General features: G+C 40.9%; 2 protein-coding genes and 3 non-coding genes across 10 annotated transcripts in view; 2 read left to right on the forward strand and 3 right to left on the reverse strand.

Moving 5' to 3' along the window:
* Positions 1 to 7,378: 7,378 nt before the first annotated feature.
* uspl1 (ubiquitin specific peptidase like 1) lies at positions 7,379 to 35,268 on the forward strand. 5 transcript variants are annotated; one of them, XM_080197427.1, is made up of 9 exons: positions 7,379 to 7,484; positions 12,628 to 12,800; positions 13,301 to 13,429; positions 14,316 to 14,943; positions 19,350 to 19,463; positions 21,143 to 21,272; positions 22,917 to 23,042; positions 23,125 to 23,285; positions 31,624 to 35,268. In XM_080197427.1, the coding sequence occupies exons 2-9, from the start codon at positions 12,675 to 12,677 to the stop codon at positions 33,696 to 33,698; spliced, it is 3,489 nt and encodes a 1,162-aa protein (XP_080053553.1). In that variant the 5' UTR covers positions 7,379 to 7,484; positions 12,628 to 12,674; the 3' UTR covers positions 33,699 to 35,268. The 5 variants fall into 5 exon arrangements, with proteins under 5 accessions (XP_080053553.1, XP_080053555.1, XP_080053554.1 ...); XM_080197428.1 differs by lacking the exon at positions 7,379 to 7,484 and adding an exon at positions 7,491 to 10,408; XM_080197429.1 differs by lacking the exon at positions 12,628 to 12,800 and having other exon boundaries at positions 7,394 to 7,484; positions 12,897 to 13,429.
* A 9,026-nt stretch (positions 35,269 to 44,294) lies between these two features.
* trnav-aac (transfer RNA valine (anticodon AAC)) lies at positions 44,295 to 44,367 on the reverse strand. Its single transcript has one exon. It is a non-coding gene; the product is annotated as a tRNA-Val (tRNA).
* Positions 44,368 to 44,586: 219 nt separating this feature from the next.
* trnan-guu (transfer RNA asparagine (anticodon GUU)) lies at positions 44,587 to 44,660 on the reverse strand. Its single transcript has one exon. It is a non-coding gene; the product is annotated as a tRNA-Asn (tRNA).
* A 3,463-nt stretch (positions 44,661 to 48,123) lies between these two features.
* On the reverse strand, positions 48,124 to 48,195 carry trnae-uuc (transfer RNA glutamic acid (anticodon UUC)). The gene has a single exon. It is a non-coding gene; the product is annotated as a tRNA-Glu (tRNA).
* Positions 48,196 to 61,620: 13,425 nt separating this feature from the next.
* alox5ap (arachidonate 5-lipoxygenase-activating protein) overlaps positions 61,621 to 72,089 on the forward strand; it is a 15,452-nt gene continuing 4,983 nt past the window's right edge. The window contains exons 1-3 of one of the 2 annotated variants that reach the window (XM_080197931.1): positions 61,621 to 61,742; positions 61,873 to 61,954; positions 70,533 to 70,603. In XM_080197931.1, coding sequence (XP_080054057.1) covers positions 61,673 to 61,742; positions 61,873 to 61,954; positions 70,533 to 70,603 — 223 coding nt within the window. In that variant the 5' untranslated portion in view covers positions 61,621 to 61,672. The remainder of the gene's footprint in view (positions 61,743 to 61,872; positions 61,955 to 70,532; positions 70,604 to 72,089) is intronic. The other variant, XM_080197932.1, reaches the window with a different exon arrangement.

Below are 72,089 nucleotides of genomic sequence, written 5' to 3' on the forward strand. Positions count from 1 at the left end.
TGTCACAGATGCTTCTTTTATGAATCATCTTAAATTGGTGTCCTCTGCTTCGCAACCCTTCTGCCAAAGGGAACTGTTTTTCAACTCTGTCCAGACCCCCCTTGATCTTGAAAGTTGTATCAAATATCCTCTTAATCTTCCCTTCTCCATAGGGAACAGCTTCAGCTTTTCCAATCTATCCACAGAGAGCTATAAGTGGGAACAAATTCAGAAGCACAAAAGTAATGTGCATGATGTAGATGTAGACAATGCTCTTCCAATTAAGTAACATCTATATAGACTCAATCCACTAAAGTTGGCACAGGTTCAAAAGGAGATTGAAAACATGCTTAAAAATGATATAATTGAAGTGAGTTGCAGCAATTGGAACTCACTTATCTTGATGGGACCAAAACCAGATGGCACACAATGAGTATGTGGGGACTATAGAAAAGTCAATGCAGTTACAAAGTCAGATCTGTATCCTTTTCCTTAATTGGAAGACTGCATTGAATAGGTGGGACAAATAAATTTCATTCCTACACTTGACTTACTTAAGATTTACTGGCATGTTCTTTTATCAGAAAGGGCGAAGGAAGTTTGGGCTTTTGTAACACCAAATGATCTTTATCAGACTAAGGTCATGCCATTTGGAATAAAGAATGCACCAGCAACATTCCAAAGACAAACCAACAAAAGCCTTTCTGGACTAAATAATTATGCAGTGTACATAGATTATCTGGTGGTTTTTCAGTCAGATGTGGAACATTTGGAACCTTTAAAGGAATTATTCATTTAACTACAGGAGACTGGCTTGGTGGTAAACTTGGCTAAAAGTGAATTCACAAAGCCCAAGTTACGTTGTTAGGCCATAAATTAGACACGGACATACGGCCCCTACAAAATGTGAAAACAGAAAGTTATTAGGGAGTTCCCAATACCGTCAATGAGAAGGAAAGTGCTGAGATTCCTGGGCATGTGTGGTTTCTACAGGAAATTCATCCCAAATTTTAGCAGTGTGGTTACTCCACTGACTGAACTGCAGAAAAAGCACAGGAAATTTCAGTGGACATCTGAATGTCGGTAGGCATTTGACAATGTGATAAGTTTTAGCGACACTGAATTATGCAGAGCAATTCAAGGTGGCCATTGATGCAAGCAATGTGGGCGTTGGTGCTGTACTGTTACAAGAAGACAATAAAAGGGTAGAATGACGTATTGGATATTTTTCTCACTCTGTCTCCATAAAATCTCTCTGAAAGCTGAAAGTGGTGTTGATCTGTGCATGAATGAAGCTTATTTGGAACTGGAACAGTCATAAGCTAGAAAGAAAAGTTGCTTTCTTTCTTTTTTTGACATATATTTAAACCGTGTTATTGAATAAGTCTTGTTTTATTATAAAACGTTTCATACTTTGTCAGTGGGATTAGTCCTGGAGTAGAACATTCTTTCCTCACATTTATATCAAAATAGAAAAATGATTGCTGTTCAGTCTGGTTTCATAATACATCTGGGGGGGTTCTGCTCCAGAACCCTAACACATGGCATGAGGAGAGTCCAAATCTCTGTCAACTACGTTAACTGATCTCCCAGGTTCTCAAAGGATGAGAAGAAGATTTCAATGTCATTTTATTCTAATTTGGATAATAACTGGGAGTACATGAATAAATCAAAGCTTGTCTCTCAGCTCAGACAATTTGAATTACCAGCGGCTTCTCCAGAAGGTAAAAACAACAGACGGGATTCTCAAGCCTCATGAGGCAGGAATCCTGGTGCCCCACATAATAGGGTGTCAGCCAAAAATCTGACGGGAGTCAAGGCAACCGGGATTCACCCAACCTGCATTGCCAGCTCGATCGGGCTCCTGCCCCCTGAAGGATGACCCAATAGTTATGCAAAACCACAATTTATTATACAATTAGCAGGTTTGATGTTCCATTCACCAGCCCCCTGCCATGTACCCCCCCCCACCACCCCGCCCAAGCGGGATCAGCACCGTGCAGGCTTTGGTGTTAGACCATAAGACATAGGAGCAGAATTAGGCCACTCAGTCCATCGAGTCTGCTCTACCATTCAATCATGACTTTTTTTTTCTCATTCCCATTCACCGGCCTTTTCACCATAACCCCTCATCCCCTTATTAATCAAGAACCTATCTATCTCTGTCTTAAAGGCATTCAATGATCTGGCCTCCACAGCCTTCTGCAGCAAAGAGTTCCACAGATTCATCAGTCTCTGGCTGAAGAAATTCCTCCTCATCTCTGTTCTAAAGAATTGTCCCTTAAGCCTGAGGTTGTGCTCCCTGGTTCTAGTTTTTCCTCGTCATTCTATCCAGACCTCGTAGTATCCTGTAAGTTTCAATAAGAACCTCCCTCATCCTTCTAAACTTGCTAATTATAAGCGGGGACATGGCATGCTGGATCCTGAGGGTCCGGGGGAGCACCAACAACACCTCAGAAAAGAGAGGCATCCTCTCCCCTCTGACCCACCACTCAAATCAATGTTTTCTAGTGTTAATATACACAAAGCAAGCTGCTGGTGTCATTTTTAAAGAAAGAAACAATTTCAGTTTTCCCTTTTTGAATCCCACCTATTCTTTTAATGTCAGATTTAGATTGTTTTAGTCTAATTACTTCAGATACAGCCTCCAATTCTGTTATGGACATGGATGGGAGAGGACTGAAACCCTTGTCCCCATTCCTTCACTGTACATAATCAGTGTTATTTTTTGGGAAGTGTGACACTACTGTGCCTTTAAAAATGTATTTTTAATCATCTTCTCTGCAGTTATAAACAGCTTTGCTTTTTTTTCATTGTGGCACCAGCTGCCTGATTAGATGTCTTTTTATTACTGCTTTAATGGTTTAAATGGGGTTTTTGTTTATTTTTAATCTGGGCCTAATGCACTCAGTCAGACTCTATGACCCTTTTTGAATCATTGTGGGAAGAATGATTGACAGGTCATAAGAACATAAGAACATAAGAAATAGGAGCAGGAGTAGGCCATCTAGCCCTTCGAGCCTGCCCCGCCATTCAATAAGATCATGGCTGATCTGTCGTGGCTCAGTTCCACTTTTCCGCCCTCTCCCCATAACCCTTAATCCCCTCTCTTATCAAAAACCCATCAACCCGCGTCTTAAAAATATTTAGCGAGGTAGCCTCCACCACTTCAACGGGCAGAGAATTCCAGAGATTCACCACCCTTTGAGTGAAGAAGTTCCTCCTCAACTCCGTTCTAAACCGCCCCCCCTTTATCTTGAGGCTGTGCCCCCTAGTCCTACTGTCTTTTTTGAGCGGGAAGAGTCTCTCCACCTCTATCCTATCCATCCCATTCATCATCTTATACGTCTCAATGAGATCTCCCCTCATTCTTCTAAACTCTAACGAGTACAAGCCTAGTTTATTCAGCCTCTCCTCATAGCTCAACCCCTTCAACTCCGGCATCAGCCTAGTAAACCTCCTCTGCACTCCCTCCAAGGCCAAAATATCTTTGCGCAGGTGCGGCGCCCAAAACTGCACACAGTACTCCAGCTGCGGCCTCACCAATGCCCTATACAGCTGCAGCAAGATCTCCTTACTTTTATATTCAATCCCCCTCGCTATGAAGGCCAGCATCCCATTCGCCTTCCTGACCACCTGCTGCACCTGCAAGCTGGGTTTTTGTGGGGCAGTTTTTTTTCCCTCTCCCAAGAGCTCTTTCACTTTCAGTTTTGGCAGCTGGCTGGTTAGAAGCTGTGTGGAACCCAGACTGACAAGTGTGTTTCTGTGTCTTTCCCTGATATTAGAATTTCTGCTGTAAACTTGTCTGCAGCTTTTCTTGCCTCCTTGGAGTGAAAATTTTGCTGTCAATGACTTGTTGGCTAAAAGCTAGAGGCATTATCTCTACCTCAAGGTGCCTCTACCTCAAGATGATGATTTTCCGTGCTAAACCTGGGATAGATGTATGTTTGTAAGGAGGTTTGTTTGGTCGGAACAGTGCATTTAGTTGTTAAGGTTTATATAATATCATGGGTTTTCTTTCTTATTTGTAATTGGTAAAAGTTACTGGTAATTTTCTTTCTATACGTTAACTGTATTCTTAAATAAACTTTGTTTGATAAAAGCTCCATAATGGGTCATTTGTATTATATCTGGAGTGAAACATCTTATGCTTACCCAGGCCAAAATTCAAAGTGCAAAACTTATCTTCTAGACTGACTTCATAAAATACGTTGGAGTTTCTTACCTGGGTTATAACAAAAGAAAGATTTTGATTTGATTTATTATTGTCACATGTACAAGCATACAGTGAGAAGTATTGTTTCTTGTGCACCGTACGGACAAAGCATATCATTCATAGAGAAGGAAATGAGAGAGTGCAGAATGCAGTGTTACAGTTATAGCCAGAGTGTAGACAAAGATCAGCTTACGGCAAGGTAGATTCATTCAAAAATCTGACAGGATCAGGGAAGAAGCTGTTCTTGAGTCGGTTGGTACATGGTCTCAGACTTTTGTATCTTTTTCCTGACAGAAGAAGATGGAAAAGAGAATGTTCGGGGTGCTTGGGATCCTTAATTATGTTGGCTGCTTTGCCAAGGGATAGGAAGTATTCACAGAGTCAAAGGATGGAAGGCTGGTTTGCATGATGGATTGGGCTACGGTCACAATCTTTTGTAGTTTCTTCTGGTCTTGGATGGAGCAGGATACAAAGCTGTGATACATCTGTAAAAGTTGATGAGAATCGTAGCTGACATGCCAAATTTCCTTTGTCTTCTGAAAAGTAGAGGCAATGGTGGGCTTTCTTAACTATTAGTGTTGGCATGAGGGGACTAGGACAGGTTGTTGGTGATCTGGACACCTAAAAACTTGAAGCTCTCAATCCTTTCTATTTCATCACCATTGATGTAGACAGGGGCATGTTCTCCACTATGCTTCCTGAAGTCGATGACAAACTCCTTCATTTTGTTGACATTGAGGGAGAGATTATTGTTGCTGCGCCAGTTCACCAGATTCTCTATCTCATTCCTGTACTCTGTCTTGTCATTGTTTGAGATCCGACCCACTATGGTGGTGTTATTAGCAAACTTGAAAATTGAATTGGAGAGGAATTTGTCCACACAACCATAGGTGTGTAAGGGGTATATTAGGGGGCTGAGAACACAGCCTTGTGGGGCACAGGTGTTGAGGATGATCGTGGAGGAGGTGTTGCTGCCTATCCTTACTGATTATGGTCTGTGAGTTAGGAAGTTCAGGATCCTAACTAGTTTTGTCTGTCAACCCTGGAGTGTATGGTCATTTTTTAAATAATCAGCAGCAAGCTTTCGTAAGTTATTTTAAGAGGACTTTTTATTCATTCATTCACTCCAAAAGTCGAAATACCACATCACTGACTTCAAGATGACGCTACACATTTACAAGTTGTAAACAAAATATCTGTTAATAATTCACGTGTTTGGCTCGCCTTTCTGGGCCCATTGAAGAAGATAGTTCATGCCAAAAGGGTGGCTTCAATACTTGAAGTCATTTGTCAACATTGTTGCAGGATTCATTTGAAGGGATGGCTTTTCAGCAATTGTTTACTTGTGGATGTATTACCAGGAAGTCAAGTTTGTATTCTGGTGGATTTTTGAAAAGCAATGGCTAGGACACTTTAAAGATGTAGCAGTATCCAGGTTTTTAAATGCATAGATTTTGCTTCTAATGCTGTTTCTGCAGCTGTTCTGTGGGGCCTGACTAGTTTATCTCTGATTTCTGAGATAATAGATTTGTCACCCTGCTGTGATGAAAGAACACTGACTCGACATTGGTGGATCTGGGTGTGAATGCTTGGAACATAAACTGGAAGCCAATCATGCAATGGGCGGATGGGCTTCTTTTGTCTCAATCAGTAACCACACAGTGCTCCCTCTGCAAGGTTGCCGAAAACATCATGCAGCTTGGTGTCTTTTATACTCCATCAGAAGTCTGGAATTTGCTATTCTCTCTGCAGGATTTCCCGTTGCATTAATGACACAGTAATGTCACTGCCCAAGACAGAACACCACCAACAGCAGGGGAACTGTGTGGGGAAGGGTCTCCTCAGGTACCCACATTTCTGAATAAAGGTCCTTGACCTGTGAAGACAATTATGTTTCTCACTACATCTTTGCTACCAAGCCTGCTGAGTATTTCCAACAATGTTTTTGTATCAGATTTCCAGCAGTTGCAGTTGTTTGCTTTTGCCCATATTTTAATGAGTTGCATACCTTACTGATCAAAAAACATAAATGGAGGTATTTGCTGATTCACTTGAAAGCTTCTCTAACCAGTGGACACCAGAATGTATTTGACTATTTTAAAGTTTATTTATCAGTCAGAATGAAAATTCCCTAGTCGCCTCACTCTGATGTCTGTTTGGGTACGCTGAGGGAGAATTTAGCATGGCCAATGCACCTAACCAACATGTCTTTGGGAGATGGGAAGAAACTGGAGCACCTGGAGGATACTCATGCAGACATGGGTTGAATGTGCAAACTCTGCACAAAAATGACCCAAGCTGGGAATTGAACCCAAGTCCCTGGCACTATGAGGCAGCAGTGCTAACTATTGCCAGTGTGCTAAATCTTGCAAAACTATGAAATAAATATCATACTAAGCACAAGATTAAAGCAAATTACTGCAGATTTTGGAATCTGAAACCAAAAGGGAAAATGCTGGAAAATCTCAGCAGGTCTGGCAGCATCTGTAAGGAGAGAAAAGGGCTGATGCTTTGAGTTCAGATGACCCTTTGTCAAAGCTTTATCTAAGGGTCATCTGGACTCGAAACACCGGCTCTTTTCTCTCCTTACAGATGCTACCAGACCTGCTGAGATTTTCCAGCATTTTCTCTTTTGATTGTGCAATTGGACAAGGCTGGTCTGCTGCTCGCGCTGAAAGTTAAAGGGGGAAAATTTTTCACAACATAGTGGGCGCCCGGAACAGGCTGCCAGAGGTGGTGGTGGAAGCAAGCACATTAGCAGCATTTAACAGGCCTCTGGATGGGTGCATGGATAGGGAGGGAGTAGAAGGATATGAACCGAGTAAGAGCGAAGGTTTTGTTTTAGTTTAGTTAGGGCATCACGATCAGCAGAGTCTTGCAGGGCCAGAAGGGCCCATTCCTGTACTTCTCTTAGTTATTTGAACTTGCCTAGGCCTGAAAAAGGAGAGCATCGCAGATGAAAATAAGAGTTTGATAGCTCTGTGGAATCTTCCCTAACTCTAGGCTTTGCACTCAGGCGCTGAGACACATGTCTCATTGACACGGATGTCTGTGCTTTGTTGTGAACTGTGTGAGAGGGCTGTGAGATCCGCTAACTAAACAGCCCGCCGGAACCTGAAATCCTGGCCGGGGTTTGCAGCCGGACCGGAAGTGGATGGGGACAGCCGGAAGTGGGGGCTAAAACGTTGGTTGGACGTTTGGCGGAGCGGCAGTGGGAGAGCGGCTGGTGAGGGCAGACTCCGCGTGAGGAACGGCAGCGGCACCGGCAGCGCGGGAGCAGCGGGTGAAGGTGCGAGAAAAGCGGCAGTGCCGCATGTTAGGGCCGCTGTCTCGTGTGAACCCTCCGCGTGCGTGAGGGGAAAACCCAGTCCCGAGTCTGGCCTGAGGGAGAGGGGTGGAGGCGGCTTGGAGTGGGGTCCACGAGGGAGGGAGAGGCTGCCGGTGTCTGGGCCTCAGGTCAGACACGCAGCTCACACCTTCCAGCCGCCTCTGGGGCACAAGCCAGCCTGAGCTCGGGCCTGATGTCAGGCCGCCTGGAGTCTCGGTCCTTTTGGGGCATTCATTCGCCTCACGTTGACGCAGATCTCTCCTCATCCCCTGCTCGGGATTATTCCTTTGGCTGTGGGTTCTGCGCACTGGCATCTCCAACCAAAATCACAGCATGGTTACAGCACAGGAGGTGGTCCCTGGGCTGTTTGTACAGTAAGAAGTCTCACAACACCACGTTAAAATCCAACAGGTTTATTTGGTAGCACAAGCTTTCGGGAGTGCTGCTCTTTCGTCATGTCAGTGCTTGTGTTTGTGCCAGCCCTCTTGCCATAGCAACTCATCTGGTCCTTCTGTTTTGTCTTTTTCCTTAGCTATGCAATTTTTTAACTCTTCTGATAATTGACTTCTTTACTCTTCAGATAATTTACCTGTTTTGAAGACCTTGATTAAATCTGTCTCCTCCATACTTCAAGGCAGAATATTCCAGATCCTAACCACTAGTGTTTATTCCCATCTCCTCTGCACAGAACCTCATGATTTTAAACACCTCTGTCAAACCTCTTCATAACGTTCTCTTCAAGGAGAACAGCCCCAGCTTTTCCAATGTATACACAATTGAAGCCTTTTGCCTCTGGAACCATTCTTGTGACTCTTTTCTGAGCCATCTCTAATGCCTTTTCATCCTTCCTAAAGTGTGGTGCCCGGAACTGGGCATGATACTCTAATTGAGATGGAATCTGTGATTTATGCAGGTTTATCATACCTTCCTTTTGAATTGTTGCCTCCTTTATAGTGTCTCCTTGTTTTTTTCTACTAAAATGAATAACTTCAGATGTCTGCATTAAATTTCAATTGAAGTTGTCTGCCTATTCCACCTGCCTAACTGTAATCTTGAGATCTATCACTCTTCTCAGTTCACAATACTTCCAAGTTTTATGTGCTCAGCATATTTTGAATTTGTGCCCTGTGCACAAAGACTCCTGTTTTTCCTGTTCAGGAAAAACAGGGGTCTTAATACTGACCCTTGGGGTAATGCCTTCGATCATGATGTCTGAAAAATAACATGAGATTGCTATTCTCAGCCAACTGCCATTCCTCTTCCCCTTCAAATTATTTCCTTGTAACTGCCTTTTTAAAAACCATGCTAATATACACTGCACAGCTGCTTTGCGCTGAAGCTTATGATCCATTTATTTATGGCTATGTACTAAGAGGCCCTCTGCATGCTTCCGTCCTTGTGTATCTTACCCACGTCATCTTGACACATGAATACCAATAAGATTCAAGGAACATCACAACACAGAATTTTCATGAAACTTTTCGTTATGCTTCTGTTGGTAGCAAAAGGTATAGGGAGGATGAGTTCCACCTTCTTTTCCCTTTTTTTATCCACTAATCCTACCTGATATTGGTGAACTTAATGCAGACATGATTAAATATGAGGCGTTCTCAGATCCTAAGGCTGGGAATTATTCACAATTCAAAAAGGCCTTAACTACGTGTTTTTAAAGTATCTGGGTTTCCCGTGGTTTATTTATTTCTCTTTCATACAAACATTTTTTTCCTTAACGAATCTATAATATTATACTAGTTTAATATTATACTAGTTTAATCATTCCCACCCCACCTCCCGCCCCATGCTGTGCTGTACAAGAGTGTTATTGTCACTTGACTGGGAAGCCCAATGTGGATGTGTTAATTTGTTTTACTCACTTTAATTGACTCATGGAATGGGTGCCCTGAAATAAAGAAATGCTTCGCTGTTTTTAAAGAACAAATTTTATTTAAAAATGTTTTCATTGTTAGGCCTGAACAGTGCATGTATCCGTGTTTAGGGGTGCTTAGTCTACTGGAATTTTGTTATTTTGTTGACCTTCCTGCTGTAACACATTCTGTGATAAATTATTACAGACAGTTGACATAGGTAGACATTTTGATAGCTTCTCTCAATGCACGTAATTTTGATATAGATATTCTATTCTTTAGAACTGCAGAAGAGGTAAGTGAGGGGGTTAATCATAACACACAGATTTAGGAGCAAGTATTGTCACCTAGTCTACAATCAACCAGTTTCATTTTCCAAGAATTAGGCAAAGATCAGGGTAATAGCTGATTAAAGCTGACCAGTGGTTTGGTATCTACCTTTGTTATTCAGGAGTCTCTGACTCTTTGTTTTACATATTACATTTGAAATCCTGCTACGAGAGCACTTTTCCTGTACACTATTACCCATGTCTCCTAAATCTGAAATTTCAAACTATGCTTCATGCTGATGGAAAAACGTTCACTGAGGCAAGAGGAGTAAATTAGTTTGAAAATAATATATCTCTTGTACATAATGGGTCAATGGGAACTGTCTTTTTGGTCCCTCTGAAAAAAATATTTTGCTAATATTAATAAAGTGGTCTTAAAATACTGACTGTGGATGCACAGTATCAAGAATAGACCAGTTGGAGATAACAGCAAAACATTTGGGGAGCAAAAGTGAACAGGTAGAGGTTGATGAAAGGTAAGTCTTGTATAATAATTTTATATTGCATTGTATGGGCTTTTCTGTATGGTATTAAAAATTTTGTTTTCCCAAAAAGTACCCGTTATGGTTTAAAAAGCAGAAAAGGTTAGGTTGATTAGTGATTGCTTGATCCAGTGGGAGCGCTTGTTATTCTGACTGCAATTGGATGGAATTAGGATACAGATGACAGATTATTGCATTTCTTAAACAAGGTGAGTGAAATTTAAAGCTCAATTTTGGTAATAGCAATTACAGTTGTAAGAGAATCTTAATGAGGTGTGCCTGCAATTGTTGCTAATAACCTACGAGCATTTTTTTTCAGCCTTTCGTTTGAACCAAAAGATTTTACTTTTTATTAGAAACGCAGAATGTATTGACTCTGTTCATTATTTTTGATGGCACCTTGTTTAAAATATTAGGCTATGTAAGTGCGCTGACTTGATTTCTAAAAATAGCTCTGGAACTGCATCCTTGCCAAACTTGAGGCAGAATAGTTCAATATTTAGAAGGGATTTTTAAATGTTACAAGTTATTGATTGTCTTCAAAATATGGTCCAAAATTTACTTTGCGTTCAAATTTTAAGCAAGGATTGATGTGAAGATGTCATGTAAGTCAGTAGAAAGCATAGAAACTTGCAGCTCACAAGGAACTATTTGATCCATTATGCCTATGTTGGCATTTTGAAAGAGCCAACATAGGCATAATGCTTAGTTCCACAGTCCCTTTTTGCCTGTAACCCTGTCAGTTCCTCATCCTCCAGTAGCTGTTCAACTCACTTTTGCTCTTGGAGTTAGCTTCATCACCTTTCCAGACAGAACGTTCTAGATCCTGACAACCAGTGAATATAATTCTCCTCGCCAACCTCCTTTCTTAACAGAAATTCCTCATTTCTGGTGAGTTTCCTCTGCAACCTTCTTAAGGCCTTTGCATCATTCCTGAAATTGATGCTCATTCACTAATCAGCCAGTCTAAAGTCCTCACATGGTCTCTATTTTATGTTCAGTTCCCTGATCTATAGAAGTACATTTACTTTGCATTTGACTTGAAGTACACAGCATCATTTCTATTGAGTATAAATATTTATTGCCAATGCCTTTAGTTTTATTATTCAGTTCCAATGAAGCAAAGAAGGCTCTTCATTTTCCTCTTTCTCTTTCTCCTCTGTCCCATTTTACTTGCATTTTCTACTTTAATTTACTTCTTGACATCCAAGATGTTAACCTATGGGATACGATTAATTCACTCACTCACTCACTTCAGAAGGTATTGTCAGATTATCTGATTATACGGTAATTCTGTACTCACTTTTGTCCAGACATTCACTTGTTAGTGGCATTCATTGTGTAACAATCCCGACTGGCTTTAGTTCTTTCTACCACCTTAGCAACACTTAAGCCAATTGACTCATCAGGTTTGTGTAGCCTGTACAAACTGAGTTTTTAGTTTGAAGCAGTAGTTCTAAATAAATTTTGGAAATGAGTTGTGTTGTAGCTGTTTGAGGAGAATAGTGGTTAAAGTACTTTTCTGTTTCCTTGCACCCACTTTTATAAATTGTGGAAATCTTACATATGTTTGAAACTTGAATGAATATATTCAAAGTTTACCAATTAGATTTTGAAAGCCAAGGAATTAATTGTCACGACCTAGGTGGGCCATCAGACCTGAACTTTTTGAGGAAAAGTTTATAACGATCAATTTTAATGCCATTTTGATGCCCCCATCTGTGTTGCAAGTACATAATTTTGCGAGTATTTGAAAATGTTTACTGATGAAATACATTCATCATAATGACAGTCTGCCTCTTAGGTGCAGTGTTTCTTTAAGGTGATCATTGCACATGTTTAGTTTTTCAATTTAAACATGTAGGTTGTGAACATTATGTCACTCCTGCAAGGAAAATTATTTTTGGATAATAATGTATGCTAAAGCAAATAAAGTTTCCAGTGTTTAGGTTGGTAATGTTATCAAATGAACATAAGAAATAGGAGCAGGAGTAGGCCATCCAGCCCTTCGAGCCTGCCCCGCCATTCAACAAGATCATGGCTGATCTGTCGTGGCTCAGTTCCACTTTCCCGCCCTCTCTCCATAACCCTTAATCCCCTCTCTTATCAAAAACCCATCAACCCGTGTCTTAAAAATATTTAGCGAGGCAGCCTCCAATGAACAAGAACTTGAGTACACCTCATTAAGATGGCAGTGGAATTAATCTCAATTTAACATTCTGGTGAGCTGATAGTTGCTAACTGATTTTGATCTGATCTTGTTTAAAGTATTGTCATGTAAATGTTATTTTAAATCTGTGCTTGATTGTATATTTTTAGTATGATACTAATTGTAAGTGTTTGTATTTTATAAGTTTTAAGCTTACTGATTATTTGCAATTAGGTTTTATACATTCTCTAATGATATCTTCAACTTTTATTTTAACAGCATATTCTGAGAAGTTTCCAGATGGTGTGCTTCAAATCACCAGTGAGATGGTAAAGGTTAGCCTTTGGCTGAGCATGGCGGATAAACAGAAGACCAAGACTGGTTTGCCACTGAGTGGTCCAGACACTGATTTAAATGTGTCTTCCATCCACACGGTGGGGTATTTGGGAAAAGTCAGTAAAACTGTTTATTCCTCTCTAAACTGCGCAAAGTTCTAAATTTTATTACATTTTCAAATTACTTTGAATCTATTGTCTTTTCTGGAAAAGGTGAAGAAATGTGGAACATTCTAAACTCATTCAAAGTGACACGGAAATCTTGCACAAAGTGCTATGGCGAAAGATTTGTCTGAAGTGAAAACATGGTTACCATGGTAATCCTTTAACTGCTGAGTAGATGTTGAAAGGTGCATCTGAGGGCACTGTGTCTCACTTTCAAATGAAAACTAGAATATAAAAGTAAACTTAGCATAAACAACACTTTGTCATATTTAAAACTGTCTTGGAGTGAGTACTTCACCTTCGGTATACTGAAGATGAAAATACTATATAAAATGTATACATATTTCTGTCTGCTCATGAATGGTATTAAACACTTGATTAAAAATAAACCCTGAATTGTAGACATGACAGGTAACTTTTCTTGCTCCATTTTATTTTTCCCCTCTGCACAGTTAATTGAAACCCCCACGCCTGATCTACAAGAATACTGTCCTACCTGTGCTGCAAAAGGAGAAAGGAAAGCTTTACGTAGATATTCTATTAGCTTGGAGGAATCCATTCTTCTTTGTGAAAATCCACAGGTAATGGAAATTTTAGATCTGAACTTGTTGATTTTCCCAAAACCTCACTGGAATTTTTTCAGTACCATAAAGCTGTAGAAAGCAGCAAGTTCTATGAGTCAATTTTCTAAATTTAGATGTTATGCAACTATTGCAGGCCAATCCAGCAAGTCCTCATTTAAAGTTGTAGTTGTGTTCCTGAAAATCGTGACTTTCATTGAAATGCCTTAAAAGTGAATCATATTTTCCTCATTAAAACCAATGAGATCTATTACCAAGAGATTTCTGATCACAAACCCACTTGAAGAGAACTTGCCTCTTGCAAATTGAAACTGTTCTTCCTACCTTTCACTGCTCATCCCCGGAGTTCTCTCTCACAGCAAGGGTTCAGGACAAGAAAGCAGCAAATGGGATGTTCAGCAAAAGCAAGTATTGGTGAAAGGGTGAGTCAGGCAGTGGCAGAAATTGTAGGTCAGAGAGCTGGCAAGCCAAGGGCGCGCTGAGGAGCACTAGAGGCTGTATGAGAAGGCTTACAGGGCGAGGATGAATCCAGGATTAGCAGAGGCCGCTCCAAAATGGTGCTGATCAAGTTATACTTCAGACCAGCATAAAACAATGTTAAAATGAATCTTGTGGCGCTAAAGAAGATTACAGGCCCCATTAAGTTATCAGCATTACTAGTAATTCATTACACAGACACTTGCAATGGAGTTCATAGGCCTCCTATGTGGTTGCTGTGGCATTAATCTGCCGTTTAGAAAAAAACTTCTGTTTTCCAGTTCGGCAATTGTAATATGTTTGTGGCAGTATTTTTAAGGATAAGATTAGAGACACAAAAACAGTTTTTGCATTTGTCATGAATTATTTTTGTTTTTTTTAATTAAATGTTTTCTTTAAATCCTTTTAGTGTGTCTTTCCTTTGGGCTGTAAACCATTGAGTGAGATTCTCATTTCACCCAACTTACCTACCTTACCTCGACTACCAGCTGTGAAGAGCACATGTGAATCAGGTTCACTTGTCCCACTATGTAAACGGAATGTGAAACGACAGAAAACTTCTGATTGTGATAATAAAGACAATTTGAATGGTTCCAGCAATGTGCCCAAGGATGCTGCATTTCAGCCATTAGGAAATAACTTAAATAGAATTGACAATTTTGTCCCTCGTTCAGAAAATGGAAGCATTCAGTCAGTTAATTCAAGTGAAGAAAATGGCATGGTTGTCCCAGATAAGCCCGTTTTTGTGGCACCTAGTCAACTATGTGGCAAGAGAAAGGAGCCACCAACTGAACTTGATCCGACTAGATTGGAAGCTCCAAATGAGGGGTTGCCGATTGAACAGTTATTTCTGCAGTGGAAGAACGTGTCTGCTTTCTGCTGGCTAGACTGCATATTGACAACTTTGGTTCACTTGAAAGTGATAAGAGAAGTCGTACCTAATCTAGGAACAGAAGTGGAATCTCCTGTTAAGAAGTTATGCACACAATATGATCTGGCACGCACACTTGTATCTAATGGTCAGATCCATAGCAAAGGTAGGAGTGGGTACCTGGTGTCCCATATTACATTATAGTATGTAAGCATCTGGTTTTAAATATGCAAGCCAATGTCTTATTTTGCTGTTTACTTGTTGCTATTTGCTTTGAAATTCTGTCCAAAAATGCTCCTGTCACTATCTGCACCCCATGCCAACAAAACTTAATTCTCTAGTCATAATTTTTTGGGGAGCAGAGAAGAGTTACATTTAAACTCAAACTTTGAACTCTCTATCGCAGTTATATAGAACAATAGAATTGATTTTTATTTTGATCAATACCATGTTTTAAGGATTCTGTCTTGGGTGTCATTCTTTTTGAGAAAGCGGTGAAGCAAATCTTGTCTTGAGTCAGAATGTTATGGGTAAAAGCCCTTATGGGGGCATCAGTACAAAATGTAGGTTGATAGTTCAGATTAAGGGTAGAAGCATTTCAATTTAGAAATTATCTGTTTGATTGTAGGGTAGAGCTAGATTGAGAGTTTTTAAATTTAAGATAAATCTTGGGTTAAGCTTGAGAGAAGGCAAACAAATGAGATAGCTACAGTGTAAACACAAAGTTTGATTCTTGCAGGAATTTGGTGCTACTGAAAGTTTGCAGAATGCTGTTTTTAAGTTAGAATGGTGGCTTGTAATGAACCCTTGTAATGTATATACAGTATGTTTGTTTTATGCGTGACATTCTGGACATTTTCTGTGTCCTGATGTGCTAAAAGTTAAACTAGAAATAGATGATTTCTGTGCTCCAGAATGAGTAACTATAGTTATTGTATTTTTTTAGAGTGTGGCTGGGTTTCTCCAGTTAGTGCCCTAGGCCCAACCATCTTCAGTTATTTCATCAATGACCTTGACTGTATCATAAGGACAGAAGTGGAGATGCTGGCTAATTGTACAATGATCAACATTGTTTGTGACTCCTCAGATACTGAAGCAGTCCATGTCCTTATGCAGCATCACTGCGTCACATTCAGGTTTTGGCTGATAAGTGGCAAGTTACATTTATGTCACGGAAGTGCCAGGCAATGACCATTCCAACAAGGGAGCATCTAACCATTGTTCCTTGCCATTCAATGGCATTGTTATCACTGAATCCCCCACAGTCAACATCCTGGGGGTTGCCATTGACCAGAAACTGAACTAGACCATCCATAAAAGTACTGTAGCTACAAGAGCAGGTCAGGCCGGAAGTTCTGCAGAGAGCACCTCTCCTGATTCCCCGAAGCCTGTCCACTCTCTACAGGGAATAAGTCTTGCCTGGTGAGTGAAACTCCAACAAAACCAAAAAAGCCAACTCAATCCAGGACACAACAGGCCACTTGATTGCACTCCCTCCATAACCTTCAACATGCATTCCCTACAGTGGTAAATGTGTACCATCTACAACAACTCAATGAAGAGCCATAGATAGCACCTTCCAAACCCACAGCCACTGCCATCCAGGACAAGGACTGAAGACACATGGGAACGCCACCACCTGCAATTTCCCTCTCATTGTCACATATCATCCTGACTTGGAAATATATTGTCATTTCTTCATTGTCGCTAGGTCAACATCCCTGAACACTCTCCTAACAGCCCTGTGGGTGTACCTACACCACATGGACTGCAGCATTTCAGGAAGGCAGCTCACCACTGCCTCTCGAGGGCAATTACAAATGGGCAATAAATGCTGGCCAGCAAAGTCCATATCCTATTAACGAAGGAAAAAATGTTGTGGTAATTTAACATTTAGTGGTAGTGTTTTCTTAAAAAAAAGATTTCGTACCTTATGGGAGGGGTGGCTCATAGAGTTAAACTATCCAGTAGATGAGAGAGTTGGATAAGTGAAGTGGCTAATAATTCCGGAGGGTAGGCAGGAGCGAAACTAGGATGTTGTGGAGCAGGGGAATTTCCCATGGAGATGAAAAGCACTTGGCCTACAGGAATTGGATAATGGTAGACTTGAGAAAATATATAGTCAATGAATAGTACTTTTTGACTTATGTAGTTTCCCTGTTGTCAGTTGAAGATGTAGAGATAAAATAAATGGAAGGGGAAGCAATCAAAAGTTATAGTCCCAGTTGGAATTGATGGTGAATTCAGTTACCTTTTAAATTTTTCTAAAAGAATTCGCGATGGTAGATTGAAAAGACATTGCCTCAAAGATCTTCACATTTTTCCATATTATCTTCCATCTGCCATGTCTTTCCCACTTATTTAGTCTCTCTAAATTCCCTTGAGGCCTCTGCATCTTCCTCACAACTCCCATTCCCACCAAGTTTTGTGTTGTCAGCTAGCTTGACAATATTACATTTGTTCCCTGCATCCAAGTCGTTGATAAACATTGAATAGCTAGGTCCCAAGCAGTGATATTATTCTCAGTATTTTGTCAGTATATTTTCCCCCAATTCAACCAACTCTCATTTTGCTTACTAACCTCTTGTGTGGACTTTATCAAAATAAAACATAACACGTGTAATTCAGGCTACCCATTTCCTGTCACCTGTTTTATACTATATCAAAGTCACATTCTATCTCTAACATTTCAGGGCCATCCTCCTACCGCTTTCATATGCCATTAAACTCCCTATAACTTTGAGATTCAGGGAACACTGCTCCCAAACCTGGGACATGCATCTCTTTCCCTCAGTCAAAGACGTCCATTTTTAAATACTTTACCTAATGTTTGCACATTTCCTATTCTTCCAAGCTATATTTTATGACTGGCCCAGGTACCAGGAAGACAGAAGCCCTCTCCCAGTGCCATCACATCCCAGTAACTCAATCTCCTATAAAACTTCAACATTTTTGTGACCTCCGTTTTGTACTACAATGTAGCAATCCCACAAACGGCATTCACACATCACCATTCTCCACAGCTAATATTCCCAGCAAACACATCCTCTTTACTGAAAATTTAATGCTTGACCACACTACTTACAGGATCTGGCCAGAAGTTAAATTCAGCTGTTTAATTTAGCCCAACAACAGTCTCCCATCCCCTTCAGTGCTGCTTGTTCACGATATCTACCAATTCCCAGCCAGTTCCATGATATTTTTTGCCTACTGCTGTTGCATATTTCCCTAATATACCTAATACTGCAAACTTTTCCCTGTTACACTTGCTGTGAGCTATAAGGTAGGAGATAAAAGGTAATTAAATAATTAAAGGCATATATAAATCGAGGGCTTTTACTCCATAGAATACTAGAATGTTGTAGAATCCAATTCTGAAAACACCAAGTCTTTCCAAGAACTACAAATCTCCAAAGCTGACTTAATTAGTTGCAGAAAATTGATGGAATTAATAATGCAGGAACAACTTGCCATCATATAGTCATTTTAATGACAGTAAAATGTTCCATGGTGCTTCATAGCAGTGTTATCAAATCAATTTGATACCAAGCCACGTGAGAAATTAAAGGAGATGGCCAAAAGATTGACCAAATTGGTAGGTTTTAAGAAAGTGCCTCACAGCAGAAAAGAAGGCAAAAAGATTTACTGACGGAATTTAAGAGATTTGGGCCTTGGCAGTTGATAGCTGCCATTGGTGGAGCAATTAAAATCAAAAACAGAAAATGAAACGTTGGCTCTATCTGATCAATCCTTTGGCAGTCTCCTTTAATTTCTCACATGGCTTGCTGTCAAATTGGTTTGATAACACTGCTATTAAGCAGCTTGGAACATTTTACTGTCATTAAAATGACTATGATGGCAAGTTGTTCCTGCATTATTAATTCCATCAATTTTCTGCAACTAATTAAGTCAGGTTTGGTGATTTGTAGTTCTTGTAGATTTGTAGATCATTTGTCAGAGTTGATGTGTAAGAAGTCAAATTAGAAGGAACTAGATATCATGGGGCATTAGCAAGAGTGATTTGTATGATTACTGGAGTTAGAGGTGGGAAGGGCAAGGCCAAAAAAACTTAAAAATGAGGATAAGAATTTTAAAATTGAGTTGCTGCTCTGGAGGAAGTGAAAGTAGCTTGGCAAGAACAGAGCTGATAGTTGAAGAGGACTTGATTTGAGTTACAACATGGACAGCAGTTTTGCATGAATTTAAGTTTGTGGGATGTTGGCTAGAAGTGTAAGAGTAATAAAGGCATGAATGAGGGTTTCAACAGCAAATAATACATTATGTGCTGCATTACAAAACACCCATATTTTTGTAGAGCAGCCATATCCTCAAATTCACCATGAGCAATTCTGTGCATGTTTATTAGAGTGAAAAAAACAGGCTATGCTATGTAATCATGTTAATGTTGATGCCTCTCTGACAGGCTGCACCATTTTACTTTAAATTGAATTTAACTTCAGTTTATTGTCATCAATATAGAAATAAACATTCCACTAATTTTAGATTTTTTGTCAGCAGTTTTGGAGACTTTTATCTTTCTGGTGATTTACTGAACTATTCTTACGTTTGTAGATAATGGCTTGTGGAAGATTCCCCATAGAGAACTTACTGAGATCGAATTAGTACTGAACAATGTCCGACAGAGCCTCTTCCAGCTTCTTCAACCAAAACTGAAATGTGAATTGGGTAATTCTTGCACATACACTTTTGTAATAAGCAAGATATTTAATAATGTATTATTTTGTCTAATCTACAGGTAAGGATACTAATTATTGTAATAGCCAAAAAGCTTGCAAATACTGAGCGGGTATGGCAGCATATAGAACAAAGAACAACCCAGCACGGGAAACAGGCCCTTCGGCCCAATGAGCCCGCGCTGCCGCATCACCCTACACCTATTCTACCCTGCGTGTCTATGAATGGAACCCCTAACTTAGCCAGATTCAGGGGAGAACAGTGTCAATTTGGTAAACCAATCAGCCTAAGAGCACATCTTTGGGGTGTGGGAGGAAACCGGAGCGCCCAGAGGAAACCCACGCAACCACAGGGAGAATGCACAAACTCCCACAGACACAGGCCCAAATCCATGTATCTGCACAGCTAGCAGCGCTAGTCACCGAGCTATTGCGGCGCCCATCTACCGGTCCAAGATCAAGCACACACACCGACATGAAGTACTAGGCCACTCCTGGAACCTCCAAGAGCAGCCCACGCACGACCCACCGTGTGCATGCCCCTCATTTGACAACGAGGTGGACCTCCACCTGCGGAATAAAAAGACAAAAAACTTTAACTTACAAGTCTGCATTTGCTCATGTGTCTGTTTAATTGAACCTTAATGTGAACCTAATATGTGGGGAGAAAAGCAAGAATTAATGTTTCAGCTCATTGACCTTCCATCAGAAATGGTAAAAGTTGAAATGTAATAAGTTCTAAGCATGTGGAGGCAGGAACATTGGACTCATTTAAGGTTCAGTTAGATAGACACATGAGTGAAACGAGGATGGAGGGTTATGGTAGGGGCTATTAAATAAGGTTAGAACCTCGGGAGACACCGGAAAAGCAGGCATGTAAGATTAACGTTTTTGTCTTTTTATTCCGCAGGTGGAGGTCCACCTCGTGTCAAACGAGGGGCATGCACACGGTGGGTCATGCTTGGGCTGCTCTTGGAAGTTCCGGGAGTGGCCTAGCACTTCGTATCGGTGTGTGTGCTTGATCCTGGACCGGTAGACGGGCGCCGCAACAGCTCGGTGACTAGCACTGCTAGCTGTGCAGATACATGGATTTGGGCCTGTGTCTGTGGGAGTTTGTGCATTCTCCCTGTGGTTGCGTGGGTTTCCTCCGGGCGCTCCGGTTTCCTCCCACACCCCAAAGATGTGCTCTTAGGCTGATTGGTTTTACCAAATTGACACTATTCTCCCCTGAATCTGGCTAAGTTAGGGGTTCCATTCGTAGATATGCAGGGTAGAATAGGTGTAGGGTGATGCGGCGGCGCGGGCTCGTTGGGCCGAAGGGCCTGTTTCCCATGCTGGGTTGTTCTTTGTATCCCATATAGTGGGCATATCATGTTGACGCTATTACATTGTGCTAGTAGTGATGGGGATTGTTTAAAAATTGTGCAATTGCTGTTGTGTCAATCTGGTCACTTGTCTGGTCTCAGTCAGTGCACATCTATAACTGGATGTTAGAATATTTGCATGGCCAGCCTGCACTGATTAGATGAACATTATTTTTCTCTCCCATTGATGAGCTATAGCCTGAAACCCTCATTCCATTGGCTTGTCAGTGGGGTTTAAATGTACATTGGACGTAGCTTGTTTTTGTCTTTATCATAATGTATTAACACTTTTTTCATTCTCTTGCAGGAGTACACAATAGCCCAGTCTTTGCTTTTCCACTTCTCCTACGACAGGATCCATATGTTGAGGAGCTGTTTAGGCAGTCATATATTTGGAGCTTTGAATGTACAAAGTGTGGCTATAAATATGAGGAGAGGCAAGTGTAATTTTTTAATTAAAGCATATTGCCAGCAATTGTCATTGTTCTGACAAATTATTACAATATAGATACCAGAATAACTCATTGCCAGCACATACTTTCCTGTTCTGAGCATTCATTTTCAGTTTTCCCATGTCTTTATTGAAAACATTTATAAATAAATATTGGAAATACAAAAGCATTTTTAATCTGTTCATAATGGTTGTGATCCCGTAAAATTTCAATTCAGTTTCATTGTTTATCAATGGCAAAGCCATGAAGGAATAAAATTAGGTGTTAATGCAGTTGGACGCACACTTTTTTTAAAAAAATCTTTGATAAATCTAATTAATTACATCAGTAAAGCTGGCAGGTCCGAGAGCAATGAGACCTCTCACCAAAGATTTCCCCAAAGTCAGCCCTGATAAATTAATCTATTGGACAATAATTCAAAAATTATGTCTGCTAACTCAGAATATTTAAATCTATCCATTTGGTTCCTCCCCTGGACTTAAAGCGAGATGCAACATTTTGAAGAATCCATTTAGAACATGTCTCAAGTGTGCACTGATTCACTGGCTGTTTCATTGTACAAAAGTCCTTTACGTATGGGAAATTGGTCATTCTAATCTTGCAAAACAACTTTTCAATTTGCAGATAGACCATTGCAACATCTTGAGCATCTTTGTTCTCTGTGCGTTGCTTTTGTGAGCTTTGTTTACTGTTAACAAAATTCAATTTGCTGTTATTTTTGGTCAATCCACAGTTTTTTTTGCAAGAAACTAAAAATCTAGATCCTTATCATTGACATTTGTTTTTTGACCAGATGGGGGAAAAGCAGATATACAGGATAAGATGTGTAAGATGTGCCAGGACTGTCACACCCCTTCCAGCCTGTGCACCACTGCTCATCAATTCAGTTAGCACATTCTGAACTTGAACATAAAACAACTGTGAAGCATTGGAAATTTGTTTGGTATATAGAAGATGGGAAATAGGGATAAAGGAAATTGATTCTGATCGGAAGGATATGATGAATTTTCTGGAATTTGTGCTGGGGTTGCAGCTTTTGACTATATCTTTCAATATCTTTGATAAAGGATAGAAAGCTGTAAATCCACGTTTGCAGCTGATGTTGTGCAGATGGGAGCAGAAATTTGAGAGATATAAACAAATTAAATCAATGGACAAAATTGGCAGATGGAGATTAACATGGAAAAATGAGTTAATTCACTTTAGAGGCAAGAAAGTAGTCAGAATACTTTATTGATATGTGACTAGTATTTTTGGAACAGCAGGTTCAAAAAGCCTATTGGGATTTTATCTCGAAGAATCTGAAATATTAAGAGGAGGAAGTGAGCGTCAGTTATTCCGAGCCACTGATCAAACCCCATCTGGCGTACTTAGTAGTATTTCACACAACATGTTTGTTTCCTCCTTCAAAACATTGCCTGAATTGAAAGGAATTGAATTTAATGTACAAGGGATTTAGCACTACATTGATGTCCCAATAGGTGGACAATTTGTTTTGCTATAAAATTATCTTTTAATTATCTTTTACACTCCCTTTTGGATTTGTTTTAGAAGTAAATATAGAGTTGCCTTTTTTTATTGACATGAAAACTTTACGTTTGGTGTTTATGGAAGATTTTCTTTCTATAGGTGTACAAAAACCTTGACTACATTTACAAAAATAATTTCAGATTGGCACCCACTAAATGCCATTCATAAATCGCCCTGCAATAAATGTCAAGATAAAGATCAAAGAAGGAAAATGCTTTTAGATCGGTAGGTACACTGTTCATGAATACTTCTGGTTATGTTGAATTGTGATTTTTGGAACAACTAAAATCAATTCTGTTTCTCCTAGTGTATCATCAATATATATGCTGCATTTTGTCGAAGGTTTACCACATACAGACTTGGACATTTACAGATTTGACTTTCAAGGCAACTCATACAGAATCTGCACCATTATTCAGTATTTACAAGCTCGGAAGCACTTCGTGACGTGGATTCAGAATTCTGATGGTAGGTATTTCTTTCAGACTGGAAGTTTAGAAGCATATATGAATACGAAACTAAGGAAGTCATGCTAAACTTTGACAAATCTCTGATAAAGCCCCAGCTGGGGTATTGTGCGCAACTTTGAGCACCACATTTTAGGAAGAATTTTGAAGCCTTCAATAAGTTAGAGGATATTTATCAGGATGCGGGTGTTCTGTTGTGAGGAAAGATTGGTGAAGCTGGAATTGTGTTCCTTGGAGGAGGGCAAGTTAAAGATCTAATTGAGGGTTCTGATGATGCAAGTAGGGAACAACTACTTCTTCTGATAAGTGGATCAGTAACAGATTAAAAATTATTGGGAAAAATAACTAAAGGGCAAATGAGAATGGTTTCTTTTTGTGATGATAAATATAGCACCTAGAAGATGTTGGAATCAAATTCCATAGGAAATGTTTGAAAGACAATTGGACATGTTCGTGAAGTGGGCTAATTTGCAGGACTATGTGGTTAGTGATAGGGTTTGAAACTAATTTCAGAAAGCTGATGCAGGCATGATAGGCTCACTGCTGTCCTATACAGAAGAATGTGTATAACAATTATAGCGAAATGAATTAGGAATTGTGTTAATTCATTTTCTTTGGGACAAATCTCTGGATTTAATTAAATTAAACTTCAGATGGTATCGACCTATGCTTGTCTTTTTCCGGCATTCAATTTAAAAATTATTTTCAATGACAACCAAGCGACCTTTGAACGAAAGATAGAAAACAAGTTGGTTATCTATTCTACTTGGATTATCTTTCAGAGATAACTTCACAATCGTGAAAACTTAGTTTTGTTCTGAAATTGTGTACATTGCTGAAACAGGCAGACTTAAAGATTACTGGGTTGATTTCTGAAATTAAAGGGTTGCCTTGAGGGAAGGTTGAGTGGATTGGGCCCATACTCAGGTGTTTAAAAAAATGAAAGGTGATCATGAAACAAAGTATCTGATAGGGTGGATGCTGAGAGGACATTCCCTCTTGTGGCAGGATCTAAAACTAAGGAACTTTAGTTTCAAAATCAGAGTCTCCCATTGGGGACTAAGAAGAATTTCTTCTGAGTTGTTAGTGCAATGAACAAACAAAAAAATTACAGCACAGGAACAAGCCCTTCGGCCTTCCAAGCCTGTGCTGATCATGATGCCCTAACTAAAGAATGGCACAGTGGTTCACTGCTGCCTCTCAACATTAGGGACCTGAGTTCCATTCCTGGATTGGGTACTGTCTGTGAGGAGTCTGCACGTTCTCCCCGTGCCTGCTTGGGTTTCAAATGGGTGCTTCGCTTTCCTCCCACAGTTCAAAAGATGTGTTTGGTGCATTGACTATGCTAAATTCTCCCACAGTGTACCCAAACAGGCGCCACAATGTGGCGACTAGGGAATTTTCACAGTAATTTCATTGCAGTATTAATGTAAGCCTACTTGTAACACTAATAAATAAATTTTAAAAAAACCTTTTGGTCTTATTTGATTCGTATCCCTCTATTCCCTCCCCATCATGTACCCATCCAGATGCCTCTTAAATGTTGCTAATGTGCCTGTTTCCACCACCATCTCTGGCAGCGCATTCCAGGCACCCTCCACTCTGTGAAAAAACCTTCCCTGCCCCTCCCCCTTAAACTTCCCCCTTTCACCTTGAACCTGTGCCCCCTTGTAACTAACACTTCCACCCTGTGAAAAAGCCTCTGACTATCCACCCTGTGTATACCCAATATAATTTTGTAGACCTCTGTCTGGTCTCCCCTCAGCCTCTGTCTTTCCAAGGGGTAAATCCAAGCTTGTTCAACCTCTTCTCATAACCAACACCCTTGACACTAAGCAACATCCTAGTGAACCTACTTTGTACTCTGTCCAAAGCTTCCATGTCCTTCTGGTAATGTGACCAGAATTGCACACAATTCTCCAAATGCAGCTTAACTGAGGTTTTATCTGGCTTCAACATGATTTCCCAATCTTGTACTCAGTGCACCAGCTGATGAAGGCAAGCATGCCATATGCCTTCTTGATCACCTTGGCCACCTGTTTGGCCACTTTTAGGGAACTGTGGACCTGTACACCCAGATCCCTTTATATGTTAATGTCCCTAAGGGTTCTGCTTTTATACAACATAACGCACACCTAAATTTGATCCTTCAAAATGCATCACCTTGTATTTATCCGAATTAAACTCGCATCTATGTCTGAGTCTTCAATCTACCTATATCTTGTTGTATCCTCTGACAATCCCTGGCACTATTAGCATTCCTCCAACCTTTCTGTCATTTGTAAACTTACTAATTAGACCACCCATGTTTTCCTTCAGATCATTTATATGTACTATACACAAGAGGTCCCAGCACTGATCCCTGTAGAACACCACTAACTACAGATCTCTATTCTGAAAAAAATCCTTCCACTGCTACTCTGTCTTCTATGATCAAGCAGTTCTGTACCCATCTAGCAAACACACCCTGAATCCCATGTGATATTAGTTTTTGTACTAGTCTGCCATGTGGGACCCTATCAAAAGCCTTTCTGAAGTCCATATAAATTACATCCACTGCTCTTCCCTCATCAATTAACTTTGTAATCTCTCCAAAAAACTCAATCAAGTTGGTGAGACATGACCATCCCCGTACAAAATCATGCTGTCTGTCACTAATTGGTCTATTTTCCTCCAAATGTGCATATATCCTGTCCATCAGTATCTTCTCCAAAAACTTCCCCACCCCTGATGTCTGGCTCACTGGCCTAGTTTTTAGATTTCTTTTCCATAGACAGCAATGGAAGTTGGATAATTGAACAGAATCAAGGCAGGATTGGACATATTTCTGATCCTGTAAGACAGTCAAGGGTTCTGGGAAATTGGTAGAAAAGTGGAGATAAGGTTACAGTCCAATCAGCCATGATCCTATTGAATGGTGGAGCAGGCTCGATGGCTGAATGAACGGAGGAGGTGAAGGGAAGTGTTAAATTAAAAGCGGAGGAATTTAGAGTAGCTAAGAGCAGTGGGCGAGAAGAGGATTGGGAAAGGTTTAAATGTCAACAAAGATTGACAAAGAAGTTGATAAAGGAGGGTAGGAGAAGCTATGAGGCTGGGCTAGCACTTAATATAAAAAAGGATAGCAAGAGTTTTTATAAATATATAAAAAGGAAGAGGCTGGCTAGGGTGAACGTTGGTCCTTTAGAGGATGAGAAAGGGGAGCTAGTGGTAGGGGATGGGGATATGGCTAAGGTCTTGAATAACTTTTTTGTTTCTGTCTTCACGGAGGAGGACGTGAATAATTTGCCGGGTGTTAGCGATGGAAAGGTGGTAGGAATGGAGGGTCTTAATGACATTACTGTTACTAGAGAGGTGGTGCCCGACAGACTGGAGGGGCTGATTGTGGACAAGTCCCCAGGACCGGATGGAATGCATCCGAGGGTTCTGAAAGAAATGGCGGAGGTTATAGTGGATGCCTTGGTGGTTATTTTCCAGACGTCGCTGGATTCCGGGGAAGTGCCGGAAGATTGGAAAACGGCTAATGTTACGCCGTTGTTTAAGAAGGGTGCCAGGCAAAAGGCGGGGAATTATAGGCCGGTTAGTTTAACGTCTGTGGTAGGTAAAATGTTAGAATCCGTCATTAAGGAGGAAATTGCGAGGCATCTTGAAGGGAATTGCTTGATAGGGCGGACGCAACACGGTTTTATTAAAGGGAAGTCGTGTCTGACAAATTTACTGGAGTTCTATGAGGATGTGTCTAGGGCAGTGGATAGAGGAGAGCCGGTGGATGTGGTCTTTCTGGATTTTCAGAAGGCGTTTGACAAGGTACCTCACAAGAGGTTATTGCAGAAGGTCAGGGGACATGGAGTTGGGGGTAGGGTGTTAGCGTGGATAGAGGATTGGTTGTCAAATAGGAGGCAGAGAGTGGGGGTCAATGGGTGCTATTCGGATTGGCGGTTGGTGACTAGTGGGGTGCCCCAGGGGTCGGTGCTGGGGCCTCAGCTATTTACCATTTATATAGATGATCTGGAGGAGGGAACCGAGTGCAGGGTGTCGAAATTTGCTGATGACACCAAGATTGGGGGAAAGGCAAATTGTGCGGAGGGTGTGAAGAGTCTGCAGAAAGATCTAGATAGGCTGGGCGAATGGGCCAGGAAATGGCAAATGGAATTTAATGTTGGCAAGTGTGAGGTGGTCCACTTTGGTAGGAAGAATGGTAGGAAGGACTATTACTTACGGTGCGAAAAACTGCAGCAGGCGACGGTGCAGAGGGACCTCGGGGTCCTTGTGCATGAGTCGCAAAAACCCAGCTTGCAGGTGCAGCAGGTGGTCAGGAAGGCGAATGGGATGCTGGCCTTCATAGTGAGGGGGATTGAATATAAAAGTAGGGAGGTCTTGCTGCGGCTGTATAGGGCATTGGTGAGGCCGCAGCTGGAGTACTGTGTGCAGTTTTGGGTGCCGCACCTGTGCAAGGATATTTTGGCCCTGGAGGGAGTGCAGAGGAGGTTTACTAGGCTGATTACTGTTACTAGAGAGGTGGTGCGCGACAGACTGGAGGGACTGATTGTGGACAAGTCCCCAGGACCGGATGGAATGCATCCGAGGGTTCTGAAAGAAATGGCGGAGGTGATAGTGGATGCCTTGGTGGTTATTTTCCAGACGTCGCTGGATTCCGGGGAAGTGCCGGAGGATTGGAAAACGGCTAATGTTACGCCGTTGTTTAAGAAGGGTGCCAGGCAAAAGGCGGGGAATTACAGGCCGGTTAGTTTAACGTCTGTGGTAGGTAAAATGTTAGAATCCGTCATTAAGGAGGAAATTGCGAGGCATCTTGAAGGGAATTGCTTGATAGAGCAGACGCAACACGGTTTCATTAAAGGGAAGTCGTGTCTGACAAATTTACTGGAGTTCTATGAGGATGTGTCTAGGGCGGTGGATAGAGGAGAGCCGGTGGATGTGGTCTTTCTGGATTTTCAGAAGGCGTTTGATAAGGTACCTCACAAGAGGTTACTGCAGAAGGTCAGAGGACATGGAGTTGGGGGTAGGGTGTTAGCGTGGATAGAGGATTGGTTGTCAAATAGGAGGCAGAGAGTGGGGGTCAATGGGTGCTATTCGGATTGGCGGTTGGTGACTAGTGGGGTGCCCCAGGGGTCGGTGCTGGGGCCTCAGCTATTTACCATTTATATAGATGATCTGGAGGAGGGAACCGAGTGTAGGGTGTCGAAATTTGCTGATGACACCAAGATTGGGGGAAAGGCAAATTGTGCGGAGGGTGTGGAGAGTCTGCAGAAGGATCTAGATAGGCTGGGCGAATGGGCCAGGAAATGGCAAATGGAATTTAATGTTGGCAAGTGTGAGGTGGTCCACTTTGGTAGGAAGAATGGTAGGAAGGACTATTACTTACGGGGCGAAAAACTGCAGCAGGCGACGGTGCAGAGGGACCTCGGGGTCCTTGTGCATGAGTCGCAAAAACCCAGCTTGCAGGTGCAGCAGGTGGTCAGGAAGGCGAATGGGATGCTGGCCTTCATAGCGAGGGGGATTGAATATAAAAGTAGGGAGGTCTTGCTGCAGCTGTATAGGGCATTGGTGAGGCCGCAGCTGGAGTACTGTGTGCAGTTTTGGGCGCCGCACCTGCGCAAGGATATTTTGGCCTTGGAGGGAGTGCAGAGGAGGTTTACTAGGCTGATACCGGAGTTGAGGGGGTTGAGCTATGAGGAGAGGCTGAATAAAGTAGGCTTGTACTCGTTAGAGTTTAGAAGAATGAGGGGAGATCTCATTGAGACGTATAAGATGATGAATGGGATGGATAGGATAGAGGTGGAAAGACTCTTCCCGCTCAAAAAAGACAGTAGGACTAGGGGGCACAGCCTCAAGATAAAGGGGGGGCGGTTCAGAACGGAGTTGAGGAGGAACTTCTTCACTCAAAGGGTGGTGAATCTCTGGAATTCTCTGCCCGTTGAAGTGGTGGAGGCTGCCTCGCTAAATATTTTAAGAAGCGGGTTGATGGGTTTTTGATAAGAGAGGGGATTAAGGGTTATGGGGAGAGGGCGGGAAAGTGGAACTGAGCCACGACAGATCAGCCATGATCTTATTGAATGGCGGGGCAGGCTCGAAGGGCCAGATGGCCTACTCCTGCTCCTATTTCTTATGTTCTTATGTTCTTATACCGGAGTTGAGGGGATTGAGCTATGAGGAGAGGCTGAATAAACTAGGCTTGTACTCGTTAGAGTTTAGAAGAATGAGGGGAGATCTCATTGAGGCATATAAGATGATGAATGGGATGGATAGGATAGAGGTGGAGAGACTCTTCCCGCTCAAAAAAGACAGTAGGACTAGGGGGCACAGCCTCAAGATAAAGGGGAGGCGGTTTAGAACGGAGTTGAGGAGGAACTTCTTCACTCAAAGGGTGGTGAATCTCTGGAATTCTCTGCCCGTTGAAGTGGTGGAGGCTGCCTCGCTAAATATTTTTAAGAAGCGGGTTGATGGGTTCTTGATAAGAGAGGGGATTAAGGGTTATGGGGAGAGGGCGGGAAAGTGGAACTGAGCCACAACAGATCAGCCATGATCTTATTGAATGGCGGGGCAGGCTCGAAGGGCTAGATGGCCTACTCCTGCTCCTATTTCTTATGTTCTTATCTACTCCTCCTATAATTTATGAAGTAGGATTGTGGAACATTGAATTCATTTTGTTAACCCAAATTGATTCCACTGTGCAGATACTTCTCAGACCCGTATCTTCCACTGGTTCCAACATTTGCCCTTTCGCTTTCCCCAAAAACTGAAATAATCTCTGCCTCAACCTGTCCAGTGGTTAGCAAACCATTGTCCAGTGGCTAGCAAGCATTCTGTTGATGTGGAGATGCTGGTGTTGGACTGGGGTAAACAACACCAGGTTAAAGTCCAACAGGCTTATTTGGTAGTAAATGCCACAAGCTTACGGGGCTCTGCCCCTTTGTCAAGATGAGTGGAAAGTTCTGATCACAAACAGAGCCCCGAAAGCTTGTGGTGTTTACTACTAAATAAACTTGTTGGGCTTTAGCCTGGTGTTGTGAGATTTAGAACATAAGAACATAAGAAATAGGAGCAGGAGTAGGCCATCTAGCCCTTCAAGCCTGCCCCGCCATTCAATAAGATCATGGCTGATCTGTCGTGGCTCAGTTCCACTTTCCCGCCCTCTCCCCATAACCCTTAATCCCCTCTCATCAAAAACCCATCAACCCGCGTCTTAAAAATATTTAGCGAGGCAGCCTCCACCACTTCAACGGGCAGAGAATTCTAGAGATTCACCACCCTTTGAGTGAAGAAGTTCCTCCTCAACTCCGTTCTAAACCGCCCCCCTTTTATCTTGAGGCTGTGCCCCCTAGTCCTACTGTCTTTTTTTGAGCGGGAAGAGTCTCTCCACCTCTATCCTGTCCATCCCATTCATCATCTTATACATCTCAATGAGATTTCCCCTCATTCTTCTAAACTCTAACGAGTACAAGCCCAGTTTATTCAGCCTCTCCTCATAGCTCAACCCCCTCAACTCCGGTATCAGCCTAGTAAACCTCCTCTGCACTCCCTCCAAGGCCAAAATATCTTTGCGCAGGTGCGGCGCCCAAAACTGCACACAGTACTGGCTAGCATTCCATTGTCCAACAATCTTGCATAAAGAAATATCTCTCATATTTCACATCTCTTGGTAGTAATTTTAAATTGGTGATTCCTCATCACTAACTTGCCCATTGGTCGATATAGTCTTTTGCCATTTGTAAAACTTTTGTTATATCTCTACTTGGCCACTTTTGCTCCAGTGGAAATGATTCTAGTATATCACCTTCATTTCTATAAAGTCCTATCCTTGGCATCATCTAGTGAACCTGTGCTGTGTGTGCACACTGGCTTTAATTTTCTTTCTATAATGGGATGCACAACAGAACGCAGTAGCAAATAGATTACTGAATTTAATATTGGTCCTTTAAACTTTGAGGTTTCACAAGTAGGAGCACAGAGTACAAGAATAAAAATCGAATTTAAAGGTTTTTTTATTGATGTTAGCAAGTTTGTCATTCAATTTTTGTAGAAAGAACATGAGTTGACATTCATATTATATAACATTAACCATGTGCTATGAAAAATCCTGTTGTTTAATACCCATGCTGCAAGCATGTAGCTTCAGAACAGAGTTTTATGAGCAAATATGCCAGATAATGAGCTGGTTTATGTTTTTTAAAAAGTACATCCTCAAGTTTTAGGACGTAACGATTGAGTAAATACTGATTTTGTTTTTTAAAGGCGGTTAGTTTATTTAACCAAGTGGAATCATTTTTTGGAAAACTTATTGGGTAGTTGTATTACTTGTTTTTTATTGTCTCATCTTGCAGGGTCATGGTTTGAATGTGATGACTTGAAAGGTTCCAGTAGTTGCAGACATCCAACTTTGAAAGTTTCTCCACATGAAGTTCACATTGTAGTCTGGGAAAAGAGTGAGGTTGAAATTGCAACTCGAAGCAGCAGCACACTTCAATTTAATAACTCATCCACTGTGACTTGCATAAAAGCCCCAACCTTCAAGAGCGATGCCACTTCCTTTGTTTCACAGCCGCTCTGTGAATCACCATCAAATAGTCCTGTTCAGTTAAGTGCAGTCGAGAAACCAACGTTCAATATGTTTGCAGAGATTGATGCACCAGCAATAAACACTGTAAAGGAAAATGAACAAGGAACTTCACATAGTAATTTGCTTCCAGCCCTGGAGCACCTGGTCGATGATGTAATCACACTAGATCTCGTGGAAGTTAAAGTGGACAGTGAAGGGAACCCAATGGACAATACTCAATTCAAACCAAGTGCTGAGCAATGTGATTTGCAGAGACAGCAAAACACTCTACCTTTACAAAATTCATCTTGCGTGACTCAGATGGCTGTCGATCATAATATCTCTGTACAACATTTTACTGAGAAGGAGTATTCCACTGAAATTTGCCAACAAATAGATCAGGCAACTGTTGTAAAACCTGATGCATATCAACAATATGTTTTACAGTCTGATGTACCTTCCTGGCCATCTAGCGTATCTCGACCACAAGCAACTGATGAAATTAGTGTTAAGCCTGCATTGTTACAAAACAATACCACTGTAAAAATGTTGACAACAAGTCCACCTGCTTGTCCTGTTCAAGAAATAAAAACTGCATCTGTTGGTTCTGAAACTGTTGTGCAGTCTCATACAAAAACACAAAAGAAAAGTCCCATCAAAGTCCCAGGTTCTCAGATCTTGAAAACATCTACTGTAAATGGTTCATCAGCTGATACTTCCCGTCCTGTGGCAGCTAACAGAAGCTTTGCAGGAGGCTGGACAAGGAACTTGTTGAACCGCCATCTGTCAACATTGGCCAGCAATGAACCTAGAATCTTGCCTCGCACTGAAGTTATGAATGCTGCTAAAAACAATGTTTTACTAAAAATGACTGAGTCAAAACACCCTATAAAGGAACGTTTTGATGGGTTCAAAGCAAAATATCTCTCAAAACATGCACCGAGAGCTAACAAATTACCCATCTCTCAAGATTCAAATGTTCCTAATGTTGATTGTCCACAGAGTGCCAACCGTTTGCCTCAAGACTTTGGTAATATGAAGGAAAATTGCAAATTATTGACCAAGACGGTGTCTTCTGATATCCGTACATTAAATAAAACATTTCCTTCTAATTCATCAAAATGTGGATATCCCACAATGTCTGAAACCGGGACTTCTAATATGAAGAAACAGATCAACGGCTCCAGCTCAGTCAAAGCAGAACTGAATCATGTTGACTCAAAAGCGCATGGTCTTCGTCTCAAGCTGCTCAAAAAACTTCAAGTCAAAAAAGATCAATTAGCTTCACTTGACCAGCTAATGAAGACTAAGCAGTATGGTGAATTTGCCACCGAATATGTTAGTACTTCTAGTTTTGAAGGAGAGTTGAATATTCCAAATGGTAATGGAAGCACGTTGTACGATGATGTATTGAATGAACTTTGGAGCGAGCTTGGTGTTGAAGATAATAAGTATGTTTGTACAACCAATTCTAGTGCTTCATTGAGTAGTAGCCCAAGTCATGATGAATTACTTGCAGAGCTGTTCATTCCAGCCACAGCCACTGCATCTAGTTGTATGCAAAATGATGACTTCAGGCTTTCTGGAATGTTAGCAGATGGAGTAACAAACTGTAAACTGAGTAATGGGTGTACAGTAGGTCCAAGGAATGGTGACCACACATTACCTATTTCAACTTCACAAATACAGCACCATGATTATAAAAGTGGTTCTGTCAGCGTAACTAATGGCTGTGCATCAGTTTATGAGAGTCCCACAAAAGAGGAAATGTTGGTCGATTTATTGTCCACTTCAACTCTTAACTCTTTAGCAGGCGATGAATTGCCTAACTTTGATGAAAATCTGTTTGAAAACTGCTAGGAAGTGGTAATTCTATGAAAGCAGTGAGAAATCTTATTGTCTATAATTTGGAATATATTAAGAGTAAATTGTTCTAAGTCCCTTGCATGTTTAAACAAAAATTGTGGTTCTTCCCTTTGGAATTTCATGGCAAATAGGTGGCTTTTGCATTCTGTGAATGTACCCTTTTTGTTTTCAGATAGTTTCATGGTATTTGAAGAATATGTAAAACAGTAATGACACTACTGAATAAAATGTTAGTTAACCACATTTGATGCAATGTTGCTAACTTTCTTTTTAAGAAAAAACTGGCCCAGATGTGCTGTTTTGACAAATGGAATTCAATTTGCTGGAGTTTGCTTTAACATATTTACATGAATACATTTTTTATTAATTTGATATGTGCAATTTGTCAACCCTTATTCTTTGTGAATTACAAATATTTATCAACTTAGAATGATTATATCACTTGTATCTTGTATTTTCTAGCAATTGTTATTACAGACACAACAAAATTGAATACAACCAACTTAATATACTAAAAATTATATTATGTCCAAAGTATGAAGTAACTGATCCATTGGAATGATTCCTATCCTATAGTGCCATCTGAGTTGTTATAATCCACTTGAATTCTGTCCTTGCAATTCATATCGTCTAAATCCGTCTATTAGTTCTTACTCCATAAATTCCCCATTTTGTGTACTTTTTACTCACGTGTAACAAGAAATATTTGCTTCTTATGCAAAATGGTTTATGATTGCTGCGGTTATTTCAGTTCAAATTGTGAAATTCGTTAATTTTACAATTTAAACTAGCCTATCATGTAAAGTAAGGGTGACTTCTTTAAAAAAAAAAGTAATGGTATTGTGATAAGCTTAAAAACCCACAAATGTTAAAAACACACTATAGAAACGCTACAGTGCAGAAGGAAGCCATTCGGCCTATCAAGTCTGCACCGACAACAATCCCACCCAGTTCCTATCATAATCCCACGTATTTATCCCACTAATCCCTCCAACCTACAATCCCAATATGTCAGTTGGGATCAGTCGGGGATTATGATCACTGTTCTGGGCGAGAGCTTTGTCCAGTGTTCTGTCCAATCACCAACTGGTTATCTCTCCATAATAGTGTTAGTTTTGAGATTTTTCCATTTGTTTCAGATCTCCAACGTTTGCACGTCTTTGTTTATTTTATACTATGTTATTTCTTGGAATTTGAAAATTTGAGAAATTTGCTGAAAGTTACAAGATGTGTAAATATTTTGTTCAATAGCCACAAAGTTCGAACTGTCTCTCTAGGCTGACTTAATTGTTTTTTGATATTTAATAAAAATTTATTGTTCTATTTGTGAACTGTAATGTAAGGCATGTATCTTGTGCTGCGAATTGAACATAACTTGAAACAGAGCATTAGCTCAAGGCCCAGCAAATAAGCATTTCAGTGGACTCTTAGTAGCCCAAAGTAATTTATATTTTCCAGTCTTTGTGTAAAAATGTGTTGCATTTGAATTGCATTGATGTGTTCCTCTGACATACTTAATGTTAAGTTGGCTGTGTTGCCAAACAATAAACTTTATTCCAATTTACCTAACCCTCAGTTCTCGTATTAGGAATGTGTCTGATCTAGCACTCTTGTATCATTTTAACCAAAGATGCGTTTCTAGAATTTTGCTTGCAAAAGGCATCTTTGGTTAAAAGACAGCCACCAGTGGAGTGGAGAGTAAAACTAGCAGGGTTGCTAGGGATTTGGGATAGATAATGGCAGTATGATGTAGTATAAATAAGGATATTTTCCATGAATATAGGCTGTCGTTTGAAGGAGGCCATTAGACATGGTAGAGTGCGTCAAAACACTGCTGAGGTTGAATTGGTGGAGTTGATGCCAGGTGAGTAGATGGGAAGGCTGACAAATGAACCTCCAAAGGCATGTGTGCCCGTTAGTTTAAATTGGGAATTACTTTTGACCTGGCCATTGCCAGAACACCTGGCCAGATCATGTTAGCATTTAAATGAAATATCCACCCTATTTGGTTTAGTATACAGTTGCACATCAGTATAAATTTCAATATGAAAATAATGCAATTATGATCATCAGCTGGTCTGATCAGAACTGAGATGATTCTTAAGAGTAAACTTGCAGTATTGCGTTGTGTTGAGGTGACACTGGACTAATCTTTCTCTATATCCCTGGGAAAAGCATAATGCCTGTGGCAAATTGAGAAACTGGAGACAAGTTACTAAAAGGGGGAGAGTCCCAGTGTATTGTCCAGCAATTTCCTGAGGGTGAGGGTAGATCCACATCAAGTGTAGCAGTGTCAGCTTGTGCAAATGAGAGAGGTAGGAATGTAGCCAGTCCTACCAACTGGAACTCTGAGCAAATGCAGGCACATCAACCAGAAGAAATGGTCCTGAAGTTTGTGCCCAGCTTCGCTTGAGGGTCTCAGCTGTGCTAAGTGTACCATACTTTGGTAATAGGACTTTTTTAATTGAAGGGCTTATTAGCTAATGATTTTGGACTTTTCAGCTGTTACTGCTACAGGTCCCATAAGACAAAGAAACAGAATTAGGCCAGTTGGCCCATTGAATCTGCTCCACCATTCAATTATGGCTGATATTTTTCTCATCCCCATTCTGCTTTTTCCCCATAATCCCTGATCTTATTAATCAAGAACCTAGCTATCTCTGTCTCAAAGACAGTTAATGAACTGCCCTTCACAGCCTTCTGCGGCAAAGAGTTCCACAGATTCACTCTCTGGCTGAAGAAATTCCTCCTCAGCTTGCAGGTGGTCAGGAAGGCTAATGGGATGCTGGCCTTCATAGAGAGGGGGATTGAATATAAAAGTAGGGAGGTCTTGCTGCAGCTATATAGGGCATTGGTGAGGCCGCAGCTGGAGTACTGTGTGCAGTTTTGGGCGCCATACTTGCGCAAGGATATTTTGGCCTTGGAGGGAGTGCAGAGGAGGTTTACTAGGCTGATGCCAGAGTTGAGGGGGTTGAGCTATGAGGAGGGGCTGAATAAACTAGGCTTGTACTCGTTAGAGTTTAGAAGAATGAGGGGAGATCTCATTGAGACGTATAAGATGATGAATGGGATGGATAGGATAGAGGTGGAGAGACTCTTCCCGCTCAGAAAGGACAGTAGGACTAGGGGGCACAGCCTCAAAATAAAGGGGAGGGGGGGCGGTTTAGAACGGAGTTGAGGAAGAACTTCTTCACTCAAAGGGTGGCGAATCTCTGGAAATCTCTGCCCGTTGAAGTGGTGGAGGCTACCTCACTAAATATTTTTAAGACGCGGGTTGATGGGTTTTTGATAAGCGAGGGGATTAAGGGTTATGGGGAGAGGGTGGGAATGTGGAACTGAGCCACGACAGATCAGCCATGATCTTATTGAATGGTGGGGCAGGCTTGAAGGGCCAGATGGCCTACTCCTGCTCCTATTTCTTATGTTCTAATGTTATCCCTTTAGCCGGAGGTCATGCCCTCTGGTTCTAGTTTTTCCTACTAGTGGAAACATCCTCCACATCCAGTCTAAGATGATGCATGTTGCAAAATGAAGCAAGTGAGGAGGACACTTAGAGCGTAAAGCTGCTGCCGTTCTGTTAGCGTTATAGTAACACAGCTCTTCAGGCTTTTCCCTTCCTGGATGATAGGCTACAAAACTGAAAAAAGAAAAGTTTTTACCAAGAATTTGTACCTTCGGCGCAGCTTCAGATCAATCTGCATCCTAGTGCCTGCTCTGAAAAATATTTTAAAACAATTGATAACATTCTAAATAAAATAGCTCACACATTTTAAAAATAAAATCATTTTGTCCTATCTCCAAGTGTTAATGGATCGTTTTAATTCAAGATTTCTAGATTTGCATCTTTGCGAAAAGCCTACCTGTGGACCAGGTTTTGTTGAAATCTGTCACTTTAGTTTGAGAGGTATTGTTTACAGAAAAATTGACTAGCAGAATAAAAACATTGTCCCTATGGCCTATCTAGTTTGCCTTCTATCTTCTTGGTAGTTGCATGATATATTGACACTGCAGTTATTAATGATAATCAAACTCTTAAATTAGACTCAACAGACCATGAAATTGCATAATGGAAAGCTTTGAGAACTGGTACATTTGGAGATACATATGAAAGGAATTTAACACCTTACGACAGCAAATAACTTTCCACCCCTTTTATCCCACTTCTAGAAGTTGGGCCCCATCAGGTACTGGTCTTGCACTGGGGGAGTGTCTGGCTCCTTAAGGGCTCACCACTGAATACTGCATTGTGTCTACAGCACAAACAAGTGTGATGTTAGCATGTCTTTAAGAAATTTTTTTATAAATCATGCTCACGGCTTTCGGCAATGTCGTTGAGAGAAAGACAAAACTGGGCAGGTCTGGTGACAGGTGTTCCTTTTCAGTGTTGGGAGTTGGAGGTTAGAAGCATCAAGCTAAAAGAGAAGTCTTTCGCTCCCTTTTTGTTGTTGGAAATTCGGTTGCTTTACTAAAGGGTGAAAATCTGCTGTTGGCGGCTAGACCAGAGTGTCTCTGGTGCTTTGAGAAGTTGTCTTGACTTCAAACTTTTCAGAGTGGATGCAAAGAACTGCAAACTTCAACCAAAGGGCTCAATTTCCAGTATCACGTAAGCATTATCTGTGATGTGTTAAACCTGTGAAAGGGGTCTTTTGTCTATGGGATTGACTTTGGTTGGAACATTGTAGATATCTTTGTTTCGAGATATACATTATCATTGTTTCCTTGTAATTGATAAAAGTTCTTGCTAATTTTCTTACTATATATGTCAACGATATTAAATAAAATTTTTGATAAAAGCTCCCTAGTGGGTCACTTGAATTATACCTGAAGTGAAACATCTCATGCTTATCCTAGCCGAATTCAAAATGCAAAACTTATGATCCAAGTGGGCTCCATAAAATACTTTGGAGCTTCTTGCCTGAACCATAACACAGGTCATTGGCCCATGCAGGCATTCATGCTCTATGTGAGAGTCCTCCCAGTTTTCATCTAACCTTAATGGTATATCCTTATCTTAAATGCAACTGTACTATTCACCTCAAGTACTGCTTGTGGTTATATATTCCACGTTTTTATCATTCAGGGTACAGAAGTTTCTCTTGAATTCCTTATTGAGTTTATTAGGTGGAATAAACCCAATTCAACTGTTTCATTATTTGAAAAGAACTTAAACATTAAGCAATAATAAAAGCCCAGACCAAATATCCGGGATATAATTAAGTTATCCATTCTAGTGAAAAAGACTACCCGAGTGGATTAATTTCTTTGCTGAAACAGCAACAAAATGTTTTGTATGGTGCCACCTGGTGACTTATGCACAGTACCACACTTAGCAGTGACTAAACAGGAATTTGAGGTGGTAAATGAAAGATTTACACATTCCAGTAGCAGCACTTGCATCATACTAAAAGGATTTGTCTCCAAAGACAACACTCAACTATGCCATGCTTCCATTAAATTGCATTAGGAGTATCTAAACAAGTTTACCTATCGAATGGTGAAAGTTTCAGCTTTGGTCGGGATATAAAGTCAGCTGCTTTCTGTCATGGTACTGGTAAGAACACTACAACTGGCCTCAACCTCCATAAAATAGGAAGGTGAAAATCATGTGCGTGTGTGAATGCTGGATAGGAATTTAACTAGGCTGGATTGTAATGTCCTGCTATCTCCCTTTGTATAAATATAGTCACCTGTAAGCTCCTCACTGAAGATGGCTTATTCTGTGCACCAGTTGGCCGTGCTCATCTCTGATAAAGAAATCAAAGGCTTGATTTTCATGTGAAATCTAGGCTTATACTCCAGCAAGGACAAGTCCTTAACAATGTCACCATCTCACCCTATACTACCAAAAAGAAATCTTGATTGCTCATTCATCTGTTTTTGGAATGCTAGTTAGAGTTGCTATTGTATTTGCCTATATAACAAACGCATTACTGAAGTAATTTATTAATGAGCAAAATACTGCAGATGCTGGGGGCCTGAAATAAAATGCAGGGAAAAAGTGTCGTTAGACTTGAGGTTATCTATTTCTCTTTCCACAGAAGCTGCCAGACCTGCTGACTTCTTTCCATCATATTCTGTTTTAAATTATGTGAAGCACTTCAAATACTTCTGCTTCTAAATATTTTGTTATACAAACACGAGTATTTATTCTCTCCATTGATAGCATAATTAAATTTCCCACTGGAAATTTTTAATCAAATTTGAAAGTGTGCCTCACTGCTGGAGTAACTTTGTAACCTAAATAAAATTTCTTCTAGAGCATTTGTGCAAATGTTGTTTGTTTAACATAAGTGCATTTTGACCTAAAGATGGCACCAAATCTCATTTAAATCTTTCAATAAATGCTGAGGGTGGGGTCAGTAGCCTACCAACTAGTTATTTTAACAAGGGTTCCCTGCAGCAGTCTTAATGTTACCTTCAATACATTAGCATGATTATTGTTGTAATCCATCAATGTTTTCAACTTCTAAGCCTTTCATTTAAAAATGACTTTGTGTAAGGTACTTTTTAATAACGTTTAGGTCAATAAATTAAAAATAATTAAGTTCAATGTATGTTGTAAGGTTTCTAATTTTACAAGGTGTAATGGTCAGAGATTCAGATTACAGCTCATGTCTACTTGTGCAATGACTAATTCTGGAACAGATGAAGTAAGGGGTAGCATAATGTGCAAAATTAGCTGCAACTTGTTAGGCTGTTCAGTGTAGACCCTGTTGAACATGAGAAGATATGTGGTTTCCTCTTCCTGTTCCTCTACTTGACAAGTGGACATAAATAATGAAGTTTAGTGCCTGGTTTTGCTACTGATGTGTCAAGCTAGCAATGGAGATTGGTTTTTCTTAGACCTCTGTGTTGATCAGTCTTAACCTTTATAAACCACACCTTACAATTTTTTTGTCGAACTTGTAAACTTATTTCTCACCTTCTTTCCCTGATTCTATCTGAGTTAAAGGACAACAGTCAAATCCGTCCCTAATTCTCAACCACTCTACATCCAGCTACATTGGAGCTGTATGGAAGTAGCAAGGAGTAGTTCCGTCTTACATTATGCGTAATCTATCTCGTTCCAGTCTTTTTCCTGTAGTCTCTTTGCTCTGTGGTAAGGGATTTGTGGTGCGAGCCCAGGTGAAACAGGAACAGTAGTGCACGGCATTTAATTTAAAATATTTTATCCTCCTGTTTGAAAGTATTTGTATAAACATATTGATAAGAATGTTATAAAATTAAAGGGGGTGGGTGCACACAATTTTGCTGCAGATGTAGCAAGCAGAATTAAAAACACTTGTTCATAATGCACTGTGTTCCATGGTTTAGAGTTTACAAAATAATTAAATCCTAATTCTGTTAAAAGACCAATATTAAGGAATGGAATTAAAAGGCACGGAATTTAAACTTGCACAGAATATTTGTTAGACCACATTTGGAATACTGGGCAGAATTCTGATAGAGGTAAAATTGCCATCGTCCCAGATGACAGGCCTTAGGGAGGGTTTGGGGGCTTGGGGGTCAGTGCCCCAGAATCTGAGTTGCCTCACAGAAATGCTAGCCGTGTCTTTTAGTATGACATAGATGGCTTTCCTATACAGGGTGCTGCTGCACACCCTTCACCTCCTTGCCTTAATCCTCTGTCCAGTCACAACCTGGTATGCTTTGTTGCTGTCTGCCGCCAGAAGTCCCTGGTGAAGGGCTCTACATGGGAGCCGTCTCCTTTATCATCAGGGTCCATGGGTGGTGGATGTTGCACACAGCAGTTCCATACAACAATAACTTGCATTGGTTCACTAGCTTCTAAGGCGTATGTGGCTTTTGCAGCCTTGTGGAGTCTATGGACCTCATGTATGACACTTGTGCTTGTCTACACCCCATTTTCAGTTTTTTTACTTCTTACTTCAGCTCCTCACACCTGAATTTCAGTCACCCAGAGGGAGCCAGGGAGAGAAAAGGACCTCCTTACGAGCCTGCTCCTTGGACCTCCTTACGAGCCTGCTCCTTGGACCTCCTTACGAGCCTGCTCCTTGGACCTCCTTACGAGCCTGCTCCTTGGACCTAGCCAAGCTGGCCATTAACAGTTCCAGGAAGTGGGTGGTTGAGGGGGGCCACCTATCCCCACAAGTTGCTCCTCTTCCTTGGCTATGTTCACTGCCAGGTGTCCATGGAAAAGGAGCTCTCAATGCCAGCTGGCACCATAGAGACCTTCCATGCCCAATGGGCACCACAGGGACTGGGGTGCATTATCCCTTCAATCATGTTTTGTTTTGATGTTTTAATTTTCTTTTGAGATTCTGTTTAAAGGTTATTTACTAGTCACAAGTAGGCTTACATTAACACTGCAATGAAGTTACTGTGAAAATCCCTATGTCACCATACTCTGGCACCTGTTCGGGTACACTGAAGGAGAATTTAGCACGACCAATCCACCTAACCAGCACATCTTTCGGATTGTGGAAGAAAACCGGAACACCCAGAGGAAACATGTGACCTAAGCCAGCAATCAAACCAGGTCCCTGGCACTATGAGGCAGCAGTGCTAATCACTGTGCCCCCTAATCTGTTCCCAATTCAGGCAAGTATCCCAGGGCATGGTCCATTGGGGAGACCATGCAGATGCTACAACAACGGATGAATGAACACCAGGCAAGACTATTCTCTTCCTGTTGGGGAACACTTCAGCAGTCACGGGCATTCAGCATCTGATCTTTGGGTAAGTATCCTCCAACGTGGCTTCACAACACATAACACTGAATCGGTAAGCAGAAACAGATAGCCAAGTTTTGCACATGAAGACAGCTTCAACAGGGATTTTGCGCTCATGTCACACTATCTGTAATCCCCATGACTTGCCTGGGCTTGCAAAATCAAACTAACTGTCCTGGCTGGAGACAATACACAGCTCTTTAACCTGTGCTTAACACTCTCTCCATTCACATTGTCTGTACCTTTAAGACTTGATTACTTGTAAAGACTTGCATTCCAACCATTATCTTGTAAATTGAGATTGTGTTTATAAATGCCCTGTTTCTGAACACAACTCTCACTCACCTGATGAAGGGGCAGTCTTCTGAAATCTTGTGGCTTGTGCTACCAAATAAACATGTGTTGACCTGGTGTTGTGAGACTTCTTACTGAACTGAAAGATTGTTATAGGGGTCAAGAGAGGTGGTGGGAAAGCAGGGCTGGATGTCATCAGCATACATGTGACAAAGCTAGGCTCTTGGGGAACATGAGAGGTAACCATCCAGGAATGGAAAGAGAAGCCATTGCAAGTGATGATCTGGCTATGATTAGATAAGTATGAAAGCAGGCAAGTAATGGAAGATGGTTTGAGTACAATGGTATGATTGACTGTTGAGAAATCTAAAGGATAATTTATCTTTGTCACGCATTGTCATTTAGTTTGGAGCCATTATGAGGCTAATGTGGAAAGCAAGACTCAAGATAGCTGGAGAAAAGTCTATTTCCCTTTCTTATAGTTTTACACAATTGTTTATTTTTTAAAAATAAAGAATAATGCAAGGGGACATGACACAAAAATTCCCTTAGCTGGGATGAGGGACTTTGGCAAATTAAGGGACTAGAAAAGCTGTGGATGAATAAGGGGAGATTTGCTAGAAGTGTTCAAAATTGTGAACTGTGCTAATGAGAGTAAGTAGAAAATATTTCAGAGGCAGATTTAAGAGAATTATCAAAAGGTTCAGAGGTGACATGAAGCAATGTATTCTTTTCACTCAGCAAGTTGTTGTGATTTGGAATGTTTTGTTATAGAAAGAGTGGCAGAAGCAATTCAATAGTAACCTTCAAAATGGAACAGAATAAATACTTGAAGAAAGAAAAATAAATTACAGAGCTATGAGGACAGAGCAGGGGAGTGTGATTAACTGTATACTTCTACCACATGGACAATGGGCCAAATGTCTTACTTCTGTACTATAATTCTATGTAGGATGGATCTTACAGGAGGAGGATTAAGATGAAAAACATCCCCGAGAAAGCAAATGCAGTTTTAAAGAAACATGTAAATAATTATACACTCAATTTTCACAATAAAAGTCTGGTCAAGGGTTACAGAATTAACCATAACTAATAAATAACTCAATGACAACTATATTTAATACTGTTAGTGATAAAGTAAGGTCTTTTTACATATCCAGCAACAAAGCATAAACTTTAAAGGGGGAAAGTTGTTTAATTGATATTGTTGGGCAGACTGATTTACATTGAAAATCTGCCCATCTACATTTTAATTTGTTTTTTTTCGGCTAATTTTGAAATATTGACTTAGTGAGTAGCTGTAGCTGAACATAAACTGTCATTGTTAGATAGATAGATGGTGCGGGAGAAACAATTGCATTTGTATTTAGTTTAATTAAAATATGATCGTTTCAAAAAGAATAAGAGTACGTCAGCACCTTAACTTGTAGAGTTAATGCAAGGGACCTGAATTTGTACCCCGCCTTGAGGTGTTAACTGGCGCTGCGTTTTTATATCAAAATATATTTGTGTACCAAAAGATTAGAGCCGTAACTTGACGCCGGGAAATAAACTGGTTTACTTGTTAAATTATCATTAATAAAACAGCTTATTAAATAAAAAGTGTTTCCGCCCGGTTTCGAACCGGGGACCTTTCGCGTGTTAGGCGAACGTGATAACCACTACACTACGGAAACTTGCCTGGTATAAACGCACAGCTAAAGACTTATAAACCTCAATAAGCCTCGTAATTGAGCCAGTGTTTCTCTATTGATTGGAAATATCCGTTACAATTATTTTCACCATACTTCAAACCCCTGTCATTGCTGAGTGCAAAGGTCCTGACTTTCACCTACACACACGGTAATTAATATATCGGTAAAATATCAGGTTTTGTGTTGAATAAAAAGTACTCACGTCCCTGGGTGGGCTCGAACCACCAACCTTTCGGTTAACAGCCGAACGCGCTAACCGATTGCGCCACAGAGACTATGCGGAAGAACACTTTCGGGATAGAAGTTGAGTAGGATCGCAGGACTGTAATGTCACAGTAACCTGCCTTTCCAGATTGAGTAACAAGTCCCACAACACCAGGTTAAAGTCCAACAAGTTTATTTGATAGTAAACCCACAAGTAAATCCACACCATGATTTCCAGAGGGATTCAGTTTGCTAATCGGATGGATGGGTTTCCACACTCAGTTGACTGGATTGCTAGCAGCACTCAGTCAGCTCGTTGAGAGCTATACCCAGTTGCCTGCGAGGAAAGTATTGGATTTTTTACAAGCCAGTCAGGGCTGCCTGCTAACAGCAGAATGCTGCCACAAACATAGCTAGCTGCATTTGACCCAGCTGTTACAGTTCATGAATGGCTGGGCAAGAGAAAAATATAACAAAACACCAGGAGACAACAGTAACGTGTTGGAGAGAAAACAGGAAAGGCAGGGGAGTCAAAAAATTAGAACAGCAAAGCATCTTCATATGAATTCTAAAAGATCGCATAGATATTACACACACACATACATATCAAAACATATTTATACAGTGCCTTAATGATAATAAAACACCCCAAGATGCATCACAAGAGTTACAGAATCATAGAACGACACATTTGGACACTGTTATTGGGCTTGTTGTCTTCTTGCTAACTCATAGAACAAAATGTCACTGTGTCGCATAAGGATATACAAAGCCCGGTGATCAAAAACTTGATCACAGTGGTAGATTTTTAAGAGCATTTTAAAGAAGAAAAGTGAGGTTAGAGAGATGGAGGAGTGTAGAGGGAAAATTCTGGAGTTATGGCCTAGGTGATTGAAGGCATTGCACAGCATTAAAATTGGGGATGCTCAAGAGGCGAGGATTGCATGAGTAAAGATATCTCTGAGGTTTGTAGGGCTGGAAGATATTACAGAGATAAAGAGGGGATTATGGATGGATTTCATACAATCATACGACTATAGGACAGTTACAGAAGGGGTTAATTTGGCTTGAAGTTTCAGTGCCTTCTCCCCGTTAGCCCTGTACTCAGATAATGATCCAATTCCCCCTTGAATGCCTTGATTAAACCTGCCCCCACCACACTCTCAGGCAATGCATGCCAGATCATAACCACATTCATCTCATACCATCATTGGTTCTTTTGCCAATTACCTTAAATCTGTGCCTTCAGATCTCAATTCTTCTACCAGTCGTAAAAGTTTATCCCCTGCCTACTCTGTCCTGACCCATGATTTTTAATACCTTTATCAAACCTCCCCCCAACTTTCACTTCGGAAAGAACTGCTCAAACCTCACCAATCTATCTAGAATACATAACTGAAGGTCTCACCCCTGGAATCATTCTCATAAATCTTTTCTGCACTCTCTCTTAATGTCTTTACATTCTTCCTGAAGTCCACCCAGTTCAGGTTGAACCAGTATTTTATACAGATTTAAGATAATTTCCTTGCTTTTGTACTCTATGCCTCTATTGATAAAGCTCAGGATGCCATATGCATTTCCCAAACTGTCTGCCACCTTCAACATTTTATGCATAAATCCCTCTGCTCCTGCACACTGTTTAGAATTTTATTTTCTATTGTCTCTCTGCAATCTTCCGACCAAAATTCATCACTTCACACTTCTCTGCGTTCAATATCATCTGTCACTTATCTGCCCTTGACACCACTCTTTGTCCTTTTAAAACAGAAAATGTGGAAAATCTCAGCAGGTTTTACGGCAGCTGTGGAGAGAGAACAGAGCCAGCATTGAGACTCAAAACATTAGCTCCGCTCTCTCTTCACAGATGCTCTCTTCCGTCTTCTTCCTTCGGGAAAAAGATACAAAAGTCTGAGATCACGTACCAATCGACGTCTTCCCTGCTGCTGTCAGGCTTTTGAATGGTCTTACCTTGCATTAAGTCAATATTTCTCTCCACCCTAGCTATGACTGTAACACTGCATTCTGCACTCGTTTCCTTCGCTATGAACGGTATGTTTTGTCTGTATAGTGCGCAAGAAACAATACTTTTCACTATATGTTAATATATGACAGTAATACATCAAATCAAATGCTGTCAGACCTGCTGAGATTTTCGAAGGTTTTCTATTTTAGTTTCCGGCATCCACAATAATTTGTTTTTATCTCTTTTTGAAGTTCTACACTTCACAGTTCACAATGCTTCCAGATTTTGTATCACCCACAAATTTGGAAATTGTGCCCTGTACACCGAGGTTTGGGTCATTAATATATCAGGATGTGCAGGGGTCTCAATAGAGACTCATAGATAATTCCACTATAAACCTACCCCCAGTCTGAAAAACAACCATCACCCTCTGTTTCCTTTCACAGACTTGGGTGACCTCAAGTTTACAGAAGGTCGGAAGTGGTGAGCACTCAGGAGTGCATTGGAATAGTCACATCCCGAGATGACAAAAGTATGAAGGAGTGCTTCAGCAGCAGATAGAGTGAGTCAGGGGGAGTAACGTGACGTTACCAAGGTGGAAACAGGCGGTCATAGCGATGGTGGGAAACTTTTCTTAAGAGTCAAGTTTGCAAACAGACTAGTTTAATCTCAGACTGTTACAAGAGAAAGGGATGATATCTGCAGCTAAGGAGTTAAAGATAAATATGAAGGAACAAATGAAGGGAAAAATACACATCAGACTCACTTTATAGTGACAGTATTAATCATAGCGACAATATAAAACGTGCTACATCCAAACCCTGAAAACAAGTCGTGGAATATTTTGCACCCTGCAGGAACTTATAATACAAAGTGATTGCATTAAGTTTGGTAATGAGTGTGATTAAATGTGTGGCACCAAGATGTCGGCACAAATGTGATTGCATTTAATGTGCTGCCCACCATAGTAACTGCATTCAACATGCCAGAGTCAGAGCCACTACTTAAAGTCTGCATTAAATGCGCTGCATGATGTGGAGATGCCGGCGTTGGACTGAGGTAAACACGGTAAGAAGTCGCACAACACCAGGTTAAATGTGTTAAACTTGTTAAATGTGCTGCAGCCAGAGTCAATACAGAACGACCGGAATGGAAATCAGCACACTAAACTGTGACAACTGAAAGCAGAAACCCCTTTCAATAAACACCATGCACACCGGAAGAGTGCGATTCTGCATTAAATGTGCCACACCCAGAATCTCAGCATGGAGAAACCCCCAGAGACAGAATAGGCAGCTCTTTCAATGAGGACCGGTCCCTGAGTTAATCTACTCCATTCAATTGCTGTGTGTGCTCCTCACGCTGCAGCGATCCCTGCTGGTCTGCCCCGTCACTGCCCCTCATCTCCGCCAATAGCTAAATTAAATATTCAGATCAGGAATGGAGAATGTTGGTCGAATGGAAGAAATTTCAGCAATATGTCTCACACGATGATTAAAAAGAATTGGAAATAAATAATTACACTTAGAACTTGAAAAAAGAGCATTAATTGTAATGTGGCAAAATGTGAATTCCCATACCGGGAGTCGAACCCGGGCCGCCTGGGTGAAAACCAGGAATCCTAACCGCTAGACCATATGGGACGCTGAAATACTGAGTGCTGCTTAACAAATTATTGTTATAGCTTCCTGTGATCTTTACTTACCTGATCTGTGTGATATGCATTTAGATTCTTAATATGGTTTATTTAGAGAGTTTTGATGCTATTTATTAATGTGATCAGTTTCTAACAAAACAGCCAAATAGCATTTAGCCATGCATGTACAATCAAATAACTAGGTCCATGCTGGCATCAGTAATCACTTTGTCTCAATTTAGCAGCATTCATTATAAAGTCAAAAATTGAGGATTTATAGCCTTTATTCCAAGATAAATTAGTGTACTTTAAACTGACACTTCAATGCTCCCATAAGGTAAAGTTGCAATATTTGTGTTGTCACACTGCAAGAAATGAAGTCCAGTCTATCACACAAACCAGCCTCCCATCCATTGACTCTGTCTACACTTCCCACTGCCTGCGAAAGGCAGCTGCATAATCAAGAACCCCACTCACCCCGAACATTCTCTTTTGCACCTTCTTCTGTCAGGAAAAAGATACAAAGATTTGAGGCCACATACCAACCGACTCAAGAACAGCTTCTTCCATGCTGCCATCAGACTTCTGAATGGATCTACCTCGTATGACGTTGATTTTCTCTACACTCTAGCTATAACTGTGACAGTATATTCTGCACTCTCTCCGTTTCTTCTCCCCTTTGTAGTTTGCCTGCATAGCACAAGAAGACTTTTCACTGTATCCCAATATATGTGACAATAATAAATCAAATCGATCAAATCATTTCACCTGTGAATTGGGTGCAAATCATGAGGAAGCACTGACCTTTCCATTCAGAAAGACTTGAAAACTGTATCAAGAAAGCACTTTAAATCACACCAACACTTTGGGGAACAGCAGCTAGCTCACTCAACTGGCAGCAATATACTATTCAGATGGGCAAAATGTTGTGATGCATGCAGAATAAAAAAACACAAATCTACTGGAATTCTTAGAGGATGTAACTAGTATAGTTGACACGGAGAACCAGTGGATATTGTTTATTTAGACTCCAGGCTTTCATTAAGATCTCACATAGCAAACTACTACGCAAAGTTAAAGTATATAGGATTGCAGGTAGTGCCTTGAGATGGATAGAAAGCTGGTTAGCGGACAGGAAGCAAAGATATTGGAATAAATGGGCCTTTTTCCAATTGGCAGTCAGTGACCATTAGGGTACTGAAGGGATCTTGCTAGGACCCCAACTATTCACATTGTACATTAGTGATTTGGACGAGAGAACCAAATGTATTATCTCTAAATTTGCAGATGATACAAAGTTGAATGAGAGGGTGAGCTGTGAGGAGGATGCAGAGATGCTTCAGTATGATTTGGACAGGCTAAGTGTGTGGGCATCTCATGGCAGATGCATATAATGTGGATAAATATGAGGTTATCCACTTTGGTAGCAAAAGTAGGAAGACATTGAGAGAGTTGGATACTTAGTGAGACCTTGATGTCCTCAAGCACCAGTCACTGAAAGTAAGCTTGCAGGCACAACTGGCTGTAACTAAGGCAAACGGTACATTGGCCTTTATAGCAAGAGGATTTGAGTATAGGAATAGGGATGGTTTCCTTCAATTGTATAGGGTGTTGGTGAAACAACATCTGGAGTATTATGTGAAGATTTGGTGTCCTTATCTGAGGAAGGACGTTCATGCAATAGAGGGAGTACAGTGAAGGTTTACCAGGCTGATTCCTAGAGCTGTCACATGAGGAGAGACTAAATCGGTGAGGATTATAGTCATTGGAGTTTAGAAGAGTAAGAAAGGATCTCATAGAAACTTATAAAATTCTAACAGGGTTAGACAAGGTAGATTCAAAAAGAACGTTTCCAATGGTGGGAAATCCACAACTATGGGTCATAGTTTGAGGATAAGAGGTAAATCTTTTTGATTTGATTTGATTTATTATTGTCACATGTATATGGGATTTAATAGGATTGGGAGTTACAGATAGTTCTCTGGCTTGGTAGGTATGGATGCGATCAGTGCAACCTGTGGGCCGAAGGGCCTGTTTGTGCTGTAGTGTTCTATGCTCTATGTATTAACATACAGTGAAAAGTATTGTTTCTTGTGCGCTATACAGACAAAACATACTGTTCGTAGAGAAGGGAACAAGAGAGTGCAGAATGTAGTCTTACAGTCATAGCTAGGGTGTAGAGAAAGATCAACTTAAAGCAAGGTAATTCCATTCAAAAGTCTGACAGGAGCAGGGAAGAAGCTGTTCTTGAGTCAGTTGGTACATGATCTCAGACTTCTGTATCTTTTTCCCGAAGGAAGAAGGTGAAGAAAGAATGTCCAGGGTATGTGAGGTCCTTAATTATGTTGACTGCTTTAACAAGGGAGCGGGAAGAGTAGAGAGAGTCAATGGATGGGAGGCTGTTTGCATGATGGATTGGGCTACATTCATGGCCTTTTGTAGTTCTTTGTGGTCTTGGACAGATGAGGAGCCATGCCAAGCTGTTATACAACCAGAAAGAATGCTTTTTATGGTGCATCTGTAAAAGTTGGCGAGAGTCATAGCTAACATGCCAAATTTTCAAATTTTAGGACTAAGGTGAGGAGAAATTTCTTTATCCAGAGAGTGGTGATTCTATGATTCACTACCACAAAAAGTAATTCAGGCCAAAACATTGTGTGATTTCAAGAAGGAATTAGATATAGCTCTTGGAACCAAAGGGATCAAGGAATACATTGCGGGGGGGGGGGGGTGGGGGGGGGGGGCGTGGTGCAATCAGGGTATTGAATTTGATGATCAGCCATCATCAAAATGAATGGCAGAGCAGACTCGAATGGCTGAATGGCCTACTCCTGTTTCTATTTTTTATATATGTTTCTATGTAAAAACAGCACTCACTGACCCAACAACCAAAGTGCCTGACTTTGACCTCCCTCTAAGATAGCAGGTAGCTCTTTGTTGAATCCATGCAAGACATGGTCAACGCAGCCACAAACGGAAGGTGAGTGATGGTCCAAAGTGTGATTGTGGCAATGATTTCCAGATCATGGAACACAATCTGCCAATTGAAATCTTTTGATAAAATCAAAATACTGCGGATGTGGAAATCTGAAATAAATCAGAACTTGTTGGAAAAACTCACCAGGTCTGGCAGCACCTGTGGAGAGAGAAACAGTGTTCATGTTTCAAGTCCAATATGACTTAGTCAAATGGATTCAGAATGTGAACCCTTAGATCTTTTGAGGGAGGCACCTTATTTCTCCAATTGGCATCTCAGGAAGCCATTGAGTGGATAGCCAAACTAGATGTCTCATCATAATCTTTTCAGGTTACCTGACAATAACAACAGTACTGCCCTTTAAAAACCTTAGTTACTGTTTTTCTGTCAACTGTGTATCGAACTAGTTTGCTTGGAGGCTACATAGAGTTAAATGTTTAGATGCTGTAATGACTTTAATCAGGCAATTGAGGTTGGCCTGTTAGAACATGAACTCCCTGATTAAGGGCCAAATTGATGGGCCAATCAGGGACCCTCTTGCTTTGAACTTAACCAGGAGTGTCAGTTCCTCTAGCACTCCTAGTGTAGACTGTTCACTGAAAGCATTCCATATGCTGTTGTTAGACTTGTAAATAAAGGGATTTTAGTGAAGGGGCTTCTGCCTTCGAGGATTTATTACACATGCATATCAATGATATAGAGTTTAGATATTTGTACATGCAGTGTGATGTGTACAGAAACACAAAAAATTGCAGCATTGTATTTGGGTAAATTCAATTCAATGGCCTTATCCTTTGCAAGCAAAATGCCAGGAGTATTTTACATTGATTCAGCACAAACTTAGAATACAAGTTTCAGAATCATTGAATCTGATAGCACAGGAGAAACCCAGTCTGTAATTCCTGGGTAATTTATAAGAGCCTCCAATTTAGCCCCACACACCAGCTCTTTCTCAATAAGCTTGCAAATTAGTCCTCTTCAAGTACACGTCCCACTGCCTTTTGAAAGTTTATGTGGATTCCAATTCCTCCATCCTTTCAGGCAGTGCATTCCAGATCATACAGACCTCCTGTGAAAAAAATCTCATTGCCCCACTTTTACCAATGTTTTGAAATCTATAGCTTCTGTTACCATCACATTTGCCAGAGAAAATAGTTTCTCGCAATTTTCTCCAGCAAAGCACTTTGTAATTTTCGATACTACCATCTGTTCACCCCTTATCCATCCCTACTCTAATTAGCATAATCCTAGCTTCTACCACCTGCCTACATGACTAAAGTTGCTCAGACCTGGTAGCTTCTCAGTATATCTGGCCTCCGCTGTCTCTAAAGCCTTGAATGGTGATCAAAATTGTACACAATATGTCAGCTGAGGCCAAACTATTACCATTTGTAATGGTTTAGCATCACTTCCTTGTTTTGTATTCACTATTCTATTTACAAAACCAACTATCCTTTATAACCGTCTGATCAATTTGCTCTGACACCTTCAAAAATTTATGAATATGCACGCCCAGATTCTTTTAGATCTTTAGGTCATACCTCCACTCTACCTTGCTTCTCCCAAAGTACATAACTTCAGCTGTCTGCATTAAATGGAATCTTCAATTTCACTGAGTCTGTTAGTGCTCTTTCGAAGTCTACTGATAGCTTGTACACTATTTCTGCATTGCCTGGATTTGTATCATCCGCATTCTTCAAAACTGTACTCCCTATCCACACTTCTCCATCATTTATAATTAACAAGAAAAGTAAAGCGCCTATTACTGAGGTCGCATCTTTGGTTGCTAAGGCCCATAACTGTGCAATTCATTCTGTAAAACTCTCCAACTTCCTCTTTTAAAATACTTAAAACCCTACATCCTTGACCAGATTTCTCCCCTAATGTCTGCTTACGTGGTTCAATCTCATTGTTGTTTGAAAACATTCCTTTGAAATACATTATAGCATTTTACTACGTTAAAGGTGCTATATAAACACAAGTTGTTGTTGTCGTTGCTTCTGGTGGCCTGGAGAACCTTCCACTGTCACATTAGTTTACCTCACCATGAAGCATTGGTCCCACATTGTTACAGAATTTTTTTATTGAAAGAAATCCTTCAGGTTAAAGGTACATAGAAAATGAGAATATCACACAGCATCTGTAATAAGTAAGCACAGATACTGTTTTCAATGGGGAGACTTGATTCATGAATTCACGGGGAATACCTGAGGGTGGGGAAGTGCAACAAAGACATCGTTTCAACAATATGGTACCCAGTAATAATTAACACTATGTAGTCATGTCTTATTGCGCTTTAGAAAAGAAAATTTGCCATCCTTCCTAGTCAGACGTAGGCCAGCATTTTATGACCTCGCTTGGGCGAGGCACATAAAATCCCGCAGGAGGCCAACAAAGAATTCTGTTCTGCGAGCCTTGCCTGCCCCGATTTCAGGGTGGGCATGCCAGTAAAATTCTGGCCATAGAGTCAACGAAATGCAGAAAGAGGCCACTTGGCCCATCCACTCCCTGCTAGTTTTCTGTGCAGCAATTGAATCAATCTTGTTTTCCTGCACTATCCTCATAGCTCTGAAAATGTGTTCCCCTCAAGTTCCAACCTAATTTCTTTTGAAGTCATTGATCATGTCCACTTCTACCACCCTCACAGGTAATGGGTTCCAGGCCATTACTACTTGCTATGTAAACAAATTGCTTTTTAAAAGAATTAATTATTATTTCATGGGATGTGGATGTCACTGGCTAGGCCAGCCTTTATTGCCCATCTTGAATTGCCCTTGAGAAGGTGGACATGAGCCATGCTCTTGAACCGTTGCAGAGTTGAAATAATTGTCGAAATTTTAGGATTTCATTTTATGCTAACTGTCATTCTACTCCCATATTCTCCCTTTACCAGCCCAATCTTATTTTCTTCTTCTTTCCTATCTCAACTTATCTTAACTTCTTCCCTGAAAATCTGACAGTAGGACCTCATATGGATGGCATGGTGGCACAGTGGTGCCTCACGATGCCAGGGACTCGGGTTCAGTTCTGGCCTCAGGTGATTATCTATGTGGAGTTTGCACATTCTCCCGTGTCTGCGTGGGTTTCCTCTGGGTGCTCCGTTTCCTCACACAATCCAAAGCCGTGCAGGTTAGGTGGATTAGCTATGCTAAATTTTCCCTTAGTGTCAAAGGGATTAGCAGGGTTAATATGGGGTTGTGGGGATAGGGTGGGATTGTTGTCAGTGCAGGCTCGATGGGCCAAGTGGCTTCCTTCTGCACTGTAGGGATCCTATGATAATACCTACCCGCTCCATGTTATTGGTAGAAACGTGTACCACAACTTCCAGTTCACTGCTTTCCCTTATAGCGTATTCTGCACCCTCTGTATAATGTCCTTCACCCTGATACTAGGGAGGTACTACTCACTGCAGGACTCACAATGATAGTTGCAGGAAAGCTTATCTGCCACTCCGTAGCTATGGAATCTCAAATAACGACTGTTTTGCTACTCTTTGCTGGTCCTTCTGTTCATTGATGCATTGGTCTGGACTATACCCCTTTATGGTGTTGACACCATCAGCAGTCTCCAATGTTGAGCAAGAGTTCAGAGTGACACATACCCCAAAGAGTCCTGTACTTCCTGTCTGCACCTCTTCTTCTAGCCAGCCACCCACGTACTACGCTGAATTCTGACTGTCTGTGAGGGTCACCTCCTGGGACCATATGATTTAAGAAACTGTCATCCTTCCTGGTGTTCTGTACTGACTCCCAGTGCTCCTCAAGCTCAGAAATCTTGAGCTCCAGTTCAAACAGCTGAAGACACTTCCTATATCCTTGGTCACACAAGACACAGGTTGTGTCCTGAAGTTTCCACATGAACCAGAAACTGCAAGCAACAAGTAGAGTACAGTAAAGGGTAGAAATATTTTTTAAACAGAGAAAGACTCAGAGGCATTTGTTTGCTAAAGGGATTACTGAAAAGGTAATTAGTCATTGAAACACCTCAATTCATACTTAGTAAAGAAGGAGGTTAGTGCCCACCATCACATATTACAGTCAGTGCTGATAATAAGTTCATTTGCGAGGCAGGCGTTCACAATTTTGTGTGAGGTATCGAAACAGAGATCAGAATGATTCTGCAAAGGAAAAAAGCAAATCCAGTTATGGGTATGTTTATACATGTTGCCATTCACAGATCTGTCTGATAAGTTGTGCAACATAATCTCAGTAATACTCCAATGCTGGGAATTGAGGAGGTTCGGTAGTTTCACTTAGCTTCAGAGCAATAAAGGAAACTATGTTTTATTAGACTTCAGTTAAAGTTCAGTTGAACTTATTCATGCTGAAATCACAGATCTGTGGTTGAGATAGGCTGTCTTCTGCCTTTACTCATGCTTCATACACAGATACGTGTATGAGATAAGTTACTTTTTGCATCTTCTGCACCTACTGCCAAGTAAAGTGTTCATCTGTAGGTCAGCATTTATAACCCATCCTCATGCAGTTTGACTTTGATCTTGCAGAGTAGCAGAAACTACAAAGTTCACACTCTCAAGATATTTTTAACTTTCCTTAATCCTTTTCCAAAAATGTATTAATTCTCAGTGTACTCAGGATGATATCTGTCAGACATCACGATTTGAGTGTGCTCGGGGCCAATCCTAGAGGTTCTCGAGCCAGGGTTCTATTCTGTCTCTCTCTGCAACACAATCAGAAGTGAGTTACAATATATCTGCTATGGAGAAGCAATGAAGAAGCTTATCATATCTAACCAATTTGTCTTAGGGCTTCTACATCAGCTTGCAACTGCATGGGAGTTTATCTTCAAATATGATCTCATATATATTGAGTCCAAAATGATTGCAAACGCCTTGAAATAAAGCTTAGTCTTGGGTAGTCTAGAGAAAACCTGAAAGGAAATGGTTGGAAGATACTGAATACACCTATCTCAATTATCTCCTGTTTTTCAGAAGGAACATTGTACTGAATAATGACAAAAGAGCAGTCAAAACTCTGTAACCCATGTATCTACACATCCATCTCTTCCCTTTAGAATATTGTTCCAAAATGAAACAATACCTACCGCACCAACGTACTTTATTAAACAAATCCTTCATTCTACATCCCCAATCATGTTATTAATACTCACATTTTGTGCCTTACAATAACTATAGAATGACAAAACAGTGAAGGAGGTCATTCAGCCCACTGTGCATGTGTCAGCTTTTGGATCGAATCACCCAATTTTCCAGTTTCTTGTCTGAATTCTCAATCCTTACCAGAATACTTATCCTCTATTGATCTAAGACTCCCTCAAATCCTGCCAATTCTTCATCAGCAATTATTTTTGATGAGTATCTGTAGAAGCACCTTCACTGTTGTCAGACTGACCGACCTGCAGTTTTCTGGGTTATCTCTCTCTGCTTTGCAAAATAAGGGGGGCAGGTTTGCAAATCACCAGTCCACTGGTATCGCTCCCATATCCAAGGAGGATTGTAGGATTGTGGCCAAAGTCACCTCTATTTCCATTCACATTTCAAATTATATAATCCCACTATTGAACAGAATATCAGTCAGTTTTGTCCATGTACAAGTTTTGAAGAGGGTGTAACAGAGATACTAATATGATAAGGGGACTGTAAAAAATGAGGATAGACTCAATATAAACACATAAAAACATAAGAACTAAGAGCAGGAATAGCCACCTGGCCCCTTAAGCCTACTCCACCATTCAATGAAATCATGGCTAATCTTTTTGTGGACTCAGCTCCACTTACCCGCCCACTCACCATAACCCTTAATTCCTTTACTGTTCAAAAATGTATCTAACCTTGCCTTAAAAATACTCAACAAGGTAGCCTCAACTGCTTCACTGGGCAGGGAATTCCACGGATTCACAACCCTTTGGGTGAAGAAGTTCCTTATTAACTCTGTCCTAAATTTGCTTCTCCTTATTTTGAGGCTATGCCCCCTAGTTCTAATTTCACTCATCAGTGGAAACAACTTCCCTGCTTTTATCTTAACTATTCCCTTCATAATCTGATTTGTTTCTAAAAGATCTCCCCTCACTCTTCTGAATTCCAATGAGTATAGCCCCAGACTACTCAATCTCTCCTCATAAGCCAACCCTCCCAACTCTGGAATCAACCTCATGAATCTCCTCTGCACCCCCTCCAGTGTCAGTAAATCCTTTCTCAAGTAAGGAGACCAAAACTGTACACAGTACTCCAGGTGTGGCCTCACCAGCACCTTATACAGCTGCAACATAGCCTTGCTGTTTTTAAATTCCATCCCTCTAACAATGAAGGACAAAATTCCATTTGCCTTCTTAATTACCTGCTGCACCTCCAAACCAACTTTTTGTGATTCATTCACAAGGACACTTAGGTCCCTCTGCACAGCAGCGTGCTGCAATTTTTTACCTTTTAAATAATAGTCCATTTTGCTGTTATTCCTACCAAAATGGATGACTTCACATTTACCAACATTGTATTCCATCTGCCAGACCCTTGCCCACTTACTTAGACTATCTATATTCCCATTTGTCCTGTGCACACTTTGTTCTGCCACTCCTCTTAGTGTCTTCTGCGAATTTTGACACACTATACTTGGTCCCCAACTCCAAATCATCTATGTAAATCTTAAACAATTGCAGTCCCAACATTGATCCCTGAGGCACACCACTAGTCACTGATCACCAACCAGAAAAGCACTCATTTATCCCATTCTTTGCTTTCTGTTAATCAATCAATCCTGTACCCATGCTAATACATTACTGGTAACACCATTCATCTTTATTTTATGCAGCAGCCTTTGGTGTGACACATTGTCAAATGCCTTCTGGAAATCCAGATACATCGCATCCACAAGTTCCTCATTGTCCACTGTGCACGTAACGTTCTCAAAGAATTCCACCAAATTAATCAGACATGACCTGCTTTCATGAACCCTCATGAAAAACATGAAGTTTGACTTGAGATGTGTTAGATTCAGTCAGGATGGAAGGAAACAAAAATAGCTTGCAGTTTTTATAGCACCTTTAATCTAACAGAACCTCTCAAATTGTTGACATTATTAACAGCCTACTTGGTTTGGTAGTTTGAGGATTGAGCTGATGAGAAGCACGTAGCTGCACTTAGGTAAACTCTACTTTAAATGACTCAGCAGTACATGGAAAAATATTTACATAACTCCTATAATGACCAACTAACTGCAGAATGATCTAAATTTATAGATGCTTTACAAATATGGTGAGCTTTTGGAAACAATTTCTGTGTTTACTCAATCATAATCAGCCTGACACAGTCCTGCCCTAGGTAAGATCTCTACAGGTACCACAGCTGAGTTCTGCTTGTAGCTTTATTTCCCTGTAAAGCTTGCAGCACTGCTAAGGGTGTTTCTTAGCATTTTACTGTTTTATTTTATACTTTCTGATCCTCTTTCTGTAACACAATGTGATAACCAATCACACCACAATACAGATAATCAAGTGCACGGTTGGAAAATGTCTTTGAATAGCAAAGCCAAGTGAAAGCACTAAAATCTCATGCAACCTGTTATGATGTAGCAATAGCCTTTACCCGGAATGGACAAAATTTGCATTTTTGGAAAGGAAAAAGGTGGCGGAGAAAACAGATGAGGATGGATTCAAAGAACTGGGCATCTCAGTGGAAACAGGGATAAGGAGGTCATCAAATAAAGTCAACAGGTAAAGTTAAACATTATTTATTAGTCATAAGTAGGCTTACATTAACATTGCAGTGAAGTTACTGTGAAAATCTCAGTGAAGGTCTGTCAAGGAAAAACAGAAAATGCTGGAAAATCTCAGCTGGTCTGACAGTATCTGTGGAGAGAGAATAGAGCCAACATTTCGAGTCTGGGTGGCCCTTCGTCAGAGCTATGAGCAAAGGAAATCAGTAGAGATTTATACTGTGAGGGAATGGGGATGTGGGGATGGGTGGTGGTAAACCAATATAGGAAACACATCTCCAAAACCTGGGTGTAAAACATGGTTGATCCAATTCTAGAACTTCACTTCCACAGAGAGGTTTCTCCACTCCCTCCCCTCTTCCCCAACGTTTCTTACGCTGTATAAATAGGTAGACAAAACATGAAGAGTGAAATTCTCCAGCCGTTCATGCCAGTGGGATTCTCCAGTCCCATCGGCAGCCCGCCCCCACGCGTGAGTTTCTTGCCAGCGTGGAGTGAAATCAATGGGAATTCCCATTGACAGTGGTGGGATCAGAGAATCCCACTACTAGCAAAACATGTGTCACCTTCCCTGAGTACCCTTGAGGGAACATTTTTAAGAGTCAACCTCATTGCTGTGGATCTGGAGTCACATGTAGGCCAGACCAGGTAAGGATGGCAGATCCAAAAATGTGTTGGTTAGGATGATTGGCCATGCTCAATTGCTCCTTAGTGTCAGGGGGACTAACAGAGTAAATACGTGGGGTTACGGGGGAAACACTCAGCTGGGGGGGTGGCCAGAGAATCTCACCCAAGGACTGTTAAATCACTTTGATTGTCTAAGAAATCTATTGGGCCCCCATATTTGGGAGGACAATGGCATCATGCTGTTGTCAATGCACTAGTAATCTAGGAATCCATAGCAATGTTCTGAAGACTGGGGTTCAAATCCCACCACAGCAGATGGAACTGGCACCAAAAGTCTGAGAGTGACCAAAAAACCATTGTCAATTATCACAAAAAAAATTGGTTCACTAATGTCCTCTAGGGAAGGAAAGTATTGAATTCCTACAGTGTAGAAGGAGGCCCTTCAGCCGATTGAATCTGCACCGACAACAATCCTATTCAGGCAATATCCCCGTAACCCCACGTATTTACTCTGTTAGTCCCCCTGACACTAAGGAGCAATTGAGCATGGCCAATCATCCTAACCAATACATTTTTGGATCTGCCATCCTTACCTGGTCTGGCCTACATGTGACTCCAGATCCACAGCAATGAGGTTGATTCTTAAAAATTCCCCTCAAGGGTACTTAGGGAAGGACAGTAAATGCTGGCCCAGCCAGTGATGCCCACACTTTTCCTGAATAGAGATGTTAGATTTGTGATTTTCCTTTCTGCTGGGACCTTGCTAGAATCTAGGGCATGCTGAAAAATTATAACCATTGCATCCACTATCTCTGCAGCCACTTCTTGTAAGGCTCTAGGATGCAGACCATCACGTCCGGGGGAATTGTCAGGATTTATTCACCAATAGTTTACCGAGTACTTTTTCCTCATTTTTGCCTCTTGATTTTCTACTATTCTTAGGATGTTTTGTGCCCTCTACTGTGAAGATAGACACTAAATACTTCTTTAAAACCTTTGCCCTTTCCTTGTTTCCCGTTATTAGTTCCTCAGTCTCATCCACTAAGGGACCAGTGCTCACTTTAGCTGCTCTGAGCTGCATGTACCCTCCACCCCCTGAGTCTCTGACACATTTGCAATCAATGTCTCACTGTTGATATTTTAATGTAGGGCAGCAATCTATCGTGCAGGTTGCTGTCTTTAGATGTTTAGTTCAATTTTAAAACTTTATTTCTTTCCCCTGTTGGTCATGTTCCTTTAATTCACAACAACTGACCTCGACACAAGGCTCCAAAATACTTGCAACCAGTCCCCACAACACAAGGAGTGGAGAGAGAATGCGGATGTGGTATTATTCTCCCTGTGGACTGACATCTATATTTCAGGATGACGCCAGAGCGTGGTGACTCTTTGCGAGTTATGTATGGTACGATTTGTATGCATAGCATGCAAAACAATACTTTTCCCTGTATCTCAGTACGTAACAATAATAAATTAAATTTTTTTATGTACTTGTAGAAGCTTTTAGGGTGTTTTTATGCTTCTTATTCATTTTTTCTCATTTTTTTTAAGTCATCCTTTGCTGGTTTCCAAAACATGTTCTGATGTTTTATCCTATCTCAAATCTTCACTGCATTACAAGATTTTTTGTTCAATTTGAAATGACCCTAGCTTCCTTAATTGGTTGCAGAAGTTGGTATGGAGTCTTCCTTTCTCATATCTTTGTTGAGAGTTGTGAAATGTCCTCTTAAATATCTGCTATCGCTTCTCCACTATTTTACCTTTTAACCTCGTTTTCCCAGAATGGGAAAAGGAAAAGGCAGGGGAATGTGGAAAAGGCAGGGGAATGGTACTAACTGGGTAACTCGTAACTGGAGCCAGTGCAGGTGCGATGGGTCGAATGACCTCTTTTTCAGCTGTACCGTTCAATGATGAGAATGATACTTAACAACATGTATTTATCCTTGAAACTTTACCAGGTCCCAGGTATCGACCTTACAAAGAAACTCCTTTGACACCACTGGGGTTTGTACTAACAAAGGGTGTTGAGAAATATCGCCACCCCATCCCCCCCAAACCACTTACGTTAGCCTTCTTCCGCTGCCTGCAATACAAAAAGAATCGGAAGTTTAACCGATAGAGAGATAAGGAACTGGACAACTTTTCATTCTCAATCCCCTCTGGCACCGGCAACGTTACGGAGCTTGAACATGGATATTGCTATCTTGGACAATGTGATCTTTCTGGGCACCGTAACTGTGCTCAGTGCCCTTCAGAATGGTAAGGAAAGTGGTTTTACCTGTAAACAGAGTGCACATCCGTATTGCAATGAATGCATTTGATTCCCGGAGAAGAGACGATTTTAATGTTGTTGATTAATAATAATGAGTTCTTCTGTCCTCTTTTGCAGTATTCTTTGCGTACAGGGTGCAGAATGAATCACTCCATAAGCGTTCGGGACAAACAGCCTTCGAACGGGTCAGTGTAGCAAAGTAAGTCCCCTCATCAACCGCTTGCTACAATGTAGGGGAGGAAATCAAGAACCGTGTGCACTTTATTTCAAATAACAAGACTGTTTTTAAAATCAATAGTGGCATATTAAAGTAAGATGGAGCCTTCAGACACTTTACAAAGGGTGAAATTGGTTAACTCAATCCCAACACCAATCATTACTGCCACTTGTACTGAATGAGTTCCCATTGAATAGCTCCGAAGAAGGGTCATCCAGACACGAAATATTGGCTCCGTTCTCTCTCCACATATGCCGAGATTTTCCAGCATTTTCTGTTTCTGTCCCAATCCAAAGATGTGTGGGTTAGGTGGATTGGCCATGCCAAATTGCTCCTTAGTGGCAGGGGAATTAGCAGGGTAAAAACGCGGGGGGATAGGGGTGGGATTGTTGTCATAGTAGGCTTGATGGGCCGAATGGCCACCTGCTCTACTGTAGGAATTCTATTATTCGATTATTATTCTAATATTCTTCCATGAATCCCGGTTACAAAACAAAGCGATACGTTCGGATGGGGAATATAGATTCTATTGGAGATGAAATACTTCCAGGTTCCTGTGAGTTATAATACCCAGTTTCTAACATTTTCTCTCAATATTATGAAGCAGAATTTTAATTTCGGTAAGGCAGCTTTCTCAGTTTCCGTGGTGTGAAGCTGTTTTATTGGGTAACCACGGTAATAATTGCAGGACAACTACCAATGGTTGCAAAACCCCCTCTGTTTAATCTTGAGGCTGAACATTTTGATTGTAGGAAAGGGGGTTAAACATTGAATGGCGACTTAAACTATGGTAAGGCTCAGCTAAACTAAACCTGGAGTCCAACTTCAAAGTAGCTAAGGATAAATTGTAAATCTGCGTTAAGAAAAAGTAAACTGAGTTTTAAAATCTCTTCGAATTATGTTTTAATTCTGAGGCCAATCTGTGCTTAGAATCAACTTTATAGACTACAGGTTGAATTCAATTTGCCTAATTGAAATTTTGGCAGTTTGACAATTAACTTCTTTCAGATTGAGTCCTATTGAGAGCCCTACTGTAACAACAACAACTTGCATTTATTTAGCACCCTTTAGTATAATGAAACATCCCCAAGGTGTTTCACAGAGACAGTGTAAAACAAAATATGACACCAAGCCAAATAAGAAAATATTAGGGCAAATGACCGCAAGCTTGATCAAAGAGATCAAGGTAGGTTTTAATGGGCGTTATAAATGACTATTTAAGGACAGTGAGGCAGAGGTGTATCAGTGAGGGATTTCCAAACTTGTGTCTAAGCAATTGAAGGTGCAATCATGAAGGTTGGTGGGGTTAAATTTGGAGAATTCAGGAGGGTAAGATCAGAGGAATTCAGCGGAGGAGATTAAGGGATGGTGGGGTCCTGTGAGAGCTTAGAGGGTTTTGGAAACAAGGCTGAAAATTTTAAAACTGAGCTGTTTAAGCAGGAGCCAATTTGATTAGCCACCAAAGGATCGATGGGGAATGGGTTCAAGTTCTTTTAAAAAAATTGAACTACACAGAACCTAGTTATATTGATGTAGGGTAGTTCATTTCTTAGTAAATGAAACAAAATTAAACCCAAAAGCTTCTAAATTTCACAGTAAATTCATTGCAATGTAAGCCTTACTTGTGACCAATAAATAAACTTTAAATGTGCCCTTTGCACTGAAAGGAACCAGTTTAATTTTAACAGTCAGAGAAGATCTGCCAACTGACAATGGCATTTAGTTCAATTTAGGGACAAGGCCAGTATTATGACCGAGACCTCGCAGAATATTGATTTGCACTGCACACGATTTGTGTTCAAAATGCTATCATTTCATTTTGCAAAGGATCGGCCAGTTTTGGGTGAATTTATGTAAGTAGCAGTATAACCTAATGGAAACTCTTTCCCCATCAAATTCAAAGGTGCCAAAGGCTTGACTTTTTAACCTACTCTTTATTTTGTGCTTTAACTTTTTCTGTAAAATGTAATTATTGGTTAAAAGCTCTTGTTCTTTCAAGAAAAAAAACTAGATTCTCCTTCCTACATCTACTGAGTAACTAATCTTTCAGAATCAAGCCCAAAGACCATTTATTCAGCCAAAGAGAAGAAATGTAAGGTTTGCCCTCTTTTGAGACCAGCTCAATGTCTGATGTATAAGAATGTATCAAAGCAGGAAGAGCCACTGTTAGCATGAGTAAAACTAATCTTGGTATGGCAAGTGTTAAATAATTTCCAGTTAAATCAAAATGTATCAAGGGTGGTTTATTTTTTCGTCTGCACAATTGCACCTGAAATTTTGAATATGCATACAGCCACATGACTGTTATTCAGAGGAAGTGAGGAATGGGGAAAGAACATTTAGGTATAGTATTCCAATCAAGTAGAATTTAAAGTGCAACGCTACAAAGTAACCAGCTCAATTAGAAAAGTAAGGAACACAGGTTGTCTTAAAATGCACATGTACATTTCCCAGCATCTGAGATTTAATGAGTTGATAACATGTAAAAGATGTTGGGATCAAGAAAAGAAATTAAGAATCGAGGTTTAATGATCCTGCACAGTCGATGACAGAATAAGTTAATGCCTCACAGCTGATGATGAGCTTTGACTATTACCCTGATTGAGATTCCAGGTTATTATCACTTTCATTGTCACTATAGCTTTCAATTTGAGACTGGGTGGCACAATAGCACAGTGGTTAACAGTGTTGCCTCACAGTGCCAGGTACCTGGGTTCAATTCTGACCTAGGATAACTTTCTGTGTGGAGTTTATATGTTTGTCCCATGTCTGCATGGATTTCCTCTGGGTGCTCCAGTTTCCTCCCACAGTCCAAAGATGTGTGGGTTAGGTTGATTGGCCATGCCCAATTGCCCCTTAGTATCAGGGAATTAGCAGAGTAAATATGTGGGGTTATGGGGATAGGGCCTGGGTGGGATTGTTTTGGTGCAGGCTTGCTGGGTCAAATGGCCTCCTTCTGGACTAATGTTACCATATTGTAAACTTTCCCCTTTTAAGCTTGAACAACTAGCATAACTAGTTTAACCTGATGCAACAAGCAATGAAAGGATGCTACATGCCCTTTTTAAAGTTTTACCTTTTTTGGCATAATTTGTATCAGGTGCTATCTTCTAGCTAAGAGGTTGTGTACAATGACTATTCTTTTAATTTCCGGGGTACTGCTGTCTAACCTTCTGCATCGTGGCTTGATTCAATTGCCTTCTGACTCAGTATTTCTAAAGAAAGAGCCTGGCCTCACTCATTAGACTCTGTTCATAATCTTTGACGAATCATGAATTTGGGAGGCAATGAACTCACAACCTGACACATTGTGACACAGATTAACCTCCAACCTCACTGTTTAAACTGAAGCTAACACTTCCCTCAGCTTGTAAATTCATGCCAATTTAATGAGCTCAAAAGATTAATTCCTGATAGGTCTTGTCAGGGTGGATGTGGGAGAGGAAGTTTCCTCTTGTAGGAGAAACTGGAACTGTTTAAAAATAAGTGGTCACCAATTTAAAATGGAAATAAGGCATTTTTTTTTCTTTCAGCGGGTTCTGAGTCTCTAAAATTCTCTTTCTGCAAAGGTGGTGGAAACAGAGTCTCCGAATATTTTAAAGGCAGCAGGATAGATTCTTAATAAACAAGAGGTTATTCATTATCTGGGGGAAGACAGAATGCAGATTTAAGGTGATTATCAGGTTAGCCATGACTTTATGAAATGGAGGAGCAGGCACGAGGAGCTGAATGGCCTAATCCTGCTTCTTGAAAAGGGGTGGCACAGTGGCACAATGGTTAGCACTGTTGCCTCACTGTGTCAGGGACCTAGGTTGGATTCCTGGCTTGGGTCACTCTGTGTGGAGTTTGCATGTTCTCTGCATGTCTGCATGTGTTTTTCTCTGGGTATTCCAGTTTCCTTCCATAGTGCAAAAGATATGCTGGTTAGATGAATTTTCCCCAAACAGGTGTTAGAGTGTGGCAACTAGGGGATTTTCATAGTAACTTCATTGCAATGTGAATATAAGCCTACTTGTGACACTAATAAATAAACTTAGAATTTAAACTTTTTGATTGTATGTTCAAAAATTACCCAATTCTGTCAATCACTAACTTTACTATTCAGTACTTAAGAACATAAGAACATAAGAAATAGGAGCAGGAGTAGGCCATCTAGCCCCTCGAGCCTGCCCTGCCATTCAATAAGATCATGGCTGATCTGTCGTGGCTCAGTTCCACATTCCCGCCCTCTCCCCATAACCCTTAATCCCCTTGCCTATCAAAAACCTATCAACCCGCGTCTTAAAAATATTGAGCGAGGCAGCCTCCACCACTTCAACGGGCAGAGAATTCCAGAGATTCACCACCCTTTGTGTGAAGAAGTTCCTCCTCAACTCTGTTCTAAACCGCCCCCCCTTTATCCTGAGGCTGTGCCCTCTAGTCCTACTGTCCTTTCTGAGCGGGAAGAGCCTCTCCACCTCTATCCTATCCATCCCATTCATCATCTTATACGTCTCAATGAGATCTCCCCTCATTCTTCTAAATTCTAACGAGTACAAGCCTAGTTTATTCAGCCTCTCCTCATAGCTCAACCCCCTCAACTCCAGTATCAGCCTAGTAAACCTCCTCTGCACTCCCTCCAAGGCCAAAATATCCTTGCATAAGTGTGGCGACCAAAACTGCACACAGTACTCCAGCTGCGGCCTCACCAGTGCCCTATACATAATTAACTTCTTTGCATTTAAATGCCACAGGTGTGGTATTGGACAAACTGAAAGAATTTACCTAGTGGTCACAGACTGACGGCATTGAATGTACATTTCACATCCTGAATTTTCACAAGATGAGACCAATCTCATAAATCCTGGAAACAGCTGGATGCTACTTGTCAGATGCAGAACATGAGCAGGAAACTTTGAAAAAGGGATTTCCTCTTTTGCAATGAAGTTGTACTCATTTTTAAAGTCTCAACTAGCATGATGCCACATCCGTTTTATCTCTTGTTGCATCAGACCACCGTGTACTTTAACTGGTTGCTTGAGAAATGGAATGTTTTTCTTCTTCTTTACAATTCATGTGCACACGGACTATTTTTGCAGAATTATTCTGCTCTTGTGATTTTGTCCCCTTACCTCTCTTTTAATGAAGATGGTACAATATAGTGCAGACGTGCCTGAGGACCCCCAGGTACCCCACACAAAGAGCTATTGCTTTTATATAAACCTAGTTGTTAAGTATTTTGTTTATAGCAGTGGTTGCAACCACGCATAACGCTATTCCCACCAAATACCAATTCCTGCAGTTCTGTGATTTTTTGTCAAGATTGACAGAACAAATCCTCAAGTTAATATCTCATGTCGATTTTCCTCTCCTTCATTCATCTGGGCACCAGCTAGACACAGTGCACCTGAAGTGTGTACCTCCTGATATGTCTGGAATTTGGCTGGATTTTAGGTTCAGGTTCATCCCTACAATGTAAAATGTGCAGCTTCAGTTGAGTTTTAAGCTCCATCTCCTTTCCATCACTAAGATTGTCCACCACTACTTCTATAAATTTGCTTGCCTCAGCCTTTACTGCACTCCAATTGCTGTTGAAACACCCCCAGCACTTGAATCTCCCGTCTTTAGAGCTCTCTCCTATACAAATTCCAACTCATTCAGAACTCTGCTTTCTATTTTTCATTTATCTTTCATTCCTGTCCTTGTCAGCCTTCGTTGGATAATCCCAGAACAGATCAGACTAAAACTCCTATCCTTGCTTACAAATCCTTCATGGTCTTGCTCCACGGTTTCTCTGCAACCTCGTCTAACTGTATATACTAACTGGACATCCTCCCCACGATCCCTCAATTCACCCATTCTGAAACACTCACACTAACAACTTCCCTCACTACCTTCAGAATCCTCAACCAACCTACTTCTTCAACAGTGCTTTGTATTACTTTGTATACTTTGCACATGTTTTTCACATGAACGGTTGTGAATGTTTTTGGTACGCGAGTCTTATATAAATGTAAGTTATTTCTAAACTGTAAATTGGTTGGCGCTGTGGCACAGTGGTTAGCCTCACACACCCAGAATCTGGATTCTCTTTTGGAGAATCAGTGCAGACTCGATGGGCTGAATGGCCTCCTTCTGCACTGTAGGGATTCTATGGTTCTAACATGGCGCATTACTGTGAAAATAAAAAAAAAACCAAGAAATAATACTAACGTCTAGAACTCATTCAGGGTGTGATATTATGACCTTGTCCCACGTGATTTTCAGCAAAGCAAGGTGGTAAGATCAACTGGGAGGTGGAAAATCAGAAAGTCACCCAGTTTTTCACCTCCCCCAATCGTACTGGCTCTGTTCTGCTGGCAAAATTGGCTTTGCAGCCATATTAATGACAACTAGCATGTCATTCATGAGTCCTGGATGCTATTGTCCTGACTAACCTTAACTACCTTGTCGGTTAAAGTTCTCCCCAGCGAGAATCGCAGCTGATCTCCACCAACAGAGACCAGACATGATGGCCTCGCCGGGGGGATCAGAGGCCATTGAAGCCCCCCCTGTGGCTGGGGGGCAGGGCCAGGCTGTGGCCCTGGCACTGCCTGTCTGGCACCCTGGCACTGCCCACTGGGCATCCTGGTGCTGTCCACCAGGCACCACAACTGTGCCAGGGACAGTGCCAAGGGGATAGGGTGTGAATGAGGACAGAGCCTGTGGGGTGGACCTATGCTGGGGATAGAGGGGAGGGGGTGGCAGCAATGGGAACTCCACAGGGAGGAGATGAAATGATCAAAGTAATAAAATGGTCAAATTATTGTTCATAAAGTCAGATTAATTTTCAGACTCCTAGAATATTTTTCTTTTTATGGCTGAATTTCTCTTCAATGTTGCATTTCCCTGTCAGTTTTCTAGTTTAACTTTCTTTAAAGTTGGATCACTATTACCTTGTAAGTAGACTTTTGTTCAACCTTCCAATTTCCATTTTCTTGTTTTTAACTTCCTCATTAACAGTAGCTTCCATCTTTGGGTGAGGAAGGTACATTTTAAATGGATCCTTCCAGTGAAGTCCAGCATGTGTTTTTATTATTCATTCTCATCCCATGGCAGTCACTGGTAAGACCAATGTTTATAATCCACTCTGGGTTGTGTTAACAAGAGGACATTTGGTCTCCTTGAACTGCTGCAGTTCATGTTTGAATCTCTGTAGTGGTGGCCTACAGTTGAATGGCTGACTAGCTCACTTCAGGGAGGAGTCAGTTGCATTGGTATGAGATTGGAGTCACGCACAAGCCAGATTGAGTACGGGCAGCAGATTTATTTCCTGAAATCTACGTTGGGATCTGAACGAGTGTCTCGTTTTGTCCTCAGAAATTGTCACTACAGTTAGTCTTTTACTTTACACTTCTATATGGCGAGATTGCAACCTGACATGATAGATGTGATTTTTCAATTCAAGTGTTACTTCTCTTTCAATTTTCCTCCTACTTCTTAAATACATGAGTGCAAATTTCATTTCATGCATTATCTGCAAGCCTCTAAGTGAAATACTATAGCTACTGATAAAAGCAAAATACTGCGGATGCTGGAATCTGAAGCAAAAACAGAAAATGCTGGAAAATCGCAGCAGGTCTGACAGCATCTGTGGGAGAGAATAGAGCCAATGTTTCAAGTCTGGGTGACTCTTTGTCAGAGCTACTGAAGCGTATAGATTAGCTAACTGAATCTGATTTGGTTCCAGTGAAAGGAAAGGTCTGTACGATATTGCAAATATCTGGGGAGGTGTGCACATTAACAAGTGAATTTCTGATGCCATTATTTGTTTCAATTGCCTAAATGAACATTGTGACCCAATAATTTCAATAAACATAGAAACATAGAAGGTAGGGGCAGGAGGAGGCCATTTGGTCCTTCAAGTCTGCTCCGCCATTCATTACAATCATGGCTGATTCTCCAACTCAATAGTCTAATCCTGCTTTCTCCCCATAATCTTTGATCCCATTCACCCCAAGTGCTATATCATGTTGCCTCTTGAATACGTTCAACAAAAGCTGTAATTGGACATTGCACCTTAGAATGGATATATTGACGTGGGAAGAAGTAAGCACAAATTCACCAGGTCTCCATTGAAAGACCATGAAGAGTGATTGCATAAACGGCAAGTTTCTGCTGGACCATGAAGGTGGGGCGGGGGGATGATTGATTAGGATTTTGAAATAAATTGATAGAGGAGAAGCAAATAAACTTTGTCTGCTGGTGGCCAAGTCTAGGACTAGGGGATGTCACCTCCAGACCATTCAAGAGAAAGTTTATAAATATTTCTTCATGCGAAGGGTGATAGAACTGTGGAAAACCAAAAACAAAACCAGTAGATGCTAGCTTAATTAATAATTTTAAATCTGAGATCCTTAGATTTTTGTTGCTCAAGGATATGGAGCCATGACAGAAGATGGAGTTAAGTTCCAGGTCAGCCCTTATATCATTGAATAGCTGGAATAGGTTCAAAGGCTGAATGACCTACTGTTCTTATGTTCCTGTAATGCTGCAAGAAAATTCATGATGCCTTTGATTATATTTTCTGTTTTGTTTTTAGCCGTAACTGCATTGAGGTTTATCCCACGTTCCTGGCTTTGCTGTGGACTGCTGGACTTTTCTGTAGTCAGGGTAAGCTGCCTGTAGTTTGTGAAGCGAAAACCACATATTTCTGTTGTTGTCTTATTTCATTTATTTATCTTAATGTGCTCATTCAATGCCTCTGATGCTTGTTATAGATAATTCAAGTCATTTGAGTCTACAGTAGCATTTTCAAACAAATTCAAGCAACATTATTGATTCTTCTGCAACAATAAGGGGAATCAATGACTGGCTTTGCCTTACAAAGTACTAATCCTTACTAAGGGATTGCAATGCTTTACACTGTGAGAGTAATGGATGGCATTTCAGCAGCACATCCTTCATTAAAATCTTCAACAACATTCAATAGCATTGGATTTCCCCCCATTATATCTCCCCAATTACCTCTAAAATGAGGTGATGTAACAGAGGAAAAGAAAAGATTTCAGATGGCATAGTGGAAGTCCAAAGATTTGCAGGTTAGGTTGATTGGCCCTGGTGAATTGCCCCTTAGAATCAGGAGGAATAGCAGGGTGAATACATGGGGTTAAGGGGATAGGGCCTGAATGGGATTATGTTCAGTGCAGACTTGATGGGCTGAATGGGATTCTATGATAAGAAATCAAGGGAAATGGTTTGGGAAAGCAAATACATTACTGTCCCATTCACCACCCCACTCTCCCCGCCAGCCCCACAGGGAAGGTCTCTGGTTGTTGCTTCACCAACTGACTGAGGAGCTACAACCTGGCAGCCTGCTCAGTTTTCAGGCCTCCCCCTAACTTTATTACTGACCCCAGAGGCCGCCAGCACGGGGATGATAGTAACCAAAGGCGCGATAGCAGGAGATGAGCTTTTAGGAGGGAGTAAGCCTGACCCTCTGTTCCCTCGGTTTACTTCCTTAGGGCTCAGCTCAGCCTGAATTTAAATCTTCAGATTGTTGTGGCTTTGTTGCTCTTTAAATGGTTGTCCCATTGTAGCACCACCTGCACCTTCCTCTTTCTGGGTGATTATCTTCCCCTCAGTGAAGAGATCCCACTGGGAACCCAACCATTGTACTTAAAGATGCCCAGCTCAGGGAACTGAGCTGGAAACACTGAGTGGCTGATGTAATAGTTAGAATGCTCATCTTGATTCACCATCTTTACATCTGTTATAATATCAGTCTGACAAATCAACAGCTTTGAAAAGCAAGACTAACAGTTTTGAATAAAAGTTTCAAAGTTTATTTATTATTATCACAAGTAGGCTTACATTCACACTGCAATGAAGTTACTGGGAAAATCTCCTAGCTGCCACGCTCCAGTGCCTGTTTGGGTACACTGAGGGAGAATTCAGCATAGCCAATGTACCTAACCAGCATGTCTTTCAGACTGTGGGAGGAAACCAGAGCACCCAGAGGAAACCCGTGCAGTCTTCGCATAGACAGTGACCTGAGCCGGGAATCGAAGAATAATAAGCCTAGCTTAGCATTTACAGTTAATCTTGCAGCTTCAACAATGATACCCTGGTCTCATACACAAATTTCCCCAAAAGTATA

Source organism: Carcharhinus amblyrhynchos, chromosome 10, assembly GCF_965287045.1.
Source record: "Carcharhinus amblyrhynchos chromosome 10, sCarAmb.v2.hapA, whole genome shotgun sequence".
NCBI lineage: Eukaryota > Metazoa > Chordata > Chondrichthyes > Carcharhiniformes > Carcharhinidae > Carcharhinus > Carcharhinus amblyrhynchos.

What these genes read in the sequence shown, in the direction of transcription:
- uspl1 (XM_080197426.1), top strand. Translation starts at nt 12,600, where the DNA reads ATGATATCTTCAACTTTTATTTTAACAGCATATTCTGAGAAGTTTCCA. An exon ending in CGGTGGGGTATTTGGGAAAA is followed by an intron (nt 12,801 to 13,300) that starts GTCAGTAAAACT and finishes CCCTCTGCACAG; the next exon opens with TTAATTGAAACCCCCACGCC. An exon ending in AGGAAAATGCTTTTAGATCG is followed by an intron (nt 23,043 to 23,124) that starts GTAGGTACACTG and finishes TGTTTCTCCTAG; the next exon opens with TGTATCATCAATATATATGC.